Below are 72089 nucleotides of genomic sequence, written 5' to 3'. Positions count from 1 at the left end.
GCTGTGTATTACAGATACGGTTATAGATGTTCTACCTACGACTGTCAATCGAACTCACTGACACCATCAATTGGGAAATGCCAGGGTTGGGAGTCGTGGGCTCTTCATAAAGTATCCCTTTGCTTTATACTGTTTATGGTAAATAAAAGTTATAAAAGTTGAAATCATTGATATTATTTGTTGTTTTTTATTTCGCTATCAATACAATGAGAAAGGATTGGAGAAGGCATACGGTGCATGCAATATATGCTATGCAAAAAACAAATGTAGTAAAATAAGGTAGTTGCCGCGCCCTCAAACAAATGTAGTAAAATAAGGTAGTTTGTGTGCCTCACAAACAAGTGAAATGGAATGCAGTAGTTGTTGCATCCTCACGAATAAGTGTAAAATAAGGTAGTTATTTCGCCTTAACAAACAAGTGTGGTAAAATAAGTTAGTTATTGCGCTAATACAAACATTTTAATGTCAACAGAAATACTCACAATGCAGCTGGAAAAATTAAATCTCGAACCACAGATATATATATATATATTTATTTGGAAAAATACAATTTGTTTGTTTGTTTGTTTTTGTTTAACGTCCTATTAACAGCCAGGGTCATTTAAGGACGTGCCAGGTTTTGGAGGTGGAGGAAAGCCGGAGTACCCGGAGAAAAACCACCGGCCTACGGTCAGTAACTGGCAACTGCCCCACGTAGGTTTCGAACTCGCAGCCCAGAGGTGGAGGGCTAGTGTTAAAGTGTCGGGACACCTTAACCACTCGGCCACCGCGGCCTGAAAAATACAAACCTTACACTGTTCACTACATAATGACAATAGCATTTTTTAAATATCAATTTTATTTTTGTTTTATTTTTGTAACAATGCACGATAGTAACCAAATACATGCAAAAAAATACTTTCTAACATCCGTACACATAATTGCTTTTACATATTATAAATACACAAAAGATGAATACACGAAAGAAATGCTAGGTAATAATGAAAACATGTAAAACCACACAAAAACAAAGATTTAGGATATACGAGCAGGGGAATAGGAGAATATTTCATAAATAGCCAAATAAGCTATGGATATTATTGTAGACACAAAATTTTGGGCTTAAGAACGGTCCAACAGTTCCTCCATTCAACATGAAAGTTGGAGTTTTTACTTTTATGTTGTACTTCTGAATATTGTAAAATTGTAACATGTAATATTGTAATAAAGTAATATAATAATATTGTAAAATTGTAACATGTAATATTGTAATAAAGTAATATAATAATATTGTAAAATTGTAACATGTAATATTGTAATAAAGTTATATAATAATATTGTAAAATTGTAACATGTAATATTGTAATAAAGTAATATAGTAATATTGTAATATAGCAATATGGTAACCTATTTATATTCCTTTAGACCCCTGGGGGATAAGGGGGATTGTAGACGTATGACATTATGCATGTACCATGTATTAAGATAGTTATTTAATTGTCTGATCCACTTATTACTCCCTTACAATTGAAATCGAGCAGAAAGTAAACTTGTTTGTAATTAAACTTTATAGTTTAGTGTTTGTGTTTTTACATTGGACATATCATGTTGAGAAATATTTCTCCTTATAACAGTAATAATTCCTCGATTTTGAAGAAAATTAAAAACGTTTTGTGTGTAATAATTGAATGAACAATCCATTCGAGTTCTCGTGATTAGATTGTGAGATCCAATAACCTGTACTCTTCCTATCAAAATGTAGTCTACATGGAAAATCGATGGCCAAGTAGTGTCTCTTTTTCGCAGTGTTTTAGAATCCCTTCAGTATAGAAGCTGTCATCACTGCATTTTTGCTGCCAATTCATGTAATAAGTGTTTATCAGGAATTTTCTGAAACCATCTAGATAAGTGAAATAATAATGAGAAAGAAAAATCAGATGATTATCAACTTTAATATCTTGAATATCATTATTGTTTCTAATTCTAATATTTCTGAACAAAGGGTGCAAATATACGGTGAAATAGTATCACTTAGACAATACTCGATATTGAGGAAACAAGAGAGGTAACCTCTAAAATTATGAGTAGAATGTGTATATCTATTAAGTATACCGACCCATTTCTTTCAGCTATTCTCAAATAAGAAGTAATCTTATACGTTATTTATGAAATTCTATGACACCGAAAAAAGCTTTTTCGAAATTAATTATTAACAACATTCCTGCTAAATAATTCTCCTCTGCAAATTTATTCAAAACATTTGTAATCCATTTGCTAAAAAACCTGATCCAATTTTGTAAATAACATTAAGAAGGGAAATTGGTCTACCGGTTTTAAGTTATTTCATTTTTAAAAAATCGTTAATAAAGGTTTGTTTGGTTTATATTAAGACCGTGCCAGGTTTTGGAGGTGAAGGAAAGCCGGAGTACCCAGAGAAAAACCAACGGCCTACGGTCAGTACCAGGCAAATGCCCCAAGCAGGTTTCGAATTCGCAACCGTGAGGTGGAGGCCTGAGTGATAAAGTGTCGGTACACCTTAACCACTCGTCCACCGCCTTAATAAAGGGATTATTTATTGTATCAAATAATACCCTGGTTATTCCCGGCTGCTGTGGTCTGCTATCTGTGGAATAAGACAACGCCTCATAAACAGGTATTCAGAATAGGGCAGATGTCAAGCCCAATAAACAAGTTTTGTAGGATTGGACAGTTGTCACGCCTCATAAACAGGTATTGTAGGGTAGTGTAGTTGTCACGCCCCATAAACAGGTATTGTAGGGTAGTGTAGTTGTCAAGCCCAATAAACAAGTTTTGTAGGATATGATAGTTGTCACGCCTCATAAACAGGTATTGCAGGATAGGACAGTTATCACGCCTCATAAACAGGTATTGCAGGATAGTGTAGTTGTCACGCCCCATAAACAGGTATTGCAGGATAGTGTAGTTGTCACGCCTCATAAACAGGTATTGCAGGATAGGACAGTTGTCACGCCTCATAAACAAGTATTGTAGGGTAGTGTAGTTGTCACGCCCCATAAACAAGTTGAGTAAAATAGGACAGTTGGCACGCCCCATAAACAAGTTTAGTAAGATAGGACAGTTGTCATGTTCCATAAACAAGTTTTATAGGATAAGGTAGTCCCTCCTTCATAAACAAGTTTTGTAGTATAGGGCAGTCGTCACCCCTCATAAGGCAATATTGTCGCGCCCCATAAACAGGTATTACAGGATAGGGCAGTTGTCACTCTTAAAAACAAGTATTGTAGGATAAAGTAAGTTGTCGCGCTCCATATACGAGTAGTGTAGGATAAGGTTGTCTGCACGCCTAATAAACAAGTATTGTAGGACAGCTGCCAGGTGAAATGGAACCACCGGGTGGTGACCAACGTACAACTGGGTGGTGACGACGGAACAACTACAGATGTAGGTGATGGCAATAGAACCACTGGGTAGTGACCACGGAACAACTGGATGATGACAATAGAACCACTGGGTGATGACAATAGAACCACTGGATGATGACAATAGAACCACTGGGTGATGCCAATAGAACCACTGGGTGGTAACCACGGAACAACTGGGTGGTGACCACGGAACAACTAGGTGATGACAATAGAACCACTGGGTGGTGGAAATAGAACCACTGGATGATGACAATAGAACCACTAGGTGATGACAATAGAACCACTGGATGATGACAATAGAACCACTGGATGATGACAATAGAACCACTGGATGATGACAATAGAACCACTGGATGATGACAATAGAACCACTGGATGATGACAATAGAACCACTGGGTGGTGACTACTGAACCACTGGGTGATGACAACAGAACCACTGGGTGGTGACCACGGAACAACTGGGTGGTGACCACGGAACCAGTGGGTGGTGACTACTGAACCACTGGTTGGTGACCACTGAACCAGTGGGTGGTGACTACTGAACCACTGGGTGATGGCAATAGAACCACTGGATGATGACAATAGAACCACTGGGTAGTGACCACGGACCCACTGGATTGTGACCACATACCTACTGGGTAGTGACGTATTGAACAATAAGCCAGTGATCATAGTTGGTACATTCCTATACTATGAAATAGTAATTGTTACAAGTAAAGATTCTGAGGGGTTTTTCCCCATGTAATTCACATCGTGTAGATAAATCAAATACAGATTTTTTAAATTAACATTAATTCATAACATTGACATTTTTTTGCAACTCAAGAGAAGAAAATTGCATATGAAAGTAAATGCGCTTTTAGTCAATGTCCTTGCCGATATACATGTATCAACGTATGTATTAAGGTCTAATTTAAATATATATGGAGAGTAACCGTTATCTGTTAAAAAAATTCACAGAAAAAAAAACAAGCTTTTAAAAGCACTTGATGTGCCCAGGCATGCAGTTAACATACAGTATCTATGAAACTAACTATTGTAAGGAAAATAGATAGATACGTTTATGTTTATTAGACATTAGCATTGCCAAATTCCCAAACCTTTTCAGATTAGAACGGCGCCAACGATATTTACATGTAAGCTGCTTTACATTATCTATTCTAGCGTTGGAAATAAAAATATAAATCTACATATATATGCAAATTAGCCATTTGGTAATGTTGATATGGGTCATCCAGGTATGTGCAATACCATAGACAATTGTACCCGACATTACTGGAATATTTCAGATTGTTTTATATGAAACAATGTTTTTCCGTATACATTAGAAAGGCCCTCCAATTAAATGTGGATAATACCATTGTGATAAAGCGTTTAAAATCAAATTACTTCAATTAAACATATTTAGTAAATACTTACCTGATTCCAGATTAGTGAAAGGCATATAATTTCGTGATAAAGTATACTACAACTTTAGAATGGTACAGAATTCCGAAACTTACAATCTAATTAAAATCAGATGTTCACTATCCACTCCGTAAACTCCGTATGCACATTAGAAACTTGTCACATACTTAAGAAATAATTAACGATGATTCGTGTATTATTGCAGGATATACAACGAGGACGAGGATATTTTGCAATTGAATTAATAACGAAGGCCGCAGGCCTGAGTTATTAATTAAAATTGCAAAAGATCCGAGTCCGAGTTGTATATCCTGCAACAATACACGAGTCAAAGTTGATTATTTCTATTCTACCATGTACTGTTTAGTTCTGAGATCGACCTCTTTCTAATAGAAAAACAGCAAAGAAACCCCGAGAAAACCTTGTAATTTATTTCTTGAGTATTGCATTATTTGTTGATGAAATATACAGGCAATACAGTACTACGATCAAGAGCATCTATCATATTGCATTGATTTTGAAAATAAAAAAAGGGTAAAAAAAGGATAAAAAAAAGAAAGAAAGAAGAAAAAAAAAGGGGGGGCCTCCGTAGGATTCGAACTCGCGTCGTGATAAAAATGTATTGAATGACTAACCCATTAGCCCACTCGGCTATGGTAACCTTTTATAAAGTAGGTGAATATTAGATATATAAAATTGTTACAGCCGTGACTCCCGACCGTGTATTATTGGCACGAGCGTGGGCTATTGGAAAATAATACATGGTTTTAAACCAATCAAAACTGGCGTTGCATAGCAAACATGGTAGAATATTGTATATATAGATACTGTTTTCCTGTGTATTTGAGTATGTTAACAAAACACCAACGGTAATTTGGTATCTAATGTTATTAACACGTTACGAAATTACTTACGGATTAATAATATATGTCGACGGCCTTTATCTTGTAAACTACAATATAAACATTCTAACGTAAACATTAAACAATGTGAGCTAACAGCAGAAGATCGAAGTAATAGAATAAACATCAATATTAAAAAAACAAAACCATATCGAACTGGGTAAATATACGTAGTTTACAAAGAGGGTTTATCACAATACCACCAATATTATACATAACGATTTAAAGTACAAGGTAATCCTAAAGGTCTACAAGGTACCTCCTAAAGGTCTACAAGGTACCTCCTAAAGGTCTACCCCCTAAAGGTCTACAAGGTACATCCTAAAGGTCTACAAGGTACATCCTAAAGGTCTACAAGGTACATCCTAAAGGTCTACAAGGTACATCCTAAAGGTCTACAAGGTATATCCTAAAGGTCTACAAGGTACATCCTAAAGGTCTACAAGGTACATCCTAAAGGTCTACAAGGTATATCCTAAAGGTCTACAAGGTACATCCTAAAGGTCTACAAGGTACATCCTAAAGGTCTACAAGGTACATCCTAAAGGTCTACAAGGTATATCCTAAAGGTCTACAAGGTACATCCTAAAGGTCTACAAGGTACATCCTAAAGGTCTACAAGGTACATCCTAAAGGTCTACAAGGTACATCCTAAAGGTCTACAAGCTAGTTACATATAATTCGGTCTCTAGTCTCTGTCTGTCTCATCTTCATCCATTTTTTTTTTTAACTTTTTAACTTTTTTACTTATTTGCTATTCAGTCTTATTGGGTACACTAGTAGAAAATCGGAAGATATGATACATTATGTACAAGATATAAGATTCACTAAGCTTCATATCAAATAACATACAAGACATCATTATACTATCTGTTACAGTAATCGTACAACAGTACTCCCGAATCAGGAAATCACGCAAAAGATACAATAGCAGGGCAAAATTATACAGCTTATGTTATTTAAGAAATAATTAACGATGATTCGTGTATTGTTGCAGGATATACAACGAGGACGAGGATATTTTGCAATTAAATTAATAACGAAGGCCACAGGCCTGAGTTATTAATTAAAATTGCAAAATATCCGAGTCCGAGTTGTATATCCTGCAACAATACACGAGTCAAAGTTGATTATTTCTATTCTACCATGTACTGTTTAGTTCTGAGATCGACCTCTTTCTAATAGAAAAACAGCAAAGAAACCCCGAGAAAACCTTGTACAAATGTAATTTATTTCTTGAGTATTGCATTATTTGTTGATGAAATATACAGGCAATACAGTACTACGATCAAGAGCATCTATCATATGGCATTGATTTTGAAAATTAAAAAAAGGAGAAAAACAAAAGAAAAAAAGGGTAGGATTCGAACTCGCGTCGTGATAAAAATTTATGGAAAGACTAACCCATTAGCCCACTCGGCTATAGTAACCTTTTATAAAATGGGTGAATATTAGATATATAAAATTGTAACAGCCGTGACTCGCGACCGTGTATTATTGGCACGAGCGTGGGTTATTGGAAAATAATACATGGTTTTAAACCAATCAAAACTGGCGTTGCATAGCAAACATGATAGAATGTAAGTTTAAAACACAATGACATTCAGATACAAAAGAAAAATTATACAACGTATGTTATTGCAAGTTTAAAACAAAATGATATTCAGATATAACAGAAAAATAAAAGCACAGCTAAGATACAGATGTAGTAGTGTAGTGTATATATCAAAGAGGAAAAAATGATTGTTCGAACTGAAAACAAATAACATAGTCTATTTGAACTAAACATGAAAGTTATAACATTTAAGTAGTGTATTTGGCAGTACGTGTATCTTTGAAAAATATAAGCAAGTCATTTATCAAATATACCGTATTGTATGGTTATTAGCATAGTGCAATTATCATCCTGCTTTACGTTGTGACCAAGATTATACTACACATGTGGGTACCACATTTGATATGGGGGTAATAATGGTAGAGTATATACAGAACGGATCATATACAACTATATATCATAGTTAGGTTGTCCCTGTAGGACTCAGTGATGCTAGGGGTCTAAAATGTGGAAATTTAGAATGGAAGACACAGGGAAAAAATTAAATGACAAAGCAGGATAAGGAATTCTATACTTTGCCTAATATATGATCGGTCAAAATCTAAACAATAAATCCGAAATGACAGCGTGTTATATTGCTGTTCAAAAGTTTTCACTGACTTTTCTGGTTTTCTAACGCACTCGGAATTTTGGAGATGACTTAGTTAGTATCCAACATCCATCCATCAGTCTGACCTCATTTTCCCAATTTCAACGATTCTTTACAGAAACAGAACATCTGCTGTCAGGTTTACAGTCATTCACGATAACTATATGTCTCAATGTCAAACTGTACTGCCATTTCCGTCAAAGTACAGTCACAATATGATCTAAACAAACAGACAAAACATATCACAACAACCAATTTAAACGATAGCTGAAAATGACCTCAGCAGTAGACAATGCATCATAGAAAATTATATAACCGTGTAATAGAGGACTGAGGACAAACTATTCCAAAATATTAACACACCTAATAAATATCCTGATGTACTCTTCATACAAAACGAAAACGAACAACTAAGATGAAATCTAACACAGATAATGATTTAAGTATAAAGTATTGTCTTGTATTATCGTATTTGCTGAAAACAAAACTCTCTGATGTATTGACAATTTAAACCATTATTCTTTCTGTTATTCTGTTCGTTTTGAAATGATAAATATTTCTTTTTCAATTATTAAAGATTTACTCTTCAGAGGAACTTTCCCACGTGCCTGACGGGTTCGTCGTGTTCAAATGTAGTGCACCAATATATGTAACATAATGCATTCGGAGCACGCGCATCTGGTCTTTCTGAACGTGTTTCGTATGCATGGATTCCATATTGTACCGATTTAGATAATGGAAAAAGGCAAAAAGAATAAAGCTCGGGATGTAATGTGATTTTTGTTACAGATTCATGCCGGACGACCAAAGGAGCATTGTTCTATCACAGCACCATGTATTTAAACACAGATCTAAGGTTCAAATATAGACTTATCTTCCCTTTTTTCAAGAGATCAGCGGGTTTAACGTCATCGAGTACAACCCTGATGATTAAATCCCTTTCAAAGGTGGTGAGGACATAAAACCAGAGCGATCTCCCTCTGTTTACATGTTGATAAGGTCATTTCTAAAACAAAACACAAACCCGGACTTGTTGGCGATTATACTAAGTTAATAAACCGCGCTGCCGCTATCGATGAATCGATCACTGATCGATACCGAGCGAGGATTATTGGTTGTAATTGATTCTTATCCTCTTTTCACATCTTTAAATTCATACGATACAGACAAGATGTACAGCATTGCGTAACGAAAACGTCTTTGAAAACACAACTACTTGTGATGAAATTAAAATTTCATGGACACTGGGAGAAGACTACAAAGCCGGGCTAGCCTGGAGTCAGACAGGGGGCACGATTCACTCTCTTGATTCTACTAATGTTAATCATAAAACAAGCAAGCAGCGTGGCTAACGTGATAAATCGATGTTTTAGTCCGAAAGTTAATTAATTCCAAAGGCCAGGATGGGCTTTTTGATAGTCGGAGTTATTTTGTTATTCGCGGTCCTTATCTCTTTATCCGATACACAATATTCAAACACGAAACTCGTAAACGGCAATGCTTCATAGTTCGATACAGTTGGCTTATATCTGCGTTGTAAGTATATGTAAATAAATCAAGTAATGCTCCGCATGTTTCCGATAAGACAAATGGTAGTGATACAGACAGTATATATCTTATATACTTACTAGACTAAAATTTGGGGTTGATTCCAGATTGCACGATGTAGATCGTTAGATCAGTATTCGGTTTTTTCCTGTGACGTCTGTGACGTGATACGTCTACTGATAAAAGAGGCAGATAATTTACCCTAAAAGCATCAGCTTTACAAACTCTACAGTTATCCCTCGGTGAATTTCGTTGATATTGATAAGTATTGTTAAACAAATGAAATGAAATTCACAAATCTTTTTCGCATCAACACAGATGTGAAAATGCCTCCTGATGAGAAAGGAAAACCGGGATTAAAATGCAACTTTTTTTTTTCATTTAAAAAAGTCTAATCTATCATGCCATGCGAACAAATGATACAAACTGTACGTTAAAGTACATTTTACAATAGTTATTTGATAGTTACTACTAATGGAGTTTGTGTCTGTGGGTTGTCTACCTTGACCACAGGAATTGATAACAACCTGGCCTGATTTGTATTTGATTGTAATCTCCTGTCCTGCTTTTTGTGGAATTATTGGTAAGTCACACGGACAGCTTCTTTTTTATTATAATTTTGGCATATCTTATTGGACATTTATATTGACAAAGAGATTACTCAGTGAGCTTATTAGTGACTTATCTTAATTTGTAATTATTTATATTATATTCTTTGAATGGAATATGAAACATTTTATGGACAGGCGGGTAATCATGAAAAAGAGAAAAGAGAAATCCAGCTTAGCAGACATTTTATCTATAATAATTCGTGGTATTTTCCTTTTTCCCTGAAGAATTGCACCTTATCAAATTGATGTTCTCAAGGATGACTTGTCGTTATATTCCATGTACATGTTAGGGATAATATAAATCTATTTCATATTAGTTATATTGCTGAAGGAAAACCATATCTACATAAGATAACATCAACACTGGATCTCCAGTTCCAATGTTCTTTTTCTTGCTATGTCGCAACACCTATAAGATCTACATCCATTAATCTGCCTATCGGTATATACAAGATGATATGCAGTGTAATTATAACTATGCATAACATGTTTAACGGGGAAAAATAACCACATCCAGCAAGACAAGTACTTTAAGTATAAACATTTTGTAGGCAAATATAATCGCCTTTTATTCATTAAAATAAATGAAAAAAAAAAAAAATGAAAAAACGCCCTTTGACCATTGCGTCATTATTCGGCCAGCTAGAAACGAACATTAACAACCACTCCAGTTTGATTTGTTTGCGGTTGCTTTATTCTGTGTTTCCCGTTATAGGTTCAATCGTAGATACTAATTCGCTCTTGTTGTTCCTCAACCAATATCATTAACATAAATTGTTAAAGATTTCCTGTTCCAACGAAAGCGATACAATTGGAACATGCAGTGTGGTGTATATAACACGCCGGGCCTATTTAATGCTGAAATGTGCTAAAGTCAATTGGTACATTAGTTATTTGCTATTTTTGTAACCAATGTGTGTTCAACACCATAACGGGTGCTACATATCAATTCTGGGAAACAGACAGATTCGCATCATTTTAAAGAATGAGTTCGTGTCTTTTTGTTCCGTTCTTTTCTTGTTTTATCGGGTTGTTTTCCATGCGCTCAGTGTATCATGTTATTCAACGTTTAAATCTATTTTGTTGCCCGTAAAAATCCACAGGAGTTTGACGTTTTATCAATAAAATAGTATGCAACTGGATATTTTTTTCAGAATTAGCATTGATAGAACGCCAAACCCCTGTTGTAAATCTCAAATTGGTATTTCAGTGATACTATTCAACAGGAGGAGATGTATGATAATGCATGTCTATATAGAGCCTGATGGCGCATGTCCGTTTTTATCTAATTCAAAGTCACGTGAGTTTGTGTCCGTTACGTTTCAACAGATCGAAGTCCTTTGATAGGGATAACGGTTAGGAGAGATCAACCGAGCCGGGTATGCTATGAGTCATGTCCGTCACGGGTAAGTCTTGCAGACAATACCCAGTCGGTATCCAAGCCCGATCACAGCCCCATCCATCAGCAGACCTGACGTATGCCTGGTTACACATCAATGACAATACGTACCGCACCCGATCCGTTACTAAGTCCCTTGTCGTCATAGCCTGGGGATACACTAATCAACGACTTTGAAACCGGCGTAGCGGTTTTACGGAATTAAATAGATCTTATCTAAAGGATTACAAATGTTGGAAAAATTAAACCGTCATCAGATATGCCTTTTGTTTATTATTTTTCATCTTTGATGACGTAGTTGAAACGATGTCAGAAGACCTTAGGCGAAATTTGAGGCTAGCCGAGATAGGGTCACGTGCTTTGCATGTTTCATTTGTAGATTATTCAACAACCTTCTGAAATGATGTGTACCCAAGTTGCAATTAAGGTCTCCCTACGGAGTCAGCACGTTGCACACGTCACACGCTGCTCTGGGCGTCTATTGGGCGGATCGCTACACCTGGAACATGATGACCTAACATTACACGGCATTATGAATAGAGGAACGGTTTGTTTTGTGTTAAAGTCATATACATATATACTGTTTATTTATTGGTGTTGATGCTGAAACCAGAGACATATATACAGAGAGATTAGTAACATCGCTATTTCCCCGTACACGTAGTGGCTCCCTTTATTCGTGACCACTCAAGCATATCCCTTATCGAGAGCGTCTTGTCTCCTATCAAACACACGCCAGCGCAGGTAAATCGGGCTTTGCGCATGTGTGTATCGTAGTATTGGAACTTATTCGACATGTTCTGGTTAATCCGCCATTACGTCAGACCAAAACATCGTCATTTTAAATACACACAGAAAGCACATCGTTTTATTTTGGCCACTACAAAAGTAACCACATTAACCAAAAACTATCAAACTTATGGGATATAGTCTTATTGATCATGCACATTGTTGCCATTTATCCGTATTTTCTAAAATCCATTGGGTCCTATTGGACATGTCCAAGTTTTGTAATTATGCAGCCATTACGTCCGACCAAAACATCGTCAATTTTAAACGCACACAAAAAGCACATTGTTTTATCGAGGCCACTACAAAAGTTACCACATTGACCAAAAACTATCATACTTATGGAATGTGGTCTTGATTATCATGCACATTGTTGTCATTTATCCGTATTCTCGAAAACCCCATAGGGACTTTTCGAAAATTGGAGATTCCCGCCGATCTTTCCTGCGTTGTGCTTGACTTTCATACTCAAAATACAAACACTTGGACAGCAAATTGTGATATATTTCATATTGATGACACTTCTGCACTTTGATATTAATGAAATTAAAGCACATAATTGGATCTTGGTGATGATTTCAAATAGAAATTATCGATAATTATGTGTCTGGTTTTCAAGTTTTCTCCAATATGGCGTCTAGTGAAGACTGAACCGAGCGACCGCAAAGGATTGTGGGAAGGTCAGGGACCACTACGTAAACACAAAGGCAAAGAGAGTGTTGCCAATCTCTGTATATAGGTCTCTGCTGAAACACATCATTTTATTTTATCTTACAACATAAAAACAAAATACCGACATTATAGCGAAACCATAACTCAAACTGAAAATCAATTAAATGACGGAAAATATGACGAAATTCCCGCCGTACAAATCTAGGTCATATCAACGACACCCGCCATACAAATCTAGGTCAAATCAACGACACCCTCCATACAAATCTAGGTCAAATCGACGACTTCCGCCATACAAATCTAGGTCAAATCGACGACAACCGCCATACAAATCTAGGACAAATCGACGACACCGCCATACAAATCTGGGTCAAATCGGTGATAACCGTCATAAAAGTCTACGTTAAATCACAGGTGTCTGCATCTGCTTAGTATTTAAAGACAAAATATCAGCCCCAACTCTTACATATCAGTAAGGTGCAACACTTTAACAGGCAAAAAATGGAAGGTGAGCTTCGATTCACGTTGAATTTATGTTCGATCTGGCTAAAAATCAAATACACACAACCTTCTTTTGTCGTGTGACAATGATTTAAAGATCAGAGAATGGACCATGAGCGGTCCTGATAGCCGACTATGTATCAAGTTGAGGAACGAAAGTAGGCTATATATTTTAGAGCGGGTTTGCAACGGGTTATCTGATCGGTCAACAGCTTTATAAACAATACTATCTAATTTGTCGACCAATCAGACTGTCCGCTTTAAAAAAATATACTGGTATATAGATAGCCTACTTCCGTTCCACAGTCGATGAATCGTTAGATCTTAGAGTGTTACACCTTGTTGATAATATAGGAATAGGGACTTATATTTTTCTAATACTAGCCCGATGCAGACGCCTTTGGTCAAATCGACGATACTCGACATAAAAAAAATCAAGGTCAAATCCGGGTTACGAGGGCTGAGTATCTATACACTTGTCGGTGGGGTCTAAGGGTATCAATGCAACTTTTATAAGTTTCTCAAGAGTAATATTTCCCCGTAACTGCCTCAGAAGTGTGTGCCATCGATTGTTTGTCCCTTTTGGAGATAATTTATTAGAAGAATACCATATGCATCCCAGAAAACTGAGGCTATAAACTTCCCAGCTGATGGAACAGTCTTTGCCTTCTTTGGCGGAGGAGAGCCAGTGTGCTTCCATTGTTTCGATTGTTGTTTGGCATCCGGGGTAAAATGATGGACCCATTTCATTTCAACAGTGACGAATTTCTGAAGAAAGTTTGCAGGATCTTCCTCAAAAAGGTTAAGATTAGCACGCGATAATGCACGCCTGGTGTGCTTCTGATCAGCTGTCAGAAGTCTTGGTATCCATCGGGCCGAAAGCATTCTTACTGCAAGATCCTCGGTCAGAATGGAATGTACTCTTTCCTGTGAAATGCCAACCTCTCCTGGCTACATATCTTTCTGTGATGCGTCTGTCATTCATAACAATATCATGAACTTCCAGGACGGGGGGTCATCTTCAAGGCTCTGTCAGCTTATATTCCACCAACCACCTTTTCACTGTAGCATATGAAAGGGCATCTTTCCCAAAGTGTGTTGCTACTCTATCATTATGAATATCTTTAGGTGTCAAACTTTTTTATGAAAATATTGGATCACTGCTCTTTCACCGATTTTGTCCATTTCGCAAAAGCCTTCTGTCCTCGTCGATATGAACTCACCCAATGAGACCAGTCCTCGGGTACACGGCCCTATATAGTCAGATAATAGTAGGACTTTAAAAGAACATCCTTGAGTAGACGAGGCTCATAACATATCAATCACCCCTCGTAAGTCACAATCGCAAATGAAAGTTAGGGTTGTAACAACGAAAACATTAGGCATATCAACAATCATCCAACACGTCCGACTTTATATCGCATAAGGAAAAAGAGTATTTCCAAAACAACACTCTTCCCGTGGGTTTTCATCAACATGTCTGACTTCATATCGCATAAGCAAAAAGAGTATTTCTAAATGAGCACACTTTCCCGAGGTCTTCATCAACCTGTATCCTCCGTTTGCAGTCAGCATTTGTCACGAAAATTGTGTTAATGGGAACAGGAGCTTTAATATCGAATAAAGCGGAGTTGTTGCTTTGGAAAATTAACCATTTAGAAATTGGTTACACTTTAAGTAAAGATCGAGGTGAGTGGCTGATGTTGAAGAGTCTGTAATGTTCTTGATTTCATGGCTAGAGTATATACGATCGCCACGGTCAATAAAGTTTTTAAAGACAGCACATCGAATCCTTACTTAACAGACGTAGTCATTTTCAACGCTTTTCTAGAAAAGCTTGATATTCGGATGACACCATACTGACAAAAAATGCTACACATGAAAATTAGGGGTAACTTTAATCGAAAATGGAAAGTGGGAAACGCATACATGTATATATGATATTGTCAGATCAACCTCTAAGCATTTGTCTGTTTTACGAGAGTTGAAATTTACTGTTGAAAAGAAATTTTATCTGAATTATATATTGTATTCATTAGACCTATTTTCTAGTGAAGTGTGGGATTATTGTAACATTGTTAGTATTGATAAGATAAGAATATACAACTGCAACCTACCAGAATAGTAACAGGTTTGCCTTTATTTGCTAGAAGACAGCCCTTGTATAATGAAACTGGTTGGGAAAATCTCGAAGACAGACATTTTACTCAATAGTGTAAATGACACTGGTAGATTTAATCTAAGAAATAGTGAAGATTATGTATTGCCAAGGTGTCGATATGTTTTGTACGAAAAAACAAATTATCCCCAGTACCCTGAAAATGTGCTAGATGTATGTACCAGAAGTAAATAACCGGTAAAAAAAAATCAGAAAAAAGTATTTCTAGGAAAGACAAACCTGTTACTAAACTGTCTGTTGGCAATAGAAGACGATGTTATATATACCAGATTCAGGGCACGTATGCAGCACGTTGAATGCAGATCTCTTCAAATGTAACTTAGTATCATCATCAGCATTTAACTGTACTTTTCCGTTAGAAAACCAATTTCATTAAATTTTTTTAGTGTAACGTATACAATCACTGTCCTGATATACTTATATATATATAACTATTGATTTGAATGTTTTGTTGAATGGTTATATTGATAGGGATCGGGATAATAATGATAAAATACGATTACTTGTACAAGAATATTTTAAGATTCGAATCGTTCCTATAAACTGTCATAGCCAAAAGTTGTAAATGCAAAATACTACATTAAATATACTGTAATTATACTGGATTTAAATAAAAAAAAAAAAAAAAAGCAAATGAAAAACATAAAAGTTTGAGCATTCGGCTCCGAGAGAACGTTTCTTACATCAGAGCGTAAGCTGTTTTTTTTACTCTAGACAATTATTGTTCCCCATTCCAAACTAAAGGAACGGCTTAGTTCTCTTGTACTAAGAGTTTGTTTTCCAAAAAGGTCAAACGACGATTTAAGTCCATATTTGTAAACTACACGGGATCATATTTCGCAAAACATAATCAGGCGTAGATTCTTTATTGAGTTGGGTGACCACATCTTCCAACAGACCATTGACATAGACATAGAAAAAGACTGTGTCCCTCTATTGGCTGACTTGTTCGTGTTTGACAAGGTACAGACCAAGTCTCAGGATCATTTAATAAGCAATTATTCTAAAGAAAAAAAATATTTGAAATAAATGGTGCGGGTATCTTACACCTATTATTAATTCTGAACCATTCACCTGTTGTGATGATAAGATAATGAAACTACCTATGCAGGAAAACGGTAAGATGAATAGAAGGTCTTATGCGTATGGTGATGTTTAGGTATGGATATATTCAAATATATAACAAAGTGCTCCTCCCCTCTATACTAAATAGCACTCGTCCATGTATCACACCGTGTGACGGAAGTGGGAACATCAGTACTGTACCGCCTTTAAGTGTTTGCCATATAGAAAGTTTGAACAGTACGCGTGTACGCCATCTTGCAAATGTAACAATTTTTCTTATGAAGTGAATTTAAACAATATAAACCTAACCTATAAAAAATGGCGGAAACTCTCTTAACAATATTTTGAACGATATAGGGCTTGCCTATAGTGATATTGTGAAGAAACCGTAAACAGAACAAGCACAAGGGTAAAAAGAATACGACAAAATTGACAATAATTAAACTAGGCAGACAGGTTTTCGTTTCTTTACTTAGCATATGGCGTTTGCTACAAGTTGAATATAAATGATAACGTTTCACTGGATTTATGAAGTGTTATAAATCATAATGTGTAATATAATACACTACTAGTAATTTCCTCTGTGATTTTCCCTACAGACTTAATCTATATACTGGTTATATAACATCTCAAGCGTCTATATAGGAATACTACAAAATACATATCCCAGGTCTTATTCGCCATTGATAAAACTGCAGGATAAAAGTATTCGGGGCTGTCATAACTGCTTCTGGTTTGTTAACAGTCGCAATAAATAATTCATACCCCAGTAATATGAAAAAATAACACATGAATTATTGAACACACTCTTCATATGGTTTTAAAGCAGAGTAAATCTGTAATTTAAACTGATGTATAAAGGAAATTCACTGCAGATACTGCTACTGTACTGACCATAATCTGAATAGAGAGGGTCAATGTGTACCATGAACCCGACATATATATTTCAGTACCAGTATACCACGTGATACGGATACATTTGTGATAGGTAGTAATTACTTCGACATCTTCACACTAAAGTCGCTCAATAATGGCGTTGAAATGATCATTTATCATAATGTTAACTAGCACTTTTAATCCAAAACCATTACTTTGGCATCGGGTTTAAATTAAGATAGGATTCCACACCCTCAATTAACAAGCTTGTTTAATGTTTTAAAGCCAGATTGTACCGTATATACATCCAAAGAAAAACTTTAAATATACAATCTAAAAGTTATTGATGTTGTTACACCCATACGTGTTAAATTGAACTAAGTATCTTGACGCATCATAATTAAAACCGAGACATGTTGATACATATATCGTAATTATGTTTGTTTTTATTTTGTAGCTAAAACAAAATCATCATTCTTGATACGACTTGATGTCTTACCACTAAAACCAACGTTTTGAAACGGTTTTTTTCTATATCGTATGCCTTTGCTGAATTTAAGTATACTATCAACTATCTGGAGTACTGCTTAATCAGATTCTTTTACGAATAAATATGATAAAGAGATTTATTTTCAAGGATGGAAAAAAATAACTTGAAAAAAATAATATAACGTAGTTTTACGTGGTATTTTTTCTTAATTTTTGTTCCGTGAAAGGTAATGACGCTTGACACAATAGGGATTGCGAGTAATGACCTAAACGTTTAACGGACTTGGACTACGGCGCATGTTCATTGTCAGGCACACAATACAGGTTGTCAAGATTTACATTTTGTACCGTGTTGTACTAGGAGACTAAAAACACCACAGATGATTTTATATGAGGGCAGATACTAAGTTGGTTGCAATTCTAAGCAACCATCACTTGGCGAGGAACAATATTTAGGGCCATCAATATAGCAGAATAATGTTGAATTTCAAACACGAATAATTAATTTTTCTTTGTTTTCATGGTAAATACTCAAATGTGATTGGTCGAAAAATTCTTTTCATTCTTCTATGAAAGAAATTCCGAGAATGGCGCGAAAAATGTGACGTCGCAATACGACAATTGACGTTGCGTATTGATTTGAGAAAAAGAATCCCATTTAAAACCAGTAAAATTGTACATAAAACATGTTTTAAATTAGAAAATCATTTTCAAACATTAATTATAAGCGTTGATGTTATTTGTTTTTAGTTTCATCGGGGTATGAAACAAATTTTGTTTGCAAACTTCTGTAAGAATCCGCTACGCGGATTCATACAGTTTGCAAACAAAATTTGTTTCATACCCCGATGAAACTAAAAAAAAATGACATCAATGCTTAAATAAATATCTACAAATGTGCCCAAAAATAGTCATGAAATATACCATAATGTTTTATTGGACATGTAGTTTCTTAAAATCACCAATACATTAATTGTCTGTAGATGCTAACAGTTTCTTCTATGGAGTTACTTCGTGGTTAGATGTATCATGGACTAATTCCAAGTAACACAAGTAGCTAGCAAAACCTGAAAAATAGCCAAGCTGTTATGCTCACAAGTATCTAAAGCACATGGTTAGAGCATTTTTTGACCGGATTTCACTTCATATACGTATAAATACTTATTTTGTCATGACCTTGAAATGCAAACGGCGGCTGTAAATAGTATTATACAAAAGTATTACATAAAGGTAGGCATTTTAATCAAGTAAATGCTCCTATATCATACTTTTAAATCTTAACATAGTAAGAAGGGCCTTTTTAAGACAAATTAAACTGGTGAGTGATTTATTTTCTTCTAAAAGCAGTCGTGTTGTCTAGAGTACTTTATGGTGTCTAATAAGAGCACTTTTGATGTTTAAAATACCTCCTTATATGCCATAGTTGTATGATGTTATTCACAACCGCCATTTGCATTTCAAGGTAAAAGAAATTCAGTGATTATACACATTATAAAGTGAATCTGGTCAAACCAATGTTACTATTTTGTTCTTAAGACTCTTTAGAGCAAAACGCCATGGCTACATTGTGCAATATATGCGATACACATGAGCTAATTATGTCTCTATGAAACATGTATTTTTCGCATATTTTGTTGAAAACAAACAGCTTAACAAATTACATATCAACAGCAAGTTCCACGGTTTGCAATAATACATACTTAACGTTCACCAAGTTGCTTTAGTTAAATTCCACCGTAGTAGGAATGTATAGGCTTTTAAAATGTGTCTGTTTTGACTGGATTTGCTGGGTTTAGATGCTCCTAAAGGCGTATAATAAAAATAGCCGCATATGAGACTAGAGGTTGCGTGTACATAGGAGTGTGAAAAACAACAATGGGTATCTAAGGAGATATTAGATATTAGATCTGCACAAAAATCCCAGGATAAAGTACCAGGGAATAAGACCATGAGTTCCGGAAAGGGTAGCGTGTTCAAAGGTAGCAATGAGACAACGGAACAGTTTCAGTTCATTCAGTGTATCTTAATCAGATATCAGAGAAGACCAATACTATTAAACAACTCGACATAAAACCTTCTGGGGAGGTAGGATTATACGCACACAGAAGACAGTCCTCTCAACCACAACCTAAAACCTGTAGGAGAGGTGGGATTATATACAGAAACAGAAGACTCTCCTCTCAACCACAACCCAAAACTACCGGAGAGGTGAGATTATACAGAAAACTCTCCTCTCAACCACAACCCAAAACTACCGGAGAGGTGAGATTATACAGAAAACCCTTCTCTCAACCACAACCCAAAACTACCGGAGAGGTAGGATTATACAGAAAACCCTTCTCTCAACCACAACCCAAAACTGCCGGTGAGGTGAGATTATACCGAAAACCCTCCTCTCAACCACAACCCAAAACCTACCGGAGAGGTGAGATTATACAGAAAACCCTTCTCTCAACCACAACCCAAAACTATCTGAATATGATGTTCATAGTGAGCATTTCTTATAGAAATCTGATATCGTAAGATATGCATTAAATGTATAGAATTATACGTAAGATTTATACACCCAGTAATGTATGAATTATAAACTTGCCATAGAATATATGCTAATAATGATAAAATACAATGATAAGGTATTAACGTTAGGAATGATAATAGACGTACCGAGGGGAGATCAGATGAGCTTTAAAATTTCATTACTCTTTTCCCTTTTGTATCTGGTTATTTCTGGTGTAAAATCTATAAAGATCCTCGTATACATATGTATATGGTTACGAGGATACGCTCTTTAGATAATGACTTCCGCTCCGCTTCGAATATGCCTATAGAACTTGAATAAAGGACACTGCAACATCAGCAGCTTACCTTCACCCTTAGGCTGTACGATAAGCGTGATGATTTCAATTTAATACCAATTATTAATTTTCCATTTCTAGGTAGTAATATGGTGTTTACATGACCCAGTTGATTCGACATCCAAGTACTTTTCACATTATCACGATTTACTCGACAGATGTCAATTAACGACTGAAAAACAATTATGTATATAGATGCAGGTTGATGAGGCTCAGGTTTCGTCTGTTTGACCTTGATTTGTATGGCGGGTGTCGTCTTTTTTGACCTAGATTTGTATGGCGGGCGTCGTCTATTTGACCTAGATTTGTATGGCGGGTGTCGTCTATTTGACCTAGATTGTATGACGGGTGTCGTCTATTTGATCTAGATTTGTATGGTGGGTGTCGTCTATTTGACCTAGATTTCTATGACAGGTGTCGTCTATTTGACCTAGATTTGAATGGCGGGTGTCGCTGATTTGAGCTAGATTTGTACGGTGGGTGTCGTCTATTTGACCTAGATTTGTATGACAGGTGTCGTCTATTTGACCTAGATTTGTATGGCGGGTGTCGTCTATTTGACCTAAATTGCATGACAGGTGTTTTTCGATTTGACCTAGATTTGTATGACGGACGTCGTCGTGACCTAGATTTATATGGCGGTTGTCGTCGTGACCTAGATTTATATGGTAGATGTCGTCGTGACCTAGATTTGTATGGTGGGTGTCGTCTATGAAGTAAAAGACCCTTACTCTATCACCGGGTCTTATTCTTCTTAAACTATTTTAATTGTCTCCATGGAAATCTATTTCATTTTTTTGTTTGTAGTTTGAGGTAGAATTACGTTTTCGTTATTACGTAGGACTTCTCTAGATAAGGAGATAAAAATATATACGTTAATTTACGTGTATATGCTACAAGGAGGACCAGTAGATATTTGTCCTGAAAAAAATAGATCCAAGGTAGTAACGAAGCACCACCAGACACATTAACGAGAATCATCATATCTTCTACCGCATAGAAATCGAATATTTCCCGCGATGAGACCTTGACGTCGACAAGAAGCACTCGAATATTGAATAAACTGCAAGATGTAAAACATGTATAATGGTGAAGCATGGAGGTTTATGTAAGATACACAATAGATATATCCGAATAAACATATATCATTAATATTAATCAGTATGCATCTTGGAAAGATATCCCTGGTGGTGAGGTTGTGTAAGGTAAGATCCAGACTAATGCGGCAGAGTCTGCGATGTTCTCTAGAGGAATATCAAATCAGCAGAGTCGATTAAGTTTTTGTTTTTTTGTTATCTTAAGAAAACATATGTATACAAGACTGAAAAAAAAATGATACAATGTATCAAAAGATTATTTTATCAATATAGTTTTAGACGAATCTGGGCCAAGGGAGGGACACAGTTTGTAGGTGCTACTACCAAACTAATGAAAATGGGCCAGAAATTCAATCATTCTCACGATGAAATTTTCCGTATTATGGCCTTAGCCTTGTGTTTTACGAAAGATCGACAAATTAGTTCAGATTCGACATGATTGGATGAATATTCGCAAAGTTCACGGGCAAATATGGCTTGAATGTGCTGTAAATCTACATTAGGTTATCAAAATTCGTTTCTCTAGTCTAGACAGCAAACGTTAAAAGAAGCGGGGAAAAGGTTCCAGTTCAGCTCCTGTGACCACATCTTCGCTAGCCAAGGCTTCTGATTACGTTACACTCCCGATATTACATATATAGTAACCGTAGGCTAGCGAACATGGCCGTACTCCGCCTTGAAGAGACAATTTAGTCAAGTTTGTTTACTTTTTTATAATTTCACTGATGAGTTCATGAAATTGTACTTCTGTACTCCTCACGAAGTATCCTGATATTGATACAAGCTTAAGTTTTCCATGCATTTTTTTAAAATTAATTGTAAGGGGGGACCCTAATCGTAAAACCATACGATTTTCATGCATATGAGCAAGCCATCTCTACATACTTTGACTTGTATACATTTGTGCAAACGCAGCCCCGTCTCATGACTGTACAGACAACGTTCGTTTGCATTTGAAGCCGTTAGCAGATATTTTAACTTAACTTCGGGTCTCATACCAAACGTAGACAGCGAAGGGGTGAAAAAAATGGAGAATTACTATAAGGACAGGAATATTAAAGCAACGGTTTCCCTTGAAATACTATTTTCGTCTTCGGATCCAATCTCAATTTTAATAGATCTCTATATTGGTATTCACAATCGCTGCCGTACTTTGTTAAACATATACACATGTGTTACTGGGTAATTATTATTTTTGTGTATTGGTTCGACAACAGACACGTATCTCCCGATGAGCTGTCGTCCTTGTAAGTAGAATCTGGAGATATATCTTAGAGCGGTCTTATTTTGACGCTCGTCAAAAAGAGTGGGTAAGGGGAAATAACTCTTACATTAACGCTACCTGCATGGTAAAATTATTATTTTAATCATACGTTACCTGTGATAAAAATGAACGCTGAATCATCCACTTTCGTTAGCAAGGTTTCTTTTTCTTTTTCTCGATCTGATTGAATGACCAATTTCATCCTTTCGCGTCCACAAGTAGTCCTAGTATATCGGTCATTTCCTACTATCGGGAACGTGTTTTATTTCATAACCGATACAAGCTTAAACATGCCTATTGTGTAATTCAGGATATTTCTAAATAATAAAGATGTATCCCAATCTGTTTACTTTGAAAATGTTTTTGCATTATGATATTGATATAAAACTTGTGTACATGTAAGTGTATTTGAATGTCATGGTTTTGTATTTCGTATAGGGTGGTGACAATCCATAGGCATATCAATAAACATCGACCACGTCCGACTTCATATCGCACAAGGAAATGGAATGTTTCCAAAAAAAGGTCACAATGTCGACCATTATTTATTAATCTACATCACTCAAAACCCTTTGTTTGTTAGTTTTCCTTCAGTAGTCAACATCTATCATGGAAATCGTAATAATTGGGAATAAGTCCTTGAACATTGTAGACTGGGGAAACATGGATGCTACTATGTACCTAGGAATAGAAAATAAACAATTGGCAAATTTGAATCATCGTGCTTATCATACGTTGTAGGCTGTCCCTGCTGGTGATTTTGTGAGTTAAGACTGAGGTAAGTGTTGACGAGTCTGGGGTGTTCTTTTGACTTCGAGTTCTACAGGATATAGCCTATCGACATAGATATAGAATCTTTAGAGGTTTTTATAAAGTTTGTTGTGCTATTTAGATAAGCTCTCGGTGCGTTCGGCCTGGTATGAAAACAAAAAACCAAGTCGGTCAAAAGCGGGACCTTTTTTCTATCGTAACATGCCACTAACTAAACAAAGTCAACCAGACATCCAATCAAACTCAACCTTCTATCTAATATAATCATCTTGGCCTTGATAATTTCAAAAATACTTAATCTTTAGTCTATCCTAGTGTTTACCGAAACGTACAACATGGCGAAAAAGACACTTCACCAACTCAACCATTGTCGATAATAAAAATGTGTCATCTAGACTGAGTTATGTAATAGTCACAGAGACTGATTACGGTATGTAATAATTGAATATATTACCCCAGATTTTTACGTCAGCATTTACACTAAGCTTGTTGACTACGTTTGATGTGATACCACGTTTTTCACTTTCAATACTATATTTTCAATATTTTGCATACTAAGTTGAAGTACTTTTGTACAAAAGAAGTTCTTTAAACTATGATCTTTTCAGAGTAAATCTAATTGAAACTTTTGAGTGTTGATGTGGAAACCCCTGTGAGAATGCCTATCATTTCTTTTACATGTCCTCATTATATTATACAAAGACGTACCCTCTAATTTAGACAATTTCAATCTGGGGTTTGTCAATGATTTCACTTACTGCTAAAAGGAAATGAATATCTGCCAGTAGATGTATACATAAACATTTTTAGACGTGTGCATAATTATTTAAAATCAGGCCAAAGGTTTCGGTAATATAATATGATATACATCTTTTTGAATTATTTGAAAAAAAACTGTATTCATTGTGATCACATTATGCTATTTGTGGAGAAGGCCTTAGTAATGTTGTAGTAACTTGTGCCAGGTTCTTTATGCTTTTGAAGCAAATAAAATATGTTTAAATAAAAAAAAAAAATTTCAGTAAAGCCGTTTAATTTTTTTTCGAAACATACAGTAAGTACAAAATGAATTTTCGGGACTGCCATGTGTATTGAAGTAAATGCAGTGTTTTTGACAAATGGCCAGAAGTACAGTGTAGTTTTCTGATATAAAAAAATATTGCATGTATCATCTGTATATGTTAATGTCATTAATACGTTAATATCTGTAGCTTCGTTACAGATGCCACATCACCGAGAGCGTATACATAAAATGACACCTGTGCTTAAGAATTAGATCTAATTAACAAATATATTGGGGGTAATTTTGGAGTTGTTATTTGTTTTCGTTGCGGTCATGACCTGGTACAATTTTATATTTTTGAACTCAAAATATGTATTTTTAAAATTGGTGAATAAAAGGAGAGTTAACGCAATATATAACCTTTTTATTATTAAAATGCAGCTATAAATCTCCCTTACACGACCATAATAATTTTGTCTACTTTTCTGGAATGTTCCATTTAAGAAATTTAAGTTTGATATGACCATTTTTACAAATGTTTCTTACATTTCCTTCAACGTGAATTCCAGAACTTCAAGTACAGACAGGGTGTACCTGTGGGCATGGTGATTGTATATTTCTTTCTAAAATAAAAAAAAAAAAAAATAGAAAAAATCTACAATTTTGTCAACTTTGTCGGTTACCTTTTTCTTTATTTTCTATCTGTCTATTTTCTTTAATCTCTCTTATCTATACTGTACTGTATTATCACGAGAAACTAAAATAAAGGAGTGTGCATATAAGATAAGCACTTATGGAGATATACTTCCATGGACTACTTTTCACTAGTAAATGAAATAAACCGGTTCCCTGAATAATTTATTTGAAAGATATTGTTGTGAAAAGAATAAAGTATATTTTAAATGCAATTTGATTGATTTTGTCACCATAAAAACAAATCCGGATAATTCTTACCTTCGACCATATCGCTGTTTAGGTGACGGCGAGAAGTGAGCGAGACTTCGATTGCCATCTTTTGCGAAGTTAGCCAGGACGATACATACTGGCATTTACGTTGACAATATGTCAGAAACATACGGTAATGTTGCATGTCATAACTTTTTCTCATGTTATCCGACCATATATTTACCAGCGCTGCCAAAGCACATCACATACTCAAAGATCTTTGTTTATTTGCCTATCAAATGAGGCCGTCTGCTGTTGTCCCTCCCCCAGTCGTCATATATTTCAGACGGACACGGAAGTCCTTTAGAGAGTCCTGTTGTTTTTTGTCGTGCTTATATCAATATTGTTGATTGATGGTGTCTTCGTGTGATTATAAATATATAAAGACTGAAAATAGATATGTATAAAGAGTGCTATTTATTCAACGAATCTTTTGCAGCTGATCGATGCAATATTTTTTTTACGATCAGCTGATTTTGACATGATCAGGAATCGCATCACAGTAGCCCGAGTTTCCTCTGGCCCTGACACCATGTCTGGTGTAGGGCCAGAGCGCATTACTATGTGAAAACGTGGAATTTTCCGACAACGTTTTGTGTCGCTAAGAATTTGGTGCAAATGCAAAAAATCGGGCGTAACATAACACCTACCTAGTACCTTACATATATGGATACATGAGATATTTATTTACCCCAGAAAAATCCATTAAGTCCTTTCTAGGTGTCAGAAAAGTCCACGTTTTCATATAGTAGTGCGCTTTGGCCCTACACCAGAGTGACCAGACATGGTGTCAGGGCCAGAGGAAACTCGGGCTATGGCGAGACGTACAGTGGCGGTACAGACAATGTTATTCTGTTACACTACTACGACTGCTTGTGAATTCAATCAATCCCATTGATTTATAAGGATTGATTTTATAATGAATTATATTGGTGTCAAATACTCCTTCAATTCCACAAGCTTTCTATTTAGATGTTAGATGATACTGGCACTGAAAGTAGGCCTAAAGATAATCCAACATATCACAGGTCACACACCTATTATACGTAAAACTAATTCCTCATCAATATTATAACACCACAACATTGCAGATCCAGAGGGCCGGGACATTGTAACCATTTTAAAGTGAAACACATTTATGATTATAGAGTACATTGTAACAGAAGATTTTTTTAAGTGGACATTTTCAATTGAATGAGGGCTCACTCAAAAAAGATTTTAAAAAAGCATTGTAATCTGGACATAAGCAGAAGTTTCTTTATATAATTAGTCCCAATAGTATATACATGGAATAATTTACCACAACATATCATTGATGCAGATACTGTTTACAATTTCGAAGTATTGTTTGATGAACAATGGACAAATTCTTGTTTTGATGTATAATCATAACGGTTACATAAACGGATGATGTAATTTTACTCATTGTATATATATGTATATTGTTGATAGGGATATAGAGGCTTAAAGCCTGCATCAATTAATTTTGCCAATAATTTGTAATAAATAATGGAATATGTATTTATCTTCAAGATATATAAATTATAAACATTTTTCAAAATAATATATTCAAGCAGCCTGTAGATATCCTAGTCACAGCAACAATAGTTACTGATTTATTGCCGTTTGCTACTTGGATCCACCTTTTGCTAGGTTTTATCTCACTGGACAGCATGTAAAATAATTAAGCTGATGTGACCAAGCAAATACTATATATATGATAATATATACATTGAATAAGTGCTAATTTTTCTATATATCAAAATGTGTACAATCCACATACATGTAGCTAGTAATGAATCATACTGATTTGTCAACATGATAACATATTTTGTTTTCTCTGCCCTCATCACCCTTTAATTGTTTCTGTGTTTGATGTTGAAGATAAAAAGAAACAAGTTTCTGGACCGTAATACATACAAAGGTAATATAAGTATAGGAGTCAATAGCAACAAGATCAGGAAAAGCTTTCTTTATTTGGAAACATTGAAACAGTGGGCCTCTTCAGGATATTTACTAATGACAAATTTGTCCCCTGAAGTATACTAAAAATTGTAAATACGTGTACATGTATATGTGGCTTTATTTTTTTCAGATTTTCTCTTTAAATTCCTGGTAATAGGCAGTGCTGGAGCTGGAAAGTCATGCATTCTACATCAGTTTATAGAAAACAAATGTGAGTTGAATAATTAATCACACAATTTTCTCGTTTTGTTAATAAGCAAATATGATTTTCTTATATTCTACATCTATATATATGTATAGCTTATACATATATAACATGGGAGTAACATTGATTGAATAATGAATTTCTTTCATAACTTTATTGTTAAATGATCAAGTTTTAAGATCCTAGCTAGCGCTTTTGTTTAAGGGATTGATATATAAATCAAGTGACTAGTTTTAAAAAGGGCCGTGGAATATTGGCATTTTGATTTGCTTATTGATTGTGTTTTTATTTTTTCTTCCAACAGTTAAGCAAGATTCCAACCATACCATAGGTGTGGAGTTTGGGAGTAAGGTTGTTAATGTTGGAGGAAAGTCTGTAAAGCTTCAGATCTGGGACACTGCAGGCCAGGAAAGGTTCAGGTTGGTACTATTCATATTGCCTTTATAGGTGCTTAAATAAAAATGATAGACCATTTTTTATAAATTTTTACGACCTCTGTATTTATGCAGAATGAATATTGGTAATGGTTGACAAAAGTAAGTTAATGACTAGTACTGCAATGATATGACCAGTTGGTAGTCAAAAATGATCATTTTGCATGTATCATTAACTGTAGTAAGAATAGTACTATTGGGTAGGAACATAGTACAACAAATGCTGTGTTGATGTATAAAGTTTCATTGATGATTACAATGTTTAACATCATTGTTAACAATATATATACCAGTCTTAGATGGATACAGTGTATAATGAAACTTATCCAATGACGCCTCGGTTTTTCTTTGATCTTTTGTTGGCGATATATTGCATACTATGTGATATTTCAAATATCACATATGTGATATCTGAAATATCACATGGCATTTCTGATTGGTCCATGCCTCAGTCTTGAGGCGGGGCCAATTTCAAATGTAGGCGTGACAAATGAACAAAGACAGGAAATGCATTTCAAACAAAATTTAATGAAATACGAGTGCCGTTTAGAAATTTTCTGTCTTCTTTCTTCACCTTGTATGCACGTACAGTCCTGCTGCGATGTACCGTTCTGTCCATAATGAGTTGTTCATCAAAACCTGACCAAACAGAATATAAAACCCTGTTCATATTTTATTAAGTAAAATCTATTTTAACAGGTCAGTAAAAAAAAGCATACATTACATGATTACATATAAAATTTCAGTTATTTAAAAAAAAAATGGTTATACAGATTACGCTAAATGTAACAATATATTTTCGTTGCACAAAAATCCTATCATAAACAAAATAGTGATGAAAATGATAACAAGACGAGGGGATAAAAATACCGATTAACCGATTCATTGATTTCTTTAAACAATTTCACGGATTTTGAAAGGATTTTGTGACATTGTGAACGTCGAAATTTACGAAAAATATTTCATTTTACAATTTGTTCAAACGATATGATTTTAGACTTACCTGCTTGGTAAAGGGTAGTAGCGCAGGTCCTCTTTCCGGAATGGTTTATGTAATTTCCCTCGAATCCTGCAGCCTTTCACATGTTTTTCACATTACCATTCAGTTCATTTACAACAATTGGCTGAGTTAATTCCTTGGTATCAACTATTCCAATGTCAGTAGCTACCGTGTCACTATCTTCAAGTTCATACTCATACTTATCTACGGCCTGTGATAATGTTACATGTATATCGTCGAGGTCAGTGAACACATCGACATCAGTGATCAGTACCTGATCCGTCATGGTTGACAGTCTCACTAGAAATGAATGGGCTACTGTGACAGAAAACAAAACGTGTCAGAAATTGGCGGGAAACATATCACAGTGACAGGTTCTGATCAATTTTATAGCTCCACCCCTAGGCACGTGGGTGACAAAACCTCGGCTGTCATTGGATAAAACAGATACAAAATGGGTACTCGTGACGTATCGCATATATCACACTCGTGCTACGCACTCGTGTGATATATCCGATACATCACTCGTACCCATTATGTATCTATTACAACAGGTTTAATAACTCATCAAGATGTTTCATGAATGTGTAGAGTGTTTCTGATAAGAGATATGCTCGAGGATGCTGTTGAAAGTAACCTCATATAATACCCTCCATTGACATCATGCAATGTAATGTTTCAGATCTGTGACCCGCAGTTATTACAGAGGAGCAGCAGGTGCCCTTCTTGTCTATGATATTACAAGGTTGGTAAAGTGTTCAGGGTGAACTTAAACATTTAGCAGGTCTGTCTTTTTATATAATATGAAATTCAAACTGTAGGTATACACTCAATTGTTCTATCTTCAACATAGTAACATAGTTATGTTATGTTTGATGTAAGTATACAGTGAATTGTTCTATCTTCAACATAGTTACATATTTATGTTATGTTTGATGTTGATCTATCAGGGATACTGTGTGTTTATGGAAGTATTAAACACTTTTGTTCAAAATAATGTTTATTTTTGTTATCAACATAAAATATTACAATAATGATACTGTAACTAGACATTGCCAGCCTACAGATGATATTTAAGGATATGTTTGATATTTTAAAATGAATATCAAATATTAGTATAACATGTACAGTATCAACCTTAATCTGCTGTCAGATATACATACACTTCAATCATCTATGAGCTTTAAGCTCCTTCCATAGATTGACAATTAAGTAGATTGTTTTCATTGTATTGAAGTGTTACTTACTCTACTTGATTCTTTACTTGTAGCCGTGAAACATACAATGCCTTGACAAACTGGTTAACAGATGCAAGAACTTTAGCAAGTCCAAATATTGTGATAATCTTGGTGGGGAATAAGAAAGATTTGGAAGCTGAACGTGAAGTAACGTTTCTAGAAGCCAGCAGATTTGCTCAGGAAAATGGTATTATAATAGCAAATATAAATATTCAATATATTGTAATTTCTGAACTTATAATTCATCATATGTACATGTACTTGTGGCTTTTGTCCATTGCAAGTAGAACAAAAATTGTATGATAATAACATGTAAAAACAAAAAAACAGAAACGAATGTAGGGACTTGTGTTGACAGTTATATACATGTATATGTATATGCTGTATTATTGATTATATATTGTAGGTGGTTTTAAAGTGAATGCAAATTTCATAGAAACAATCAAACAGATCAGTACATTTCGCCCAAAGTACCCCAAAAATATTTATACAGTATACATTTGTATCTTTAAAATTTTCATATTCAAATAAACAGACTTGAAAATCAAAACAAAGAAGAAAAAATTGGGACCAGATTAATAAGCAGGTTGTTGCTGATATAGGAATAAGTGGATTCCTCTGTATTTGATATTTCATCAACAGGAATGACCACAAGTTTGTGCTCTGTGACTTACTGCAGCAATGTTTTAATGATATAAACAGTTTTGAAATGCTGATTATTTATATTTTAGATCTCATGTTCCTTGAAACAAGTGCCCTGACTGGAGAAAATATCGAAGAGACATTTTTGAAATGTGCTAGGTCTATATTAACTAAAATTGAATCTGGTAAGTTTTGTACATTATATAATCTAAATCTTGTCATTGAATCAATGTTAATATTTACTTGACAGTAAATGAACAGGTACTATAAACTTCTGGATTTTTTCAATGTTCTAATCTACTAAAGGTTGTTTTATAGGTCATCTAAGCTTTAGAGGCATGTTTAGATTAAGAGCTTAGGTGGGTATTGGAGGGGACTTGAAGGAATGTACATTTAGATAAATTCTGTGCATGATGGTTTCTGAGAAAATAGCTAATGATATGGTGTTGTTTGAATTAATCACTTCTCATGGTGGACCCTGAAAAAAAATGGAGTCCACTGATGTATAACGATTTAATTTACTATGTTGATTTTTGTCGTTATTACAGGTGAACTTGATCCTGAGAGAATGGGATCAGGTATTCAGTATGGTGACACCTCACTACGCCGTTTACAGAAGGAACAGCTACAACAAAAGAAGCCGGACTGTGGTTGCTGATTAAATGCTATAACTACAAAACATTCATCGTGTTTCATGGTGTATCAATAACATACAAGGCAGGCAACCCAAGACAAGAGATGTTACTCCATTAAAGGGATACCACTCAGCATGGGCAAGACTGATGGAGAGCACTCAGCTTTTGTTGGTAACCATTTAGTCTGAATGTAAGATGCTTGGTAATGCACCTCCTGAAATTCATGCCATGCATTTACACTGCAGTGTAGCGTCATCCCTGTACAATGTCTAGGGCTATGTACTTCTTGTGAATGTAGAGTACGCTTCACGGCTGTGAACCTGCCCTCTGTAAGCTAAGTGCAATGTTTGAGATAAGTTGTATTGAGAGTGCTATATCTGGTATATTTATGCAGTGTAAAATCACATTTGATGTAGTGCTGCACACTTGCAAAAAACTAAATATGAGTTATAGATTCATTCTTTACCGTACATATATACATGTGAAAGTTGTTAGTCTTTAAGTTATTTTATATTATAAAGTTCTCTTTCAAAGGGACATGTTTCTGCTGTCATGCTATTTCCATACGTATACTATAAGATACGCATAGTGTTACAGTATCACACGGTGAAAATGTTCCAGAGGTTCTTTCAAAAGACAGAGGGATTGAAGTCATTACCATGTAATGTACATGCTTTGTTATTACTTCTCTTTGTTAGTGGTATATGATCAAGGATCTGGAACCATATTTGATTTTGAGAGTACATCAAGACAACCTTTGGGAGTACAAATTTGGTGTTTGTTTTTGTTATGAGTAAATTTTTATTTTATGAGAACTAGATATATGGATGTTTGATTTGTGATGCAGTTTACTATAGTGTATCCATCTGTTGATATTGTACCAACCCAGATGTATTTGGTGCAGAATGTTTCCTTTTGAAGTCATAAAATTGATAGTGATTGATGAGTATTACTGGGTTTAACACTTAACAGATTTCAGAAAGGAAATGTGAACCGTCTTAACTTTCCTATACCTTGTTCTGGCTTACATAGATTAATTATGTAATCATTAACAGATACACAAAGATAAAAAAAAAACTTCACACAAACTGCTTTGAATCAAAATGCAGACAGATACAGAAATATTGTTGTATGATAATTAGATGAAATAATGTAGGATAACAATTTGCTTGGACTTTCAACTTAAAAAGGTAAGGGGAGATTTTCATGGCTATACCGTCAAATACTCTTCTAATTTATGCATGGCATGTTAATAGTACATGAAGGAGGTCTTGAATTTATTCTAAGCTTTTGCTCTAGCTACATCATATTATCAGTAATTACCAGGAGAAAAGCCTAGCTAATTGATAACAATATAATAGCAACTAATACAATTATGCATTTACAATAAATAAAATTCAAAACATTGAAATTGAATTTTGATAACTTGATACCAGACAATAATTAAAGTTATTTGTCTCTATTTAGAGGATAAAGTCAACTAAAAGTTGATACTGGTTAAGATGTGTAGTATTGATATATACTTGTACACACATGTAATTGTTTAAAGGAAAATGTTTTAGCAAAAATGTAAAAATGATTTTATTATCGTTAAAAGCAATTGATTCTCATCCCCATTTAAGACCCAATCTAGTTGAATACCTGTGTAATACAGTAATATTCAGCACTTTTTAGAATAAACAATGAATGGCTCAAGAGTTTTATCCTGATTATCTTTATGATCGTTTTTTCTTTGTATACATGTGGCATTCTAACTTTGGGAAACATATACCATACATTACGTAATAAACAGTGCCCTAAATCAACATTACATCAACAGTGTCCTAAATCAACATTACATCAACATTACATCAACAGTGTCCTAAATCAACATTACATAATCAGTATCCTAAAACAAACCGTTTTAGATTTACTGTAATTTTGAAATCTTCTTTCAAGATTACTTTGATTTGCAATTCATATTCTACCTGAAGAAATCTGATATTATATCTGCATATGAGTGAACATATTGCCAAATTTCAATTTTCATTTCTATGCATTCAAAAATTTATAAGGTCATACTTTTTTAGTCCCACCGCAGGAGCTATCAGGCTCCAAATTATTTGGCATATGTTCATTTCCACTAGAAAAGCCGCAGTAAAACATGTTACACCTAACACCTAGAATAAGATTTATTTCTGTTTTACATGTATATACATTGGCGAGGAGCTATCAAATAACTTACAGATCTGAATACCAGAATTTGAAATTAAGATATTGCATATTTTACATTTAAACCAATGTCATCACATACTTGTATAAATTTACACACACCTGCACGATGACAAAAAGAGATTCCACTTGATACTGAAGCCTGACCAAAATTAAACATAAAATTTTATTTTTGTGTCCATAATTAATAATACTAGATAAATTGGAATACATTTCAGCAGTATTTTATTTTTGTGTCCATAATTAATAATACTAGATAAATTGGAATACATTTCAGCAGTATTTATAGGTATTGTAAAACACTTGATATTTTACAATTGTTTGCAAGGATATGCAACAATGCCTCCGATGTTGACTTCTGTCTGCAGGGTATACAAATCTCCTCGATCTCAAACCAGTGTAGAAAATCATTATTGAAACAGAATTACCGTGCAACATTGGTTGTTGATTACACTCTATACTTTGGTATGACTTGTTCATTGTATAATCGACTAAAGCTTAACTAGCTATAGGTACTTTTGTCATTTTTTGACGTATGAAGTCCTGTGTAAGCTATATAAATAGTACAGTGTACATGTACGGTTATTGTATTTTCTTTAGTGTAGTGTATGTAGTATTCATAGATATCTCTAGTGCTTATAATGATGATTTTTCATTGCCTATTTAATATGGCTGTCAAAATTCATCAACTTGTGTATACAAGAAATTTGTGTAAATATCTTGGTTGTGATAAGACATAGCACATGTCTGTTTCATACATTGTAACATGCACTGAGTGTAATCACACTGTAGGACCCATTAATGTTGTCTTTTACCAGTTTAAATATTAGCCATACATACAATCTAATGTAAACTGTGAGAACAAAATTTCACTCCATTTCATAACCTGGTAGTCATCTATTTTGATAGCTACGTTATTGTACACACTTATCAAATCACTTGCAGGTAAGTGTTGAAAAGTATTTACATCTATAAACTGGAAGCAAAAATCATCAGAACCAGTACATCCCTGTCCCATAAGTCAGTAACATGATACTGTATGTACTTCGCTTTTCCCATTGCTAAGCATGAGGTTTGGGAACATTTTTCTTATTTATATATTTAAAAGTGTATTGGAAATACAGCTGTGCTCACAATCCATTCACTTGTACTGGTAATGAAGGTGACTGCTTTTTCAAAGATATATCATATAATAAAGTGTTATTTGATCATCAGTAAGGCTTCGGTTATGAAATGGAGCACAAAGAAACATAAGTTTTTATTAGGTTGGGCCATAATATGTGTGATATTAGAGGTGCCATGTAGTGCATCTGTCAAAAGTGTACCATAAGTAATCGGATCAAGTCTAGTATATTTGTATAGCAATTTACAGTTTTAACATTTCTCTAGGACGTTTTCTGAGTGCAAAGGAAATCGTTGGTGTGTAAAATTCATGTCTTTTATAAATCTTTTGGGGTTGATATAGAAGGCTTCATGAAAGATAATTTTACCACTGTTCCAGGGACCAGATCTGGTAAAAGGATGATATGGTAGATTGGAGAACGTAATAGGATGTTATGACCAGGTTAAAGTTAAACTTTGTCATAAAGCTTGTCGTGACAACTTAATCAGCATCAGTGTCTGTGTATCAGAATCTAGTAAAGAGTAGTTCCCATGACCCTGTTTCATATCATTGCAAGAAATGTTCGTATCTTGTTTCATATAAAAGCATATATGCATAGATGATTATTCTATTGTACAGACGTGTCTTATGATTCATTCAGTGTTTCTGTGTTAATGTTATGTATACTGCCTGTTTGTTTCTCGTACTTGTTCTATGATTTTCTATACATTCAAGTCCACAGGAACTTGGCACAAATTCACAGCCTAGGCTCTTTATGTTAACAGACAATTGTCCTAAATATTTATGCCATGTCCCTGTGTTCACGACACTGATGTTTTCAATGTTTATCTTAAAGGTTCTTTTAAGGTATCATTTTGTTAATATGAAATCATGAGAATTCATTTATACTGTACCACTGAAATATTGATTGCTGTATTTTGTATGTATATTTGTTTAGTTGTCTCCCTTGGATTGTTTTCATTAACACTGGTATGTTTATTGGGTGTGATTTAAGAATTGAAAAAAAAATCAGCATTCATGTCGGAAATGCGCACTCTTTTAAAAGTAAACTCTCGAGGTATAATTTCTGTTGAACTGTGGCCATGTAATCTCTAACTGTTGTGAATATTGCAATTTTAAGGTAGCCATTGATAAAATAAAAGATGACTGTATACTGGTAACTTAACTAAAGTTTAATGACTGTTACCATTAAACCCTAGATTTACCTACATTCTGTATCTTAGTGAAGCATGTTACCATTAAACCCTAGATTTACCTACATTCTGTATCTTAGTTAATGATGATACCATTAAACCCTAGATTTACCTACATTCTGTATCTTAGTTAAGGATGTTACCATTAAACCTTAGATTTACCTACATTCTGTATCTTAGTTAAGGATGATACCATTAAACCCTAGATTTACCTACATTCTGTATCTTAGTTAAGGATGATACCATTAAACCTTAGATTTACCTACATTCTGTATCTTAGTTAAGGATGATACCATTAAACCCTAGATTTACCTACATTCTGTATCTTAGTTAAGGATGTTACTATTAAACCCTAGATTTACCTACATTCTGTATCTTAGTTAAGGATGTTACTATTAAACCTTAGATTTACCTACATTCTGTATCTTAGTTAAGGATGATACCATTAAACCCTATATTTACCTACATTCTGTATCTTAGTGAAGGATGTTACCATTAAACCCTAGATTTACCTACATTCTGTATCTTAGTTAAGGATGATACCATTAAACCCTAGATTTACCTACATTCTGTATCTTAGTTAAGGATGTTACCATTAAACCTTAGATTTACCTACATTCTGTATCTTAGTTAAGGAGTGTGCATTCGTACAGTATACTAACATTACCAAAATGTAGTAAAACTGTTTTGTTAGGTGACCCCAGCTACAATACTTGTAGATACTGTCTTCTGACCTTCTGTTTGACCTATGATTTTTCTTGTGCTCTATACAAAATAGGTTTTAGAGACTGTGAACTTGCATGTTGTAGGAAATTTTTCAAGCCTTTTAAATTTTATTGAAGTGAGACCCTATTCTTTAGGTCTTGTTTTTTTTGTTTTGCAAATCTTCATGAAAAGTTCATTTAATTTTCATTAATTTTCCTCATGCCGATATGAAACTTAATTAAAAAGGTAACATTTTTTTGACCATGAAAAGAATATGTTGTAGTACTAGGTAATAGATGGTATGGAACTGGTAACAGGGTAGTTATGTGATAAATACTGGACCACAGATCTAGACTGGTCACTGGCACTACATCATCTTATACCATCAATAGCTTTAAAGCTCTATAATGTGATCACAATACTTCAGTGAAATGGATGGGTATCAGGTCAGGACTTCTTCAAGCACATGACCTTCCATTATGTAATCGTGGTATGTATAAGGACCAGTATCTTTAGTGTTCTACATATGTGGCTGTGATTAGCCAATCAACCAATACCATGTTTTTAAAAGGCCAAAAAACATTGGAAACCGTATGGTACTAGTGTATGTAGAAAGAGGTGATTTCTTTGACAAAAGTATATCTCATGTAGGGTTTGATTATATTTCTTTTCAACTGTTACAGAATGTAAAAATAAGAAAAGAACATATATTTATTATTGTTCATGTTTACAATAATTAGATTTTGTTTTAGTTGTCTTTTATAGATGGATACATATGGACTAGCTAAACCAATAAATGATCAATATAATAAAATCAGAATAAAGACTTTCAAAACAATTTACTGGAGCAATAACATCATCATTCTATGCAGAATTTTGTCATATTATTAGTTAAAGTATTGACAATTGACGTTAAAGGAAAACTTCTTTCATTATATATATGATAATTTTAATGGAAGCTTCTTCCTGTTCTGTTCTAGATGGCTGCCAATGACCATTCTGAATGTTAACCTTTGAAGTCTTGTATCTATATATGGCCAGTAGGCGGTCATCTTTGATTTTATGAATTTTAAGATATATAGTGTTATTTCTCAGCGAGTACTTCCTCATAAGGTTAATTCAGTGTCTCACATGAATGTAATGTTCCCTTTTGTCTCTAGTTTTTATTTTACTAAAATATTCTAGTCAATAGGCCAAAGGAGAACTTCACTTTGAAAGGACTGTTTAAAAAATAGAAATGTGAATGTGTTTTTAACACATTTATAAGTAAAAACCATTTTCCTTTTGCAAGTAGCTACAAATGTAAAAAATAAAAGTAAAAATTTTCTTGCTGCCACTATTTATTCACTTAATAAACATTTTTGGTATCCATTTCTTTTTTTTTAAATTGAAATCATTTTGTTACATTTTGTTTGCCACTCCATATCTGATACATTCCAATTAAGTGAAATGTATAATAAATTGATCCAATCTGGAACGAAATTCTTTTGACTAAGCATTGAAGAATTTTTGTTCTTGGATTTTTCACTCATTCTTGTGTTGGTATTGCACATTAAAAAAAACCCATGTAACTTGTAATAAGTTGTCAAAAAGTTTCTTCATTTCAAATACAATGTATGAAATATTTATATCTTTCATCTGAAAATATAAGTTCATTTTATGTTACGTTGGTAAAATTTCCCCGGATTTTTATATTAATTTGTGTGCCCTGTATGAATACAGTTCAGTTGAATAGTAAAATGATTTTGCAGAAAGGTGCTTAAATTTATTTAATATTAAAAACAAAATTCTTCTAGAGTTATCATTGTGAAGATTATATAATCACACATATAATCATATAATATATGGATTCTCTAGAGAATCCTGTGTATCGTTTTACCCGGACCTGTCATACTTTCTTGTATATAGTGTATTGAATTGATAGTACATTGTGTACCTTCTGCGCTTATATTCTGGTATACAAAACCCGGAGTTTGCCAAGTACTAGTATCTGTTCAAAGATTCATCATGCTTGAGAAGATTTATATAATGTTACTAACCATAATTGAAGCATATCATCCAAATGACATGGATTACTTTGTTTTATTTATGCGATAGGTCTTTGAATTGTTAAGGTAAAATTGTGAAACTTTCAGAGTAAGTCTAGTTTCTAGTTTCAAAGTTTATTTTGTTTCAATTTTCAAAATTATGCATTTCACCTGTTCTCTTGATAAAATGTTCCAGGTTTACATACCAGTATAAGAGGAAAGAAATTTGTAACAATATGACTGAATTGAATGGTTTGGAAATCCTCATTTTATTGGGAATCTACCTACCGATTCCGTGTATGTATTCCATTCTTAACTACATCTTCTAGGAATTGTACCAGATAGATAATCAGATTGTTCAGGGCATTCTACCTTAAATAGGTCATTCAATGAGTTTTCACTTCCAAATTGATTCAATTATATGTATTTATTGTTTTTGTTTTCTACAGTATGTCACACCTACGATTTGTACTGTGGCTGGTTGTTCTGGAATCTCCTTTTGTTTCTTTGTGAGAATGTCACTAGATTTTATGAATTTGTTGACATTCTATTTGTATCCATCTTGTCATGAATTTCTGTAGAGATATGTACAATGTATGCTTAAATGTTCATTGTGAAATTGTTAGAAGTCCAATCTCATCAGAAATATTGATATATCCATGTATGAATTATTGTACATCATGTTTTTTTTATAAATAAACATAAATGTTACATATTATTCATGTGTCGGTTTTCCTTGTATAGTCTTCGATTAGTTCCTAGTTGACAAGAAACAAGGAAACTGCAAGGCTGAGCAAGAGCAATGTCCCGTCCGATGACAAAGACGAAGAAATATAACAAGATGAAAGCACTCAGAAAGCTGCATGAGATTTACCGAGAGATTACAAATACGGGTCATATGGTAATTAATAAAGCTCACTTAGTCGGAAATTCTCCAGACATGGGAAAAAAGTTTTCAAACAAATTGCCAAATCAAAATTCAGTTCTGGAAATCACAATTATACCAACCTAAAGAGACTTCTGTGATAGGATATTACACTTTTTATGCAGATATATGTGATCGTGGTTGGATATGTGGAGGTTAACGAGATCTCTTTTTGACATTTACCTCAAGTGGTGAAATTCATGTTATCTATCATTTCATCAATCTACCATAACCGGTCATCAGGTTTTAATCCATTAACAAAAATAACACTGATTATATTGTATAATGATTTTATTGTACCCAGTGATAGCATTAAAATAGCTGCATTGTGAAGTACATACATGTATTATTATACAGTTTTATCTAACAGTAAATAAATAATCTCTAATATTAGATGGCAACAGTTTAAACCCATAACTGCAAGTAGAGTTTTAAATCATTTTCATACTCATTTTTGGTATATTTTTATATCCATTTCTATATGGCTAAGTGTTCTGGATGTTTGTCATTTTAAACCTTACAACAGTAAATAAACCTGTAGCAGTTTAATATATCGTGACAGGTCATCTTGTCCTCAATACTCTGATCCATCAGTTACAACATGTGATGGTAACACTTGGTTTACTAAGGATGAGGTCATCCCTTTACAACATCAAGTTTCGGGTAAACTGTTTATGAGTATTTATCTACACTCATCTTGACAAACATATGACAGTTACATTTTACAGCAAAATGATCATTTACATTAAAGCATTTAGAATTTTACATTACTTTGTGTATATAAAATGATAATATTATATACGCAATCTGATTAAAATACAGATCATCATTATACACTGTGTTATGACATACTATCTAATGATCTGTATTTTAATTACGGCACAAATTCCCAACCCACTGTGCATATCAATGTATATTAAAGTAGTATTGTACATATATACTGTCTATATATGGACAGTAAGTCCCTGTGGATTGTAGTACACAGATACAAGTAATGTATTTTGTTGCAAAAAAAAAATGCTGAAATTTTACAGGTATATAGAAAATATGAGTGGTTTCTAACTCCTTAAAATAAATATTTATCATAACATGTACAGTACCATAAACTACTGGGTATTTGTCTATAACTATTTAACTAACAGCTTAGCCTCTAATAAAACTGAAAAAATGTCAGCCTATGTCATCAATCTTCACAGAACATACAAAAACATTTACCAGCAACTCTACCATTCATAGCGAAACAACACAAATAGTTTGCTTTTTAATCTGAAGAGCATATCTCCATGACAACCAGAATAAAATGAGTAAAAAATGTATTATAGCTTAAAAGCTTTATACTATGATAAAGACACCAATTAGTGTCAAAAATACCTTGAAAAATGTATTTTACTTCAATCATACTCATAACCTAATGTATGTCCATACATGTATTATCAACACTGGAACATCTCTTATTTATCTAGATATGCGACTCCTGTTATGCACATCATAGAAATTGATAACTATATTTGGGGTTAAATACTATGGGTCATAAGCTTAAAATGACTTGAATGTTGACCTCTTGTCATGACCTTGACCTTTATAGGGTATAGAGACCTTGAAGACATTCCTTCACACATGTACCTCATGACATGCACCTACGTGTACATATGTGAAACTGAGGTAAAACTTTTGGGGCAAACACTCATTTGCATAAACACTTACAGACATATGAACATACTAACAAATCATACTTGTACATACATTTTTGTACATAGTTTTTCACAGCAACACAAATTTTCAATGGAACAAGACAAAACAGATAATATCACAGACAGATCTGACTAAAATATACATACATTCATTCAAACAAATGTATATAAATATTCAAAACATGTAACATGTCCATGTAACTTCTTCACCTAAAATGTTTACACGTATTTTTTTTTATATAAAATAGATCTCTGTATGTAAACCCTCTGTTAAAATGACACTAAAATATGAATTGCTGAAATGTACACAAAATTAAGAATTTGTCCAATCTTAACATCAAAATGAAAAAAAAAGGTTTTGTAAGTGTTCTTCAGTCAGTAACCAGTTGCTATCATACAGAACATCCCTCTCTACCTTTTTCTAGCAATGTTTTCTAATCTACAGAAAAAAAACCTGGGAAATCTTCACACAAGTCCAAATGCACTTCTGCAACGTTTAGGTTTCTCACAGCTCTTGGCATATTCTGTTGTTGGATGAGCAGGATACCTGAAACCATATTCAGATTTCCAGAACGCTGCATCACGCAGCATTTTATCCCTGAATAACTGTTTCCTCTTCTTGGCTTCTTTTGCAGCTTTCACATTTGCATCTTTGCGTCGTACTGCTTCTTCCACTTGTTTTTTGTGAGCTTTCAATGCTGCTGGATACACCTGAAAGAAAGCAATGGCACTGAGTACTCTAACATGTGGTTCAGACACTGGTTATAAACTATTTTAATCATTAGTGATATGATATGTTTTTCTCAAAATTGTTAAAATATATATTGTTTATCCCTATTTTCCTGCTATATACCTTTTTTTCTGTTTAACTTTTTCAAAAGACAATATTTCAAATTAAAATAAACATGCAAATAGCTATAGCGCATACAATTGTGCATGCATATATACTTAGACCATTTGGTTTGGAATTTGTGCGAAATCTATGTGGTTTTGTATATGTAACATATTCGATTGCACTCAATGATGAATTTTGAATAATAAATGCCTTAAATGGAATATTTTATGATATAGAAATATTTTGAAATTGTAAAATATATTGTATTAGTATTAAACTGCTGTTAAACAATATTTTGTAGCATTTAGATGTTATATATGATTTTATTTATGTAATCTTTTGATGACCTATATATATATTTCGATGGTAGGAGGTTTAATCATTTGCAACAAGGACTCACGTCTGTTGAGGCAAGAACATTATGGCTTCTCTGTGTTCCTGTCACCCTCTCTGTGTCACCACATCCATAGGGCAGGAATGGTGGTCTTGGTCTGGCTTGCTCTGACTGTCTGACGGAGGGGGCAGACTTTGGGCGGGCACCTGATGCTGACTTTGAAACTCGAGGCTGTACTGGAATCTTAGCTTTGTTGACAAATGTCTTATCATCAACTTTCTTTGGTCGAAGATTAAAACTGGACCTTTCTGGAAATGTACATGACACTGACTTAAATCATGTCCTTTTCATATTGAAACAATTATTGTATGGTAAAATTATCAATATTGAAAAAGAACGGTATGAAATTATATCAATGCACTGTATTTGTATGTGCATTGAAAATAGTAACCATGCATCAATATTAAAAACTTTCTTTTGTTACATTTATCATCTAAAACTGTCGCCAGAATGGCTGACTCCGCAATCTGCACGAGTCAATGGTGATTTGAAACTGTTAATTAGAGGCTAACTAAGATAACCCATGCATGCCAATATTTCTGAAATTCAGAATGTCTGAAATATGTGTTGTTCACAATAAAGAGAATTCAGTGACCAGTTGCCATAGCAACCATCATTTTGAGGAAAAGAAAGTGGTATGCACATATACACACGGTCCTCTATATTTGTGTGAAGTTTCATTGAAATCGGCCCTTCCGTTTAGGAGTTGTCCGGACAAACTTGAAGTTAAGGTTCTTATTGGAAAACCTGTTTATAATGACTAGTTGCCATAGCAACCATAATTTTGAGAATAAGAAAGTGACATGCACATCTACACATGATAATTAATATTTGTGTAAAGTTTCACTGGAATCGACCCATCGGTTTAGGAGGAGTTGTCCGGACAAATTTGTCTACAGACAGATCGACGAACAGACAGACAACATGATTCCAGTATACCCCCTCTAACTTTGTTTCGGCGGTATAATTATTTGAGGTTAAATTTGATTCAAACAGGGATTCCAAAAACTCTTCTTCCCTAATTACTATGTCAGGATTTGATTATTTATTATCCCCTGGTTCCATTAATATATGCAATATTTATTTTTACTGTAACAAGTAATATAAACATGTACAGCCACCAAGTCATTCCCACAAACGCTATGTAAACTAATAAATGCTTGTTTCAGATGAAGTATCCTTTAGTGCTGAGTGACTTCTTATATCCACTGATTTTCAGTTCTCTTAAGAAACTAATCAAACAAGAAGCCCATGGGCCTTTCGGGCCACCTGAGTTTTCATGACTCCCCATGGGCATCTTAGTTAATGAAACGCCAATATAGTTGACCCCTGTGATATTGAAGGCAGGTCAAAGTTTACATTTAGCTCTTTCCAGCATGATACTGACCTAGTAGCATGACCTTGGACCTCTTGGTTATTGAGTTTAAGTCATTTAATTAAATATTAAAACACATTTAACCCAGTGACCTTGAAAGTAGGTCATCAAGATAATTTATTTGAACAAACTTTGTCCAATATCATGACCCTGGCTTGGGCCTCTTGGTTATTAAGAAGTCGAAAATGAAAATTTTTGACGACACATGTACAGGATAAAATGCCACAAAGCGACAATAGGTCACTTGAAACTTTGTCTCAGGTGGCCTTACAAAAACAACAAAACATTATCAAACATTGGAATTACCATGCCTCTTTTCTTCTTGTGCTTTCTTGGGAACATTTCTAGTTTGATGTCCAGGTACATCAATATTTTCTTTACATGTGTACTTGACAAGTTTTTCCTTTGCAGCTTTCCTTAGTTGTACCTCTTCTTGTGACTGACTTTGAATTTTAACATCTCCTTTGTTTTCTTTGGTAGGTTCTTTAATTTGCTGTTTCTCTGTCTTTTCTTCAGATTCCTTCTGTTCTTTGTCTGAGACAGGAAGTACAACATTTGTTGATTCTGTTACTTCTGTTTCTTTGATAGGTGATGCTTTTTCTTCCTTAGAAATTTCCTTTTCAGCCGTTTCATCATTACTGTCAGAATCAACCCATGCTATAGATGTGTGAGCATATTCTAGTTCTCTACGCTGATTTCGGTAAGTAAGGTTGTCATAGTATGTGGGTATGTTTATAACATGATTTTGGGTCTTAAACACCCGTCCATATTCTGATCTTTTGAAGACCATTTTGCCACCAAGTTACACCTTAAAAGAAATCAATATAAAATAATTAATGCAAGATATTTTGATTACACACTTCAACAAACATAATGAAAAGTGTTCATTGTATATTGTAAATGTACTATTGAAAAGAAACACTGGATATTTTTTCCAGTACATGTACATGTACAGTACAATGTATATGTCTTTATAGCATGTACTATACATTTATACATGTTCATACCCTTGTAAATCTATAGGGTTATCTTTATTGGAAAAAGCTTGGTCAGAAGAACAAATGAGATGCTATGTGCTTATCACTTATTGTGACGGCACTGGAAAAATAATTTTATGGATTTGATTGGGATAATTTGGTGGGTTCAGGAATTTCAGATTCCATGAGGAATCTCTCACTGGTACATTGTATAGCCCTAGATACTATACCTGTATATATTGTATACTAAAACAGCATACTGTCACTTAATCCTATAACTATTCATCACATTTATTATCTGACGTTATTGTGGCGACTGCGGCGCCTGTCAGAAATGCTTCGCCTCTGGTTTGTTGGAAGTAGCCTAAACCTTATCTCAATATCAATACTTTCACTGCATCCCAGATAACCAAAACGCACCTTAGTTAATTATTTGAACATATTATTTCAAATCAATCATTTTGAAACACATAATTTAACATTTGTAAAATCACCATAACTGTTAAAATCCGCGATATGTTTCAACTTGTATCAGGTGTTTCGCGCTTTGACACCTTAGCATTTGTTTTGTGTTGCCAATGTATTCTAGATTTAACATTATTACACGACACATTAGATATCGTCTTAACTTGCACTCCATTGAATGTTTAAATTGTTTATCTGCTCATGGTCAAAGAAAAAAGTGTATGCCTAAGTACTTACCACTTTCATTGGACAGAGAGTGTCGTTTCAAAAGAAAACAAATCCTACAAATCGTCGTCAACAAAGTGCTCAAAGTAACACGTACGTTTTCGTCAAGCGCAAAATTGATCCGGATGAAAATGATATTCTAAACCCTTGACGGTGTCGGACAATGGATAAATACGGATCATGTTTAGCGTAAAAAATAGGTTAAGAGATTTGATTATTTTCTGTATTTATAGATATTATCCAAAATGGCAATTTTACATGAAACATTTCGTCGATATTGTTGAGATAAATAAATCATGTCACTGGGCATTATTCACAGGTTTAAAGGAGAACTTGAATCTGGTCATTAACTTCTTTGCCTAGTTTTTTTTTATTCTACATATTAACATCTCAAATTTTAATTAGATTGGTTAAAAGCAAGAGACGTTTAAGGGCATGTCAGGTTTTTTAGGTGACGGAAAGCCGGAGGACCCCCGAAAAAAACCGATCTCCACAACAGTCCCACGTGGTAAATAGTGGTGTAGCTAAACTATATAGCTAATTTTGAAAAGATCGAACATGATGATTCTAAACAGATTAAGAATAAAATACACATTTTTTTTTATAAACTCCCAAGTCCTTATGTGAAATCGTCGGAGACTTGCATATGCGTAGGAGGTCTAGACAAAGACATATTTTGTCTCCGCGAAATAGAATTATACTATTCATGTTGTGGCTTCGGTCTTATCCTAGTTATGCTGTTTTGTCATTATTGTTTGATGTTTCTCCTGCGACAATCGGGTGTGAACTAGATGAACTGTGTCCTATCATGCACAATACATACGTAAATGCTATCAGGTGGCCATCGGTAGCAGAGTGGAGAGATGCTCGGGGAATCTGACAGAAAATTCCTGATGCAGTGGCTGCCATCGACAGTACATCACATCATATCTATAGACCCCAAAATGAACCACAACAAGTTTACTATAGTGGCCATAGACATCAACATTGCATGCACACTATAATCATCATAGACATTACAAATACACTGCGATATGTACATAGTGGCTTTCTTGGATATCAAAACGATGCCCAAATATTTAATTCCTTACCAAACATTGGTCCTAATGAACTGCTTCATGAATGTACTTTACTTGGTGACAAGATTTTCCCGAACCGATACCCTTTGATGACGAGTGTAGGACAAAAGTCCCCCCCCCCCCCCCCCCCCCCCGGACATTAGCCCCTAGGACAAAAGCCCTCCGGACGAAAGCCCCCCTGGCCCCTGGACATTAGCTCCCGCCCCCCCCCCCCCCCCCCCCCCCCTTCTTTATAAATTTAGCTGGTATACTTTATATAAAAATCTGTACTTTTGAAAAACAGAAACAAAAACGCCATCCACGTTATAAAATTCGACAAACTGTAGACATCTGTGCAGCTATGGCATACAGACGAAAAAAAACTGTTTTCGTAAAAGAAAACCCAAGCTTGGCACCAACGTTCTGTCGTAGATCCATATGGTTCAGTGCACGTGATAGTTACCGATTGATCAGACACTACAGTACAATTATGTTACCGTGCACGCTCTGAGTCTATATATGTCTCTGGTCTGTGACAATTTGCTGTTATTATATATACTGTCAACTTTATTGACATAATTCTCCTTATACATAGAAAATATAAAAGACATTTGTTACCTATATAACGTAAAGGAGGACAATTTATTTTATTTTATTTTATTAAAACACTATCACTTCTTATTTCAGAAAATCATTATGTATCATAATATAGCCAAAGACTGTAATATCCAGGTATACATGATAATTATTCGTATTTTTGTCTCGGATATACACATTTACTAATGTAATTTAGGAAAACCTCATTTTTTGACTTATATGTATTGTAATGTGGAAATATTCTATTCTGACGTACACCACGTGTTTGTTTACTTTTTATTTTGATACGACCCCAGAAACTACCTAGTACGTCTCCGTCTCCGCGCACGTAGTCCGCGTACGTCTATAACTGGAGATGTCTAATAATCTCGTTACGGAGCATCTGCCCCAACCCGACCAACGCATCTGATAAGACAATATATACAGGCTGTGTGAAGTTAGCTCAACATACGACATACGACATACGACATTCAAAACTTCATATCTTGTGTTTTTACCAGCCAACGAGGTAACTTTTGAATGTTCAGCGGCTCAACATACGACATTCAGATGTTGAATGTTCAGCCGCTGAACATACGACATACGACATTCAGATTTTGATTTTGAATGTTCAGCGGCTCGACATACGATATACGACATTCAAATTTTGAATGTTCAGCCGCTGAACATACGACATACGACATTCAAAACTTCATATCTTGTGTTTTTACCAGCCATCGAGGTAACTTTTGAATGTTCAGCCGCTGAACATACGACATACGACATTCAGATTTTGAATGTTCAGCCGCTCGACATACGACATACGACATTCAAAACTTCATATCTTGTGTTTTTACCAGCCAACGAGGTAACTTTTGAATGTTCAGCGGCTGAACATACGACATACGACATTCAGATTTTGAATGTTCAGCCGCTGAACATACGACATACGACATTCAGATTTTGATTTTGAATGTTCAGCGGCTCGACATACGACATACGACATTCAAAACTTCATATCTTGTGTTTTTACCAGCCATCGAGGTAACTTTTGAATGTTCAGCCGCTGAACATACGACATACGACATTCAGATTTTGAATGTTCAGCGGCTCGACATACGACATACGACATTCAAAACTTCATATCTTGTGTTTTTACCAGCCATCGAGGTAACTTTACGACATACGACATTCAGATTTTGAATGTTCAGCGGCTCGACATACGACATACGACATTCAAAACTTCATATCTTGTGTTTTTACCAGCCATCGAGGTAACTTTTGAATGTTCAGCCGCTGAACATACGACATACGACATTCAGATTTTGAATGTTCAGCGGCTCGACATACGACATACGACATTCAAAACTTCATATCTTGTGTTTTTACCAGCCATCGAGGTAACTTTACGACATACGACATTCAGATTTTGAATGTTCAGCGGCTCGACATACGACATACGACATTCAAAACTTCATATCTTGTGTTTTTACCAGCCATCGAGGTAACTTTTGAATGTTCAGCCGCTGAACATACGACATACGACATTCAGATTTTGAATGTTCAGCGGCTCGACATACGACATACGACATTCAAAACTTAATATCTTGTGTTTTTACCAGCCAACGAGGTAACTTTTGAATGTTCAGCGGCTGAACATACGACATACGACATTCAGATTTTGAATGTTCAGCCGCTGAACATACGACATACGACATTCAGATTTTGATTTTGAATGTTCAGCGGCTCGACATACGACATACGACATTCAAAACTTCATATCTTGTGTTTTTACCAGCCATCGAGGTAACTTTTGAATGTTCAGCCGCTGAACATACGACATACGACATTCATATTTTGAATGTTCAGCGGCTTAACATACGACATACGACATTCAGATTTTGAATGTTCAGCCGCTGAACATACGACATACGACAAACGACATTCAGATTTTGATTTTGAATGTTCAGCGGCTCGACATACGACATACGACATTCAAAACTTAATATCTTGTGTTTTTACCAGCCATCGAGGTAACTTTTGAATGTTCAGCTGCTGAACATACGACATACGACATTCAGATTTTGAATGTTCAGCCGCTGAACATACGACATTCAAAACTTCATATCTTGTGTTTTTACCAGCCAACGAGGTAACTTTTGAATGTTCAGCGGCTGAAAATACGACATACGACATACGACATTCAGATTTTGATTTTGAATGTTCAGCGGCTCGACATATGACATACGACATTCAAATTTTGAATGTTCAGCCGCTGAACATACGACATACGACATTCAAATTTTGAATGTTCAGCCGCTGAACATACGACATACGACATTCAAAACTTCATATCTTGTGTTTTTACCAGCCAACGAGGTAACTTTTGAATGTTCAGCCGCTGAACATACGACATACGACATTCAGATTTTGATTTTGAATGTTCAGCGGCTCGACATACGACATTCAAAACTTCATATCTTATGTTTTTACCAGCCATCGAGGTAACTTTTGAATGTTCAGCTGCTGAACATACGACATACGACATTCAGATTTTGAATGTTCAGCCGCTGAACATACGACATTCAAAACTTCATATCTTGTGTTTTTACCAGCCAACGAGGAAACTTTTGAATGTTCAGCGGCTGAATATTCAAAATTTGAATGTCGTATGTCGTATGTCGAGCCACTGAACATTCAAAATCAAAATCTGAATGTCGTATGTCGTATGTTCAGCGGCTGAACATTCAAAATCTGAATGTCGTATGTCGTATGTTCAGCGGCTGAACATTCAAAATGTGAATGTCGTATGTCGTTTGTCGAGCCGCTGAACATTCAAAATCAAAATCTGAATGTCGTATGTCGTATGTTCAGCGGCTGAACATTCAAAAGTTACCTCGTTGGCTGGTAAAAACACAAGATATGAAGTTTTGAATGTCGTATGTCGTATGTTGAGCTAACTTCACACAGCCATATATACAGGTGTATACAAAATCATACCAGGGAAATTTACGTGCTGAAGAACAGAAAATGAAGATACCGGGAAAAGATATGGAACTAAATAAAATACGAAAAGTTATCTACCTTTAACTAGTCCCAAGACGATTCTATTGCCCTCATAAACTCAGACATGATATTCGGTATGCATACACGAACATGTATTTCAATTAACCAAGGACTTAAAAAATAGTTCCTGCTTCAATGTGTGAACATATCAACCTGATTTGAATTCTTTTAAACATTCACACCTTTAGCGATATATTTTTTTACGTCGGGGTTAAAAGGTATTCTATAAATCTTTGTATTGAAGCCGGAACCAATGTTGAGATATCCAGATCTACCAATATGATTGTTTCCATTGTATGGCTGTGTGCTGGTGGTCCATATATATTGCCGTGATCGCTCACGATGATTTCCAACGTTATAAACATTTCCTTTATCAAAACCTGAAAAAGGCCTTCGTTCTCTTGTGTTGAGAGTTCTTTTCCTGAAAGCCGAACGGCATATTTCGTTTGTAAACCAAAGATGAAATCGTTTAATAATTATTAAATTGCTGAAGGACATCTATGTTGAGTATGTGTTTATAAGTTACTCTCACAGATTATTAATCTCTGACACGAGGCTGATTATCTTGCAAAATTTCACATATACAATATATTACTGAAACGTATTAGGTTCACATATCTGGTGTTCCCCACATAATTATATGGTGACCGCAACTTTTTTGTCTTTCCGCTAATTCGCTGCCACATCACGGAACCATGGATGAAGCAATATCTGTATTCTTAATTGGCAGTTGGCACATGTTTATACTCAGATAAGTGGCGACCAGATAAATATTTTCACATGCAAGAAAAACATATTCCGATGTGAGCCTAATACGCTTCCGTAATATACCCACATGGACTCGGCCCTTTTGCTATTGTTAATTCAATAGCAGTTCGTCTTTATAGAAAATTCTTATTACATAGTTTGCGATACTGCCACCTAATCAATTCTCTCTACTTTTAAAATGTGGTATGTGAAACTTATCAAAGAGGAGATCTTCATAAGATTTTAACCATGTTTCAGTAAAAGAAATAATATCATTATCAAAGAGTTCTGTCATTAGTATATTAATCTTCTTGGGTAAGATACTCTGAACGTTATAGCAAACTATCAAGTTTTCTAAAATGTTACCATGTAATGATTGAACTTGAGATATTGACGACAGCACACTTCTTTGCATTAAATTTCATCTGCCATTTCTCATTCCAGATTGCAAGTGGTTTTAGGTCATTTTTCAGTTCCACAGTCTTGCAGTGAAGAGATTTCAGTAAAGAGGAGACACTCATCAGCAAATAACTCGGCCGACCGCTGTCCACTGTAGTACCCTGAAGAGGATGGAACACTGTTCGAGAAAGTTCCATTTGGGATCACGTTTTGGTGTCTGTTGCTAAGGAAAGTAGAAACCCTGAGAATAACTTCTGGATTGATACAATAAAATATTAATTTAGATACAAGTCTGGAGTGTGGAACTTTGTCAAACGCTTTCGAGAAGCCATATCAATGTGTTTATGTTTGTCATCTATAGTAAGAATTAATTGTGTTTCTATAGAGAATTTGATCTGATACCATGTTGAAGATTTATAAGAATTTTGTGTTGTTCAACGTGTGACATTTTGATACTGTATATAATATGTTCAAGAAGCTTACATATGATACTAGTAAGCAACACAGGTCTGTAATTCTCAGCATATTGTTGATCTCCCTTTTTCGAAAACTGGTTCTACATTTACTTCAAGCCAGCCAGAGGGTACAGTGCCATCATCTATGGAAATTTGGAAAGGATATATAAAGAATGGAGTGATTGCAGTAGCCAGTTCTTTGAGAGCTCTACGTTGGTATATTGTACTGGCCAGTATATTCTGTAGCAGTTTGTTACGTCTGTCTCACTTCAGATGATAGGAGACATTGTTGGGAATGGAAATAGGCCAATGTCTGGTAAAACCGAAATATTTTCTTTATTGAAAACAGAAACTGCTTGTTTGATACGTGTGTCTTGCTTTTAGGATCAGGATAGGTGATACATCTGTTGGATTTCTTATTGGAGAAATGTATTAATAGCTTGTGTCCATAGTTTTACTTTTAATGAAGCTCCGGTTTTTCTGAGGTTTTCTTTAAGCTGAGTGCTGATTTTTTTCCCTGTATGTACCTACTGTATGCCCTGCATGTTTCTCCTACAAAGAGCTGTACAGGTATCTGTATAAATCCTCACCGACATGTGTAGGGAGCTATACTAGTACCTGGATACATTGTAACTCCTCACCGACGTGATGTAAGGAGCTATACTAGTACCTGGATACAGTACATTGTAACTTCTCACCGACGTGATGTAAGGAGCTATACTAGTACCTGGATACATTGTAACTCCTCACCGACGTGATGTAAGGAGCTATACTAGTACCTGGATACATTGTAACTCCTCACCGACGTGATGTAAGGAGCTATACTAGTACCTGGATACATTGTTACTCCTCACCGATAGATGTAAGGAGCTATACTAGTACCTAGATACATTGTAACACCTCACCGACGTGATGTAAGGAGCTATACTAGTATCTGGATACATTGTAACTTCTCACCGACGTGATGTAAGGAGCTATACTAGTACATACCTAGATACATTGTAACTCCTCACCGATATGATGTAAGGAGCTATACTAGTACCTGGATACATTGTAACTCCTCACCGACATGATGTAAGGAGCTATACTAGTACCTGGATACATTGTAACTCCTCACCGACGTGATGTAAGGAGCTATACTAGTACCTGGATACATTGTAACTCATCACCGACATGATGTAAGGAGCTGTACTAGTACATACCTGGATACATTGTAACTCCTCACCGATATGATGTAAGGAGCTATACTAGTACCTGGATACATTGTAACTCCTCACCGACGTGATGTAAGGAGCTATACTAGTACCTGGATACATTGTAACTCCTCACCGACGTGATGTAAGGAGCTATACTAGTACCTGGATACATTGTAACTCCTCACCGACATGATGTAAGGAGCTATACTAGTACCTGGATACATTGTAACTCCTCACCGACGTGATGTAAGGAGCTATACTAGTACCTGGATACATTGTAACTCCTCACCGACATGATGTAAGGAGCTATACTAGTACCTGGATACATTGTAACTCCTCACCGACGTGATGTAAGGAGCTATACTAGTACCTGGATACATTGTAACTCCTCACCGACGTGATGTAAGGAGCTATACTAGTACCTGGATACATTGTAACTCCTCACCGACATGATGTAAGGAGCTATACTAGTATCTGGATACATTGTAACACCTCACCGACGTGATGTAAGGAGCTATACTAGTACCTGGATACATTGTAACTCCTCACCGACATGATGTAAGGAGCTATACTAGTATCTGGATACATTGTAACTCCTCACCGATATGATGTAAGGAGCTATACTAGTACCTGGATACATTGTAACTCCTCACCGACATGATGTAAGGAGCTATACTAGTACCTGGATACATTGTAACTTCTCACCGACGTGATGTAAGGAGCTGTACTAGTACCTGGATATATTGTAACACCTCACCGACGTGATGTAAGGAGCTATACTAGTACATACCTGGATACATTGTAACTCCTCACCGACGTGATGTAAGGAGCTATACTAGTACCTGGATACATTGTAACTCCTCACCGACATGATGTAAGGAGCTATACTAGTACATACCTGGATACATTGTAACTCCTCACCGATAGGATTTAAGGAGCTATACTAGTACCTGGATACATTGTAACTCCTCACCGACGTGATGTAAGGAGCTATACTAGTACCTGGATACATTGTAACACCTCACCGACGTGATGTAAGGAGCTATACTAGTAACTGGATACATTGTAACACCTCACCGACGTGATGTAAGGAGCTATACTAGTACTGGATACATTGTAACTCCTCACCGACATAATGTAAGGAGCTATACTAGTATCTGGATACATTGTAACTTCTCACCGACATGATGTAAGGAGCTATACTAGTATCTAGATACATTGTAACTTCTCACCGATAGATGTAAGGAGCTATACTAGTATCTGGATACATTGTAACACCTCACCGATATGATGTAAGGAGCTATACTAGTACCTGGATACATTGTAACTTCTCATCGACGTGATGTAAGGAGCTGTACTAGTACCTGGATACATTGTAACACCTCACCGACGTGATGTAAGGAGCTATACTAGTACATACCTGGATACATTGTAACTCCTCACCGACGTGATGTAAGGAGCTATACTAGTACCTGGATGCATTGTAACTCCTCACCGACGTGATGTAAGGAGCTATACTAGTACCTGGATACATTGTAACACCTCACCGACGTGATGTAAGGAGCTATACTAGTATCTGGATACATTGTAACTTCTCACCGACGTGATGTAAGGAGCTATACTAGTACATACCTAGATACATTGTAACTCCTCACCGATATGATGTAAGGAGCTATACTAGTACCTGGATACATTGTAACTCCTCACCGACGTGATGTAAGGAGCTATACTAGTGCCTGGATACATTGTAACTCCTCACCGATATGATGTAAGGAGCTATACTAGTACCTGGATACATTGTAACTCCTCACCGACGTGATGTAAGGAGCTATACTAGTATCTGGATACATTGTAACTCCTCACCGATATGATGTAAGGAGCTATACTAGTACCTGGATACATTGTAACTCCTCACCGACATGATGTAAGGAGCTATACTAGTACCTGGATACATTGTAACTCCTCACCGACGTAATGTAAGGAGCTATACTAGTACCTGGATACATTGTAACTCCTCACCGATATGATGTAAGGAGCTATACTAGTACCTGGATACATTGTAACTCCTCACCGATATGATGTAAGGAGCTATACTAGTACCTGGATACATCGTAACTCCTCACCGACGTGATGTAAGGAGCTATACTAGTATCTGGATACATCGTAACTCCTCACCGATATGATGTAAGGAGCTATACTAGTATCTGGATACATCGTAACTCCTCACCGACGTAATGTAAGGAGCTATACTAGTATCTGGATACATTGTAACTCCTCACCGACGTGATGTAAGGAGCTGTACTAGTATCTGGATACATTGTAACTCCTCACCGACGTGATGTAAGGAGCTGTACTAGTATCTGGATACATTGTAACTCCTCACCGACGTGATGTAAGGAGCTATACTAGTACCTGGATACATTGTAACTCCTCACCGACGTGATGTAAGGAGCTATACTAGTACCTGGATACATTGTAACTCCTCACCGACGTGATGTAAGGAGCTATACTAGTACCTGGATACATTGTAACTCCTCACCGACGTGATGTAAGGAGCTATACTAGTATCTGGATACATTGTAACTCCTCACCGACGTGATGTAAGGAGCTGTACTAGTATCTGGATACATTGTAACTCCTCACCGACATGATGTAAGGAGCTATACTAGTACATACCTAGATACATTGTAACTCCTCACCGACGTGATGTAAGGAGCTATACTAGTACCTGGATACATTGTAACTCCTCACCGACGTGATGTAAGGAGCTATACTAGTACCTGGATACATTGTAACTCCTCACCGACGTGATGTAAGGAGCTATACTAGTATCTGGATACATCGTAACTCCTCACCGATATGATGTAAGGAGCTATACTAGTATCTGGATACATTGTAACTCCTCACCGACGTGATGTAAGGAGCTATACTAGTATCTAGATACATTGTAACTCCTTATCGATAGATGTAAGGAGCTATACTAGTACCTGGATACATTGTAACTCCTCACCGACATCATGTAGGGAGCTATACTAGTACATACCTAGATACATTGTAACTCCTCACCGACGTGATGTAAGGAGCTATACTAGTACCTGGATACATTGTAACTCCTCACCGACGTGATGTAAGGAGCTATACTAGTACCTGGATACATTGTAACTCCTCACCGACGTGATGTAAGGAGCTATACTAGTATCTGGATACATCGTAACTCCTCACCGACATGATGTAAGGAGCTATACTAGTATCTGGATACATTGTAACTCCTCACCGACGTGATGTAAGGAGCTATACTAGTATCTGGATACATTGTAACTCCTCACCGATAGATGTAAGGAGCTATACTAGTACCTGGATACATTGTAACTCCTCACCGACATGATGTAAGGAGCTATACTAGTATCTGGATACAGTACATTGTAACTCCTCACCGACGTGATGTAAGGAGCTATACTAGTATCTGGATACATTGTAACTCCTCACCGATATGATGTAAGGAGTTATACTAGTATCTGGATACATTGTAACTCCTCACCGATATGATGTAAGGAGTTATACTAGTATCTGGATACATTGTAACTCCTCATCGACGTGATGTAAGGAGCTATACTAGTACCTGGATACATTGTAACTCCTCACCGACGTGATGTAAGGAGCTATACTAGTACCTGGATACATTGTAACTTCTCACCGACGTGATGTAAGGAGCTATACTAGTACCTGGATACATTGTAACACCTCACCGATAGATGTAAGGAGCTATACTAGTACCTGGATACATTGTAACACCTCACCGATAGATGTAAGGAGCTATACTAGTACCTGGATACATTGTAACTCCTCACCGAAATGATGTAAGGAGCTATACTAGTACCTGGATACATTGTAGCTCCTCACCGACGTGATGTAAGGAGCTATACTAGTAACTGGATACATTGTAACACCTCACCGACGTGATGTAAGGAGCTATACTAGTACCTGGATACATTGTAACTCCTCACCGACGTGATGTAAGGAGCTGTACTAGTACCTGGATACATTGTAACTCCTCACCGACGTGATGTAGGGAGCTATACTAGTACCTGGATACATTGTAACTCCTCACCGATAGATGTAAGGAGCTATACTAGTATCTGGATACATTGTAACTCCTCATCGATAGATGTAAGGAGTTATACTAGTACCTGGATACATTGTATGTGTTTTGTGCGGGACCTTATCGTAAACTAGACATAAATATAATCGCTTTGGACTTTTCATCAAGCCTGTTGATGCAGTAATAGAACATCTAATGAATATGATAATCAACACAGGTGTAAAGTCGAAATGAGTGTATGATGATATAATAAACGAATACCATTTGCATTTTAATAAAAACTTTATGTGAATGGCAATTTCTAAATCTAATGACTCAAAGGACATAGGTCGACACACCGACAGATGGTTCACACTTCAACAAAATGGTTTTGATGGTCACAGGAAGGTTTGGCGAATACCTGAAATTAGATAAATATTATTAAGAATATTGGTAAGTATTTGTGATAACAAAACATTTCGGACATATGCACAGGGACATGGCCCGGATTCTCAAGCCACGCATAGGGAAATTAAAATGTGATTTTTATTATCATACCGGTACTCTAAGTTTGATATAAAAACTAAGAGTATTTCTTGTTACATGTATTTCTGGTAAAAGAGTAGCGATGGAATACAACTTACTTTATAAGGAAGGGGACAATGATCAAACTAATCATTAATGATATTACATACATAAGAAAATCTAAAAGTATATACATGTACATGTAAAGTTCGGTAACGAGATGTACAACGTATATATGAAAATATGTATCTTGAATCATGTTTATATCTTTGGTACTTTATACGTGTTTCTGTAGTGTTTTGATTCGGTTAACTTTATGAGTATTGATAAATACTTGGGTATTCAGACGTGTTTCTGTAGTGTTTTGATTCGGTTAACTTTATGAGTATTGATAAATACTTGGGTATTCTGACGTGTTTCTGTAGTGTTTTGATTCGGTTAACTTTATGAGTATTGATAAATACTTGGGTATTCAGACGTGTTTCTGTAGTGTTTTGATTCGGTTAACTTTATGAGTATTGATAAATACTTGGGTATTCAGACGTGTTTCTGTAGTGTTTTGATTCGGTTAACTTTATGAGTATTGATAAATACTTGGGTATTCAGACGTGTTTCTGTAGTGTTTTGATTCGGTTAACTTTATGAGTATTGATAAATACTTGGGTATTCTGACGTGTTTCTGTAGTGTTTTGATTCGGTTAACTTTATGAGTATTGATAAATACTTGGGTATTCTGACGTGTTTCTGTAGTGTTTTGATTCGCTTAACTTTCTGAGTATTGATAAATACTTGGGTATTCTGACGTGTTTCTGTAGTGTTTTGATTCGGTTAACTTTATGAGTATTGATAAATACTTGGGTATTCTGACGTGTTTCTGTAGTGTTTTGATTCGGTTAACTTTATGAGTATTGATAAATACTTGTCTTATCGGTCAGACCAGTTTGGCTAGCAGACGAAGTTCGCAGGGGCTCGTTTTCGGAATTTGAAGTAAGGCAGGCCTTTGACATCAGTGAATAGGAACAACACTATACAACCCAGTATGCATAGACATCAAAAGAATATGTCGTTACCCCCATTTTCACAAGGAACAACACTACACAATCCAGTATGTATACACATCCGAAGAATACATCCTTACTCCTGATTTTCATAATGCTTTTATAAATGCTGCATTTCAGTGTTGTGTCTGGTGTTTCTCAAAATTCGAAACCGAGCCCCTGTGACGACGTTGATAAATCTGTTTTATTGTTTTTCTTGGATTATATGACTTAATGTTAACATATTTAGAAAGCTATCCTAGCCTTTCTCAACACAGAATGAAGACATACAATAATATTATGACGTTGTACAATAATATCATGAAGTTGTACAATAACCTTATGAAATTGTACAATAACCTTATGAAATGGTACAATAACATTATGAAATAGTACAATAACATAATGAAATTGTACAACAACTTAATAAAGTTGTTGTGATGAAGTTGTACAATAATATAATGAAGTTGTATAAAAATGTGGTGAAGCTGTACAATAATGTTATGAAGTTGTATAATAATGTGGTGAAGCTGTACAATGACCTAATGAAGTTGTACAATAATATAATGAAACTGTACAATAATGTAATGAAGTTGTATAATAATGTGATGAAGCTGTACAATAATGTAATAAAGTTGTATAATAATGTGATGAAGTTGTACAATAATATAATGAAGTTGTATAATATTGTGATGAAGTTGTACAATAATATAATGAAGTTGTATAATAATGTGATGAAGCTGTACCATAATGTAATGAAGTTGTATAATAATGTGATGAAGCTGCACAATAATGTAATGAAGTTGTATAATAATATGATGAAGCTGTACAATAATTTAATGAAGGTATGTAATCACATCATGGTGTTCGTACATAATATAATGAAGGAATGGTATAACGATACCATATCTAATTATTTAATGCTTACACTAAATCATATAATGATGAACGCGTGTAATACAATGTTGAAAATAAATGATATAACGACAACGTCCAAATATACTGATGAAATCGAATCATATAACGATAAACGTAAATTATATACTGTAAACGTTTGTATGTTAGAGGTAATCTTATTTCAGCGCTAGAAGCATTAAGCTAAAATATGATTGCGTTAACTCCGCTTTCTATATACTGTTTCTATATGAAATAATTTTGGCGTGCAAATTGATCAATGCGCTAATTTGGTTAAATTAGTAAATGTCTTAAAATTTCGGTACTCCAAAACAATAACGTCAAACACGTAAAATTTCAAAACACATATTGCTGATATTAATAGTGGTGACATCATGAAATACAATGATAAAATCAAATAATATATTGCTAAATCCAATCATATATTGAGGAAAATGTATACAAAAATATCAATACATATTGTACTTCTATGTCATATGTGACAATTATGATCTCCCCCCCCCCCCCCCCCCCCCCATCTCCCCCCCCCCCCCCCCGGTAATGAATACTTCGTAGTTAACTTACCAGATAATTCTCTAAAAAAAGCCACCAAAGCCGCCAAAGCCGCCACCAAGGCCACCAAGGCCACCAAGGCCACCAAAGCCGCCACCAAGGCCACCAAAGCCGCCACCAAGGCCACCAAGACCGCCTCCGACCATACCATGGAGTGGGTAGCCGTAGCTTGGGTAGTGGTGGTGATGATGATACGGGTCGTGTGTCATATATCCGCCATGGTATCCACCGTGGTATCCACCGTGGTATCCACCGTGGTATCCACCGTGGAATCTACCATACCCTCCCCTGTTGAGCAGCCTCGAACCTACATATCCTAGAGCTAATCCAGCGAGCAATCCCGTTCTCCGGGCTTCAATCTGTGCTACCATCAAGCACAACACGGAGAGGATAACTATAAGGCCCTTCATCTTGATGTGAATACAAAAAGAACACGAATCATACTATATATACACTCGCTGTATCAAAACCACACCCACACATTTGATTAATTAAGATTAATTTTTTTCTCCAATACAAAGCAGCTATACTGATGGGACATGTAATTGATATCGCCAATACATAAAGGTCAAATTGAAAAAAACACCTTCAGGAAATAAACCTGACTTAAATTTCCAAGAGACTGAATCACTACACACAGTTGGTGTCTTCATCAAGGGGGGGTTCAGAAATAGGAATGAAGTTCACATGTGTTATCATAAAAGTTTGAGTTAAAGGTGAGTTTTATGCAATTAGCGTATACATTCTGAAAATATTTTAACGGATTCACCAAATTTGGAAATTGATGTGGCGAACACAAATGACGAAAAAAGACAATTTCAGGCGTAAATAAGCTATGTATAGAACATAGTAACACAAATGACGAAGGAAGACAATTTCAGATGTACAAAACTATTAATATAACATCGTAACACAAATGGCGAAGGAAGGCAATTTCAGGCGTACATAAGCTATTTATATAATATAGTAACACAAATGACGAAGGAAGACAAATTCAGGCGTACATAAGCTATTTATATAACAATAGTAACACAAATGACGAATAAATACAATTTCAGGCGTACATAAGCTATGCCCTTCAGGGAATACGACTACTTCAGATGGACACACAACCAAAAGGGCCATAAATGACGACGGAAGACAATTTGAAGCGTGCATCAGATATATAACAAAAGGTTGAAGTAAAGCGTGCTGTATGCATATTGAATACCATGAATGTGGTCTTCGCGTGTGACATATTATTTTGTTTTGGCATGCGCCTAAAATGGGTCAAACAAATACTAAATACTAGATTTCTCGCTAAGGTAAGCCCTAGCTTTAGATAGTTTTTAATTTGTTTTTGGTGCAAAGCCTTTAGATTGAACGAAGAGGAAATTGTGAAGATATTTTTTTGAAGGAAATACATTTACAACAGGTTTGTTTCCTTTTTAAATAATACCCCACAAATGTGTTCTCATAACTGTTATGGTTAGAAAATGATATTAAAGTGGATAGCAAGGTTTTATTCTAAACACGATGGAGTGATAGAGGAATCTTTTCTAAGACTTTAAGGAAAATTAAACTATAAATATAGATATTGCTTTTATAGAATAATATGGTGTCTTAACTGCTATTCCGATACATTGGAATCATTAATACACAGACTTGTAAATCAGTTTGTATATCTCTATTCATGACCATTACAATACGTTTGTTGACCTAATAAAAAGTACCGCAACGACTGGTCAGTTGAAACAGCAGGAATCGTTATGAACTGAAACACTTCGGGAAATATGGAAACACTTTTTCTCAATTTTAAGAAGTTTAACTGATGACATAAAAAATTCAATTCAATTCAATGTTAATATAGAATTGAAAACACCAATACCAAATTAAAGCAATATTGACTAGAAAACTAAAAAAGATGTTCATATATTGTTTAGATGGAGAAGAACCATTTTACTCCTATTCGGTAAAGAAGAAGCTTATAGTATCGCAATTCCTCGTTATTCCATGTCTGTTTTCTGTTGGGCATACGATACCGATAACGAGTATCGAATCAATTGACATTGGTATTATATATTTTTCATTTATTATTGCAAAGTATCACAGGTCTGCTTGAAATTAAACACCTTTCGGTGAGCCTAAAAGATGTGACTAAAGTTAATGTTGTTGGTGTAACCATAGTTAAACGTTGCTTAGTGTGACCTATGGTCACACTAAGCAACGTTTAACTTTGGTCACACTAAGCAACGTTTAACTATGGTTACACCAACAACATTAACTTTAGTCACATCTTTTAGGCTCACCGAAAGGTGTTTAATTTCAAGCAGACCTGTGATACTTGTTTAACGTTACGTCTATGAAATGCTTATTCCACCTTTTAACATTTTAGCTCGAGTTTACTGCGTTATCTTTTTATGGGTGTCCTTTTGATCTGATCTAGACACACTAAACAAAGTTTTACTTAAGACAAAATAAACAACGTTTTACTATAGACACACTAAACAACGTTTTACTCAAGACACACTAAATAACGTTTCACTTTGGTCACACATAAAGAGGATACATTTTCTTTTTCTTTCAAAACACCAAACAACATTTGCTTTGGTCACACATGCAATATTTCAGCTTGGTCAAGTTAAGGTAAAAATCTCTCTGTGCGACCAAAGTTGTGTGTCTGACTAAGGTTATACGCTGTTCGTATGACGAAAGTAAAGCGTTGTTAGTGTGACCGAATTAAATTACATATCGGTGTCAAAGGTAAAACACTGTTTGATGTTATTGGACCAAAGCAAAACGCTATTTAGTGTTACTAAAGAAAACTGGGCTGTACGACTATATTTAAGCATCATTGGTTCGACAAAAACTAAAAAATACTGTTAGATTCTTACCTTGCTTATAAAAATGTGACGAATGTTTCCTACGAGACCTTTGTCGCATTGAAATATGCTGTAACGATGCTTTTATATATAAGAAGGGGACCCTTTATCTAAAGCATTGTCAATGATCAATATCCATATAAAGATTGATAAGTATACATTCGACGTGCCAAACATCTCATTGAACCCGATCATCCATCTTCACGGCTAATTACGTAAATAAAGGAGAGACTAAGTACATACTACACTCACAAACGGCTTTCATAGTTCGAAAATTTCCATTTCGACGTAAGCTGTGATTATCTTGTGTGTGTCCGTGAGATGTAAGGCAAGACATAAATAGTATCCAGTAAAGAAGAGAACTATAAACAATAGCATCAACGCTAAGGACAAGGAATAAGTGAAACCGAGAGAAAAAGTCAGAATAAAAGAGAAAAGAGAAATCATGAATATATATCAACAATCAGAAATACACCAAGAGACTCTGAAATAAAGGGAACGGAAACAAGATAGGATGTGTCATGAAAATCAGGCAAAACAGGGTATGGAGTAACATGTAAAACAAAAGATAGAAAAAAAGGGGATGGAAAACACGTAAAACAAAAGTATAGAAAGCAGGGTATGGAGTAACGCGTAAAACAAAAGATAGACAGCAGGGTTTTTGAGTAGCACTTAAACAAAACGACAGACAGAAGGATATGGAGTTAATACCAATCAGGGGCCTTTATTTGCTTCTTTAAACTGACACGGACAGTCTTGTATTACTTTGTATGATAAAAGCGATGCTTATAATTTGTCTTTTGTGAAATTTCTATTTCTTGATAGTAACCTCTCTGCCTTTCCAACGTACGGCGTTTACTTGTCGCTGTTCAAATTAGTTTTGACGGTTGTCGCTTCAGCGATATATACTTTACAAAAATGTACTCCTTGTGTTATATAATTTTTTATGTATTCGAAGCATGTTATTTGGCTTTACCTTTCATAGATAGTTTTGTTAATCATATTTTATAACCATTTACCGATTTGGCGTTAGAATTGCGGTCATGTTAACGTGTTTGTGTTTAAATTGCTTTCCTTTTGTTCTAATCGAATGGAAATTAAGAACAAGTAGTAGCCGCCGAGCTCTCTCAGTTGCATAGACATAAAAAAAGTGTTTAATACCGTATCAATTCAATTCAACTGTTACATGGATTTTAACGTCATTTTATGTAGTTGTTACGGAAGCATCCACCCTTCCTTTGTTCGGGTTCAGACTGAGGATCTAATTTCGAGAGTGATCTGAGGTAGAATAACATGAGGTTGGTAGAGTGTTTGGCATTCTTAGTATTTTACCTCCTCGAGAGTTCAGATCTCGTTGTGTAGCCCCCCAAAGGGAGTGGATGGTTTTCTTGGCACCTTTCGGCCTTTTATTGTATGTTATATCGATATTTTATCAATGTAGGATATTGTGAACGCGGCATGGCTGCATTATCGACGTAACGCTATTGTATTATTGTTCTATCATTCCAACACATGCAGTGTGACACCGATCACGATACTCTCCTTTATTAGATGTCCATTTGTTCTTATTCCTGTAAGATGCTATATGATTATCAATAACAACCGTTTAAACCACTGGTAAGTAAAAGGTCAACTTTACACAAATGTCATGACATAATTAAACCTGATCTGATGAGTTACGATCGTAATCCATCGAAGCGTAACGGGAGTTCCTACTTTACATAAAATCAAAGGGGCTTCCCCTCAGTTACGTACAGTGATGGATAAGCTTAATCGTTTGTGGTAGATGTATCAGAGAAAGGCGACATGCATATAAAGTAGGCATACTCATATAGGCGTCAACGAACACAATGACAAAGTTGACAGGGGGCAGATATTGTACCGGAACTGGACCGGGTCGATCATCGGACTTGTATTTTCCCACTCCTCTTACATGTATTACGTCGACTATACAATTCTATAACATAGTGTATGTAGTAGTATTTAGTATTTAACATAGTGTATGTAGTACAGTTTTCTTTCTAAATAACATTTCATCAGTCGGTATATTCACACTTGTGCATAGATGTATCAAATGTTCTTTTAGTTTACTATATACATAGAAGTGTGTTGTATAATGTTCTTTGGTTGTAGAAACTTCTTTAAATAAAAGATATTTTAGGATTTTACCCGTGTTATTATTGGAAATCCCATTTCAATTCTCAAAATCTTAATGTACATGCTGCCTATTAGTAGAGCTAACAGAACAGTCACATTCGATTCCTCCAAAGCCATTATAAAATTGATTTAATGGATCTAGTAGATATGGTTTTGATGATACCAATTTTATATATCTGCTGGTATGATAAGCATATCGTATTGTTTAACGATCTATCGACAATTTGTGTCATTAATGACCATGTCATCAACATATTTATAATAATTGATATTTATATTAATATGTATACACATGAGGTATCATCAGACATGAAAAATAAGAAAGATATGATGACTATTTCCTCTTTCTTATTGGTTAATTCTGCCTGTGTGTTTTTTTATGATAGCCTCTTTCATTTAATTCCCACAGCTAAAATGATCAAAGCCAACACGTGAACTGAGCACTCATTGACGGATGTCTAGGTGTAGAGCGTATAGAAGCTCTAATTGTTCACCTTCAGCCTGATATCATGACCTTGAACTGATAAAAGATGTGGCATTAAAGCAGTCATACAGTAACCACTAACAAAAACCCACTCGATCTTAGTGTATGTGATGAAAGGCGCGGTATTAAAACTGCTTTACAGTAACCACCAAATAACCCCTACTGGGTCTCAGTTTGTCTGATAAAGGGTGTGGTATCAAAACAGCCATACAGTAACCAATAAATAGCTACCACTTGATATTTAAAACTATGAAAAACTTAACATTCAATTTCTGCAGTCCACAGTATACTATGAGCCATTGTAATAATTAACATATCTTTAGTATGTGTTATAATGTAACACCTCGTACATCCTACTTAACCTAACCGTTTTTGGTTCTAGTCTGATGGGAAAGTATTCATATTAGAAAATTCTCTCAGAAAATAAATCGAAGATGATATTAGAATGATTGAATTTCTAATTGGCAATATCTTTGTTGAGTTTAGTGACTACATCTTCTTAGACACGATTGGGGCTGTCGGATGGCACTTTGGTAAAATACCTGCCTTCATATACTGATATAACATCAGTCAATAAAATATGTTGAAATTGAAACACCTTTCGATTCTCCGTTCAGACGTGAAGAGGTGTAGGGATCACCAGCCGGCCACCTGGGTCTTCTCCGAGTAGTCCTGTTTCCTCCACAATAAGATCCATTTCGCGCTTCCATACAGGTCAACATGCTGCATAACTACAAGTTGATATAAGTTATTTTCCAATTGTTGTCAAACAGCAAATGACACACACACGGGAGCAACCTGTGGCTCTCTGTTTACCGACTTGTGTTTTGCTTTCAAACTGATTATACTAAAGAGCTTATCAGAACGGATAACAGCGATCTAGCAAAGTCTTTCCCTTTCACGTTTAAGTATATTGACGATGTATTGTCTTTTTTTAACAAAAAGGTTTTCGACTATGCCGATCGGATATAAACCATGTCGAATATGAAATCAAGGACACTCGTGACAGATGCCGACTACTGATCGAGAAATAAACAATTCAAGGTTCAACAGAAACAGGTTGATAACGACTAGGGGGACATCATGATTTCAGTAGCCTATTTCCGTATGTGATATTAAATCAGACGTGTTTGAAGCTTGTTGATATGCCTAAATGTTCCAAAGTCACTAACATAACTCTCATTTGGGATTGTGACCTTAATTTGACCTACATTGTTTTGACTTATGTCTTTGATGAAGGCGATTACCCTTCCGAATCCCCTGGTCGTATTCCCCTGTATCCTTTCACCACTTTCCTGCCAGTCAATATTATATTTTGCCCTCGTTTAATCGATTTTGTGTTTGAGTTATGGTTTCGTTAATATGTTAGTATTATTTGTTGTTTTATTAATCAGTAATTCCTAGTTTGTTGTTTACATCACTATTAACTCCTTTTTAATCAAATTACGGGATTTTACAGAGATTCAGAATGTCATGCATTGGACAAAAACTCAAAAGAAATGTGCCATTTTATTATCATTCACTGAGATCAACAGCGCTATGTTAAAGTAAAAATAACTGTCTAATAATAAAAATAACATTTTATGCTTTCCTCCTTTCTCGTTTCATCATGCAGAAATTCCCGAAGAAAACAGAAATGGATTAACGAAGCACGGGCCAAATCTAGGGAATCGGCATAACAGTCCACGCCGTAAGAGTCGTCTGCGTCTGATGACTCTACGGCGTAATCCTCCAGGGAAAGTCCTCCTCAGTCGAAGCTGGTTACGTCGGGCGATCAAAGCACGGATTAATGTCTGGGATTCCACACATGCCGACAGCAGGCACAACGTCAAACCCAGGATTATGAGAAGCCTCATTGTCATGCAATATCTAAAAAGAAAATAATATAGATTATCAATTTAAAAAAAAGAGAACGTTAATGTTACGTTTATATATATTTTAGGAGTTCAACTCCTATTACAAGTAAGGGGGGATTCTATTATTAAGCGATTATTTTTACTATTATATGTTGTAGACATTTCGGAAAGCCAAGGTTCCTCCTTTCCGTAACTACTATGTTTATATGCTTCATATGATTCGATATTCCAAGTGCTTGTTCCCATTATCTCGAAATTACATGTGTTGACCATCGAAAAAAAAAAATAGCAACACAAGGTTTCAGGAGATGCAGGTTGAGACGAATGTTCTATTGTCGACATAATGATCAAATTCTGAAGTATCCTTATGACGTCAGACAAGTTTGATATGACTAAGTTATAATTCCATTGTCACCACCATCGCTCTTGATCTTATTTTGAGAACATAACCCGATTGGGCGTGCGTCGTCTGTGACGCACCTGATCTTGTGCTTTCAAAGGTCTCTACGCTTTTTTTGTTTGTATTTTGCCCTCATTTTATGTATATGGGATTTTGTTTTTAATGTCGGTAATCTCTGTTATCGATAGTACCTTTCATTGATTCAGTAACCTCTAACGCCATTAATTGTTCTACTAAAAGTATAACGAGAGAGAAAATAATTTAGTACTCCACCAGAGACTAGCATGAAGATTTTTTTATCGGATGAATGTTGTTATTGTATAGGTTTAATGGCATATTATAGCACACGGGTACTCGAAAGACAGTAACCCTGATATTAACAGTACACTGGGGAACCCACACCTACGCCTATTTTCAGTAGGAGTGTATATTTTTGATTTTCCAAACCTCAAGACCCCATTTCATATCTTATTTAACACATTTTCCTCAGGGACTTGGTTCGGGTGAAACACCGCATCAGTGTCACAATTGTAAATAACCATGTCACAACGTCTGTTATTTTTGAAAAGTAATAAGTCAAACGGTTAACTACTATGTTTTAAAAGTGAAGTATGCTTTATACATTTTCCAAAATCGCCGAAATTGCTGCATTTTTTCTATGAAAATTACCAAAAACGTCTATGTTAATGAAGGATTATTTTCAAGTTGAATATATCATTAGATTATATAACGTTTTCGTCAATAAGGTAAGCAACAAAGATCTTACAAGTAAATAATTCAACCCCTAAATACACCAAACATAAAACTATACTATGGTTAAAATGTCGATACCACAAAGCACTGTATTCCAATTTCAGTCTGGAATGATATTGATGCATGTTGAGAAATTGACCTTACCGCAAAACGTCAAGTCTAGTTTCCATGTATTACAACAATAAATCGTCATTGGTTTTATGTAGACAGGAAGTTTAATGAATAGATGATTTTGTTTCAAAGTGGACAATGCAAGTGTCTTATTCATGTGAATATATTTTCGTACATCAACTCCATTTATGCGTTTTATATCAGTGATTAGACTCAATTTCATCAGGTAAATGGCACCTGATTTTTAGGAACATTAATGAGTTAAAGTGTATGAAATAAAATTAAAGCTTTAAGTTTAGTGTTTTGAATTCGTAATGATATTGGGATGCTGGAATGACAAATATTGTAGATATGCAAACTTTGTTTTTGGGAATTCTGTTGTAGGATTCTATTGTGTTTGTGCCGTTTTATGTGTATATAGCCACCACCTAGATTATCATATACCTATACCTGACCGATATCACGATTAATACGGATTGCATGTTGCTTTGGTACATTTAATGAGGTGATGAATTGAGTTGCACTTGAGACAAATTTAATTAACCGCAAAGCATTATGAGGTAATTATATAAAATCAGGCATCACTTTGGGGCGGGAATAAGGGATTCTACTCGTGTTATTATTGGAAATCTCATTTCAATTCTCAAAATCGTAATGTACATAAGGCCTATTAGTAGAGCTAAGAGAACAGTCACATTCAATTCCTCCAAAGCCCTTATAATCTCACATGTACGGTATTTCTGACCCAGAATTATTCATGCAAAATAAATACAGAGGCGGGCAGTTTGTGTACTATATTCATATACGTTAATCTGGCCGAATTCATGGTACATTGCTCGAGTCCAACTGAAGTATGATTGAAATATTAATCTATACATGCATTAGAAATAATTATATGGATGCTTGGATAAGATAAAAAGATAACATAATATCGATGACACGGTTATATACATGTAAACATGTATATTATATTATCTTATAACTTAGTATTGTATGGAATTTGTTTTTGCATTTATTTATGGTTTACCTATTGAACTATATCACAGTGCTGACATGTTGCCGTAATATTCTACATATAAGCATGTTTTAACATTGCAAATCTCTTATTAAGATTTCAATATAAATGATATAGATATATTGAAAAAACACTTACCTTTCTTTCGGTATGATATCGAGCCCAGTTGTCCCCTCGTTACATGGTTCTGAAGCTTATATATGACACACCGAGGCAATTAACAATGACGAACGATTTTATTACCAAAAATAGCTCTCGACCAGTAAGAAAAATTGCATAATAAGATATGATTTATAGTTATCAGTACATTTAGCAGTTATCTATGGCGATGACATGGTACTTTTTTTTTCTGTATTACTTATCGCGAGTACTTCCTGTTAGGCGTAGTTTTCGTGATGACATTAGTGCAAACGTACTATGCTCATTTATTTACTTATTTCAGGAAATCCGCTCACTTATTTTAACCTTTAACTTGCATTTGAAACTTCTATATTGTCGTAATGGTATCCAATTTGGTACGCTGAAAGGTAGCGTTGTTTGTCATCAGCTACAGTGTGCACAGTACTAATACATTTTGTATAGTCATGATTTAGAAATAACATACTTGTTTTACATCTGGATTGAACGATGCTTTCATCATTTTCATGATGATATAAATCGTTGTTGTGTTGTTATAATGGTACATTGTCGTACATTTCGAGTTCGTACTTTAAAAAATGCGAAGTGCGAATTTAGTTATACTAACTTATATTTATCACTACTGATGGCTTCGATAAAAGCGTGCGAGGAGTCTTAATATGGGGCAATGTCATTGTTGTGGGTTGTCACATTATCCACAGGAGAGTTAACTGAAAATTCGTTGCAATTTGGTAGATCCGGAGGATGAGGTTTTAGAAATGGTATATGGGTGAGGTCACGGGATTTCAGACTTTGAAAATCAGACAGTGAATCTGAGCGTATGGCTGCTGATGTTGTTTGTGCCAATTTTGTCAACGACTTAATTAATTGCAGATGCCTCTACAGAGATAACTGGAGCATAGTCTGAAAATCGAATGGAAGGGCGACTTCAATTATGTACGAGTGCATACTGTAATTTTATTTAAGCAGTTTTCGCTCTGACGGAGTTCTGTAAAATCATAATTGTACTAATTGGTGAGTACTGTGAGTGCCCTAATCTATCGAAACCTGTTTTTAATACGTATTTACGCAGTAACATCAAATGATCACTATAACTTGTATTTTGATACAGGTATGAATTTTTTAGTCTCTTTACCGATTATTGAACACTATAATTTGTATTTCGGTACAAATATGAATCTGTCAGTATATTAACCGATTATTGAACACTATAATTTCTGTTTTGATACAAATATAAATGTGTTTGGCTTTTTATCAATTATCAAACACTAGAATTTGTATTTTGAAACAGATATGAATTTGTCAGTCTATTTACCGATTATTGAACGCTATAATTTGTATATTTATACGGGTATGGATAAGTCTGTTTACAGATCATGGAACATTTAATTTCTATTTCGATACAGGTATGAATTTGCCAATCCTTTTACCGATTAATGAATTCTCATTACCAACTATATCTTCCACGCCAATAAAGTGCATTT

At 35.2% G+C, this 72089-nt stretch overlaps 2 protein-coding genes and 1 long non-coding RNA gene across 3 annotated transcripts; 1 reads left to right on the top strand and 2 right to left on the bottom strand.

Annotated features, from left to right (window-relative positions):
* Nucleotides 1–26003: 26003 nt before the first annotated feature.
* LOC117324369 (ras-related protein Rab-4B) lies at nt 26004–40057 on the top strand. The gene is made up of 7 exons (XM_033880178.1): nt 26004–26094; nt 28057–28137; nt 28436–28550; nt 30248–30310; nt 30836–30990; nt 31535–31630; nt 31994–40057. Exons 1-7 carry the CDS (start codon nt 26079–26081, stop codon nt 32101–32103), a joined length of 636 nt encoding a protein of 211 aa, XP_033736069.1. The 5' UTR covers nt 26004–26078; the 3' UTR covers nt 32104–40057.
* A 480-nt stretch (nt 40058–40537) lies between these two features.
* Nucleotides 40538–46337, bottom strand: LOC117324368 (centriole, cilia and spindle-associated protein-like). Its single transcript, XM_033880176.1, has 4 exons — nt 46239–46337; nt 44866–45367; nt 43191–43432; nt 40538–42666 (listed from the first exon to the last, which is right to left on the bottom strand). The coding sequence occupies exons 2-4, from the start codon at nt 45347–45349 to the stop codon at nt 42421–42423; spliced, it is 972 nt and encodes a 323-aa protein (XP_033736067.1). The 5' UTR covers nt 45350–45367; nt 46239–46337; the 3' UTR covers nt 40538–42420.
* An 11748-nt stretch (nt 46338–58085) lies between these two features.
* LOC117322858 lies at nt 58086–63852 on the bottom strand. Its single transcript, XR_004531598.1, has 3 exons — nt 63704–63852; nt 60843–61240; nt 58086–58222 (listed from the first exon to the last, which is right to left on the bottom strand). It is a non-coding gene; the product is annotated as an uncharacterized LOC117322858 (long non-coding RNA).
* Between the last annotated feature and the right edge of the window lie 8237 nt (nt 63853–72089).

The sequence above is a fragment of the Pecten maximus genome, chromosome 3, assembly GCF_902652985.1.
Source record: "Pecten maximus chromosome 3, xPecMax1.1, whole genome shotgun sequence".
Taxonomy (NCBI): domain Eukaryota; kingdom Metazoa; phylum Mollusca; class Bivalvia; order Pectinida; family Pectinidae; genus Pecten; species Pecten maximus.
The sequence above is the reverse complement of the archived record's forward strand: the minus strand, read 5'-3'. Positions and strand labels throughout refer to the sequence as shown.

Excerpts from the sequence above, each read along its gene's own strand:
- LOC117324369 (XM_033880178.1), top strand. Across the intron at positions 28,138-28,435 it reads TCAGTTTATAGAAAACAAAT|TTAAGCAAGATTCCAACCAT; the intron begins GTGAGTTGAATA and ends TTCTTCCAACAG. Across the intron at positions 30,311-30,835 it reads CTTGTCTATGATATTACAAG|CCGTGAAACATACAATGCCT; the intron begins GTTGGTAAAGTG and ends CTTTACTTGTAG.
- LOC117324368 (XM_033880176.1), bottom strand. The coding sequence starts at position 45,349 with ATGGTCTTCAAAAGATCAGAATATGGACGGGTGTTTAAGACCCAAAAT. Across the intron at positions 43,433-44,865 it reads ACAAGAAGAAAAGAGGCATG|AAAGGTCCAGTTTTAATCTT; the intron begins GTAATTCCAATG and ends GTACATTTCCAG. Across the intron at positions 42,667-43,190 it reads ATGTTCTTGCCTCAACAGAC|GTGTATCCAGCAGCATTGAA; the intron begins GTGAGTCCTTGT and ends GCTTTCTTTCAG.